Genomic DNA, 68,481 nt, shown 5'->3' with positions numbered 1-68,481 from the left:
GAAAGAGAAATGTGATTTGGTATAATATAAATTGGATATCACGTACACAACAGTTAGAATAAATAGATTATTTTCAGGATCGAGGAATGTAACTAGTGGAGTACTCCAAGCATTAGTTCTTGGCCTCAATTGATCACTATTGATATTAATAACCTGGAGGGGACACATCTTTTCAAGTCACCAATGATACAAAAGTAAGTGGAATGGCATGTTATAACAAGTACATTGTGATTCTGCAACAGAATAAGAATACATTGAATGATTAAGTGAAAACTTTGTAAATGTAGTTTATTGTGGAAAATGTGACATTATGCATATAGTATGAGAAATCAAAAGGCAAATTCAAATGGAGAGAGACTGCAAATGAGTGAAGTTTGGAGGAATTTGGGTGTTTTTGTGCACGAGTCAAAAAAGGTTAGCAGGCACACAAGTAGTTAAGAAGGCAAATGTCATTTTGGCTTTTATTGGACTCAGTTAGATTTCAAGAATAGGGATTTTATTTTGCACAAAAACACCCAATTTTTTTTTTACAATTTACAGGGTGTTAATAGTGAAGAGTGTTTATTTGTCACATTCCCAGGAGTTTAGAAGGATGAGGGGGAAATCTTAAAGAAACATATAAAATTACTAGATTAAGTGGGACCCGTTGGGTCCCAGCATCACACGGGAGGGCTGGTCACCAATGCAATATTCCACCTCTCCACCAATTCCAATATTGCTCGCCAGTGGGGGGGCTGTCCGTTGCACTAGTATGGGTGTTGCGGGCCGAAGGTACTGGTTTCCAGGGGCTAGTATAGACATTGTGGAATGGATTCTTGGGCTGGCATCTAACTGTTGCAACAATTTTAAAAGCCAAGCCAAGGTGAACAATTGGGCTGCAGCCACCTGATAACCTAAATAACCTTGTTTTCAACTTAGCCCATGATCACCTTGGTTTTCGGGTGCACAGACATCCACTCTCTACCATTCTCCCTGAATGTTAACGCTTTTACGCTCTCCTTCCTAGTTCTGACTAGATTTAAGATTCAAGAGAGTTTATTGTCATGTGTCCCAGATAGGACAATGAAATTCTTGCTTTGCTTAGGCACAACAGAATTATGGAAGGCATATATACGGAACAGATCAGTGTGTTCATATACCATTGTATAAATATATACACACATGAATAAATAAAACAAATAAAGTACAAATAAACAGATAATAGGCTATTAATGTTCAGAGTTTTGTTTGAAGGTACACACAAATGCTGGCGAAACTCAGCGGGTGCAGCAGCATCTATGGAGTGAAGGAAATAGGCAACATTTCGGGCCGAAATTCTTAAGGGGTTGGACAGGCTAGATGCAGGAAGATTGCTCCCGATGTTGGGGAAGCCCAGGACAAGGGGTCACAGCTTAAGGATAAGGGGGAAATCCTTTAAAACCGAGATGAGAAGAACGTTTTTTAAACAGAGAGTGGTGAGTCTCTGGAACTCTCTGCCGCAGAGGGTAGTCGAGGCCAGTTCATTGGCTATATTTAAGAGGGAGTTAGATGTGGCCCTTGTGGCTAAGGGGATCAGAGGGTATGGAGAGAAGGCAGGTACAGGATACTGAGTTGGATGATCAGCCATGATCATATTGAATGGCGGTGCAGGCTCGAAGGGCCGAATGGCCTACTCCTGCACCTAATTTCTATGTTTCTATGAAACCTCTCTTCCTTTGTTTTGTTTTGTTTGAGTTGAGTTCAATATCCTGATGGCTGTAGGGAAGAAGCTGTTTCTGAACCTGGACATTGCAGTCTTCAGGCTCCTGTACCTTCTACCTGAAGGTAGCGGGGAGATGAGTGTGTGGCCAGGATGGTGTGGGTCCTTGATGATGCTGCCGGCCTTTGAGGCAGCGACTGAGATAGATCCCCTCGATGGTAGGCAGGTCAGAGCCGATGATGGACTGGGCAGTGTTTACTACTTTTTGTAGTCTTTTCCGCTCCTGGGCGCTCAGGTTGCCGAACCAAGCCAAGATGCAACCGGTCGGCATGCTCTCTATTGTGCACGTGTAGAAGTTAGAGAGAGTCCTCCTTGACATACCGACTCTCCGTAATCTTCTCAGGAAGTAGAGGCATGTTGTGCTTTCTTTATGATTGCATCAGTGTTCTCGGACCAGGAGAGATCTTCAGAGATGTGCACGCCCAGGAATTTGAAGCTTTTGACCCTTTCCACCATCAACCCATTGATATAAACGGGACTGTGGGTCCCCATCCTACCTCTTCCAAAGTCCACAATCAGTTCCTTGGTTTTACTGCAGTTGAGGGCCAGGTTATTGGGCTGGCACCATTTGGTCAGTCGGTCGATCTCTTTTCTATACTGTGACTCGTCCCCATCAGTGATAGGTCCTACAACAGTGGTGTAGTCAGCAAACTTGATGGAGTTCATACTATGACCAGCTATGCAGTCATGAGTATAGAGAGAGTGCAGCAGGGGGCTGAGCACACAGCCTTGAGGTGCTCCCGTGCTGATTGTAATCGAGGCTGACACCTTTCCACCAATTCGAACAGTCTGTGGTCTGTGAATGAGGAAGTCGATTATTTCTCTCACCACAAACATGTTGAGTAGTTCCAGCAGTTGTGGTGAGGGTTTCTGCCTCTGCCACCTTTTAAGAGGTGGAGGCCCATCATCTCGTGGTGTAAACCTTTTTTTTATCTCCCTTCTTTTTCTCCTACCATTACTTTAAATTTGAACCTGTTGTTTTTAACTCCTTTTTCCAAATATGACAGTTCCAACCTGCTCTTTGAGAGAATATAATTACTGTGAAGTTCTTGACCTTTTTCGCAAGTCTGAGACTGATTGACCATCAAGTGGCTTGTCTAGTTCACTTTTTTCCACATATCATTCCTTTTCATTGTCTTGTTGCTTCTTGAACCATTTACCACCACCCTTCTAATATCTTTCTCAATCTTATCTGAAAGCTATGCAAGTAGGAACATCAAGCTGCTGTTTGCCCAGCTCTTTAAGCCAGGTGTTTCTTACGGCTGTAAATTCATACTTTGTGGCGGCTCCCAGGGGTCGTGCCATCATAGCTGTCGAACCCCTCGACTCAGAAGTGGTTCAGTCCAGAGGCGGCCCTTAACCAGAGGGTTTAAAGGCAGGGGTTTGGGTGCAAGGCAGGGGCAGGGGTTTGGGTGAAAAAAGGAAAAAGGAGGAGGTGCCCGAAGGCTGAGGAATGGGAGGAGACAGCCAGAGGGCTGAGGAAGGGGAGGAGACAGCCAGAGCTAACAAAATTGGGAGAATTCAATGTTCATGCCCCCAGGATGGAGACTCCCCAAGCGGAATATGAGGTGCTGTTCCTCCAATTTCCGGTGTTGCTCGCTCTGGCCATGAAGGAGACCCAGGACAGAGGTCGGATACGGAATGGGAGGGGGAGTTGAAGCGCTGAGCCACCGGGGGGTCAGGTTGGTTATTGCGGACCGAGCGGAGGTGTTTGGCAAAATGATCACCAAGCCTCCGTTTGGTCTCACCGATATAGATCAGCTGACATCTAGAGCAGCGGATGCAATAGATGAGGTTGGAGGACATGCAGGTGAACCTCTGTCGCACCTGGAACGACTGCTTGGGTCCTTGAATGGAGTCGAGGGGGGAGGTAAATGGACAAGTGTTGCATCTCTTGCGGTTGCAATGAAAGTGCCCAGGGAGGGGGTGGTACGGGAGGGAAGGGAATAATTGACAAGGGAGTTACAGAGGGAGCGGTCTTTGCGGAAGGCAGACATGGGGGGGAGATGGGAAGATGTGGCGAGTGGTGGGGTCACGTTGGAGGTGGTGAAACTGATGGATGATTACTTGTATGTGATGGCTGGTGGGGTGAAAGGTGAGGACTAGGGGGATTCTGCCCTTGTTACGAGTGGGGGGGGGGGAAGATGGGGAGAGAGAGCAATGTTGCGGGGTATGGAAGAGACCCTGGTGCGAGCTTCATCTATGGTGGAGGAGGAGAACCCCCGTTGCCTGAAGAATTAGGACATTTCATATGCCCTGGTGTGGAACGCCTCATCCTGGGAGCAGACGCGGCGTAGACGGAGGAATTGGGAGTAGGGGATGGAGTCCTTATAGGAAGCAGGGTGGGAAGAAGTGTAGTCCAGATAGCTATGGGAGTCAGTGGGTTTATAGTTCCTACTGAATACCTAAGCAGCCCAACAGAACACATGGCTGCTGACGAGACTTTACAATTGCTGTCCGCAGTCATCCGGAATGGCTGGCCGTATAAACACCGCACCCCGCTCGCAATCCGCTCATACTTCCTGGTTCGCGACGAACTGTTGCTACAGGACGGGATTATAGTCAAGGGCCACAAGGCAATTGGCCCAGCTGTCCTCCAGGAGAAGTACTTCGACGCCGTCCACAGGGGCCACCCCGGCATGGAGGCAACCTTACAATGGGCACAGAGAATGTTTAACTGGACTAGTATGACCAAGTACATCCGTGACAAAACTGAAGTTGCGACAAGTGTGATGCCACACCAGCAGAAGTAGCCCATACTGCCGCACCCGGTTCCTCCTCTACTGTGGTCCACGGTTGCCACCGACTTATTCGAATGGCATGGGAAACACTATCTGGGTCTTGTCGACTCTTATTCGGGATGGTTTGACATCGATCTACTCCAAACCATCACATCTGAAGCAGTTATCCAGAAGTTGCAACACCATTTCTCTGTGCACGGATCCCCTGCACGCCTTCTATCCAACAACGGCAGTCAGTTCACCAGCCAGCTTTTCAAAAACATTGCACAACGATGGGACTTTCAACATATCAGCAGCAGCCCTGAGTTTCCGCAGTCCAATGGACTTGTCGAACGAGCTATCCGAAGTGCAAAACTATTAATGGAGTGTTCTTACCTTGCTAAATCTGACGTCTACCTGGACTTGCTCAATTTAAGAAACATTGCCAGGGATCCCATACTGGGTTCCCCAGCCCAACGACTGATGTCTCGTCTATTTCACCATCTCCACCCGGCGGGTCCCCAGTTACCTCCCGTCACTTCACTGGTGAAAGGAGATGTGGATTTGTACCACATACGTGCCGGACGGGTCAGCAGGCCAGCCATTAGATACGCTGATTTTGTGTAACTATCTATACTTCCCCATATGCGTTATTAACGTTCCGGCTACTATATTGTTTGGCCACCATGTTTCAACGTATCTTTGCTTTATTATGGTTCTACAAGGAAAGATGGAGATTGGTTATTTCCTACTAACCAATTGTAGTGCTTGTTAGTAGTTGCTCCGCCTAACATGTGAATTATATTACCAAGATCTTGCTTACATAATTCAGTCCGAGTAGCCGTTAGGTACTGTAACGTTCTGCAGACCAATGCTGTAAGTGGACTTTAATAAATATGTGTTGTATTTCGATGTGTGTACGACTCCACTCATTACAGGAAAATGGAGTTAATCATGTTACACTATTTTATGACAGTACATAGTGGTTATACGACTTGACAAGTCTCATCTTAATCAAACTTGGTTAACCAGTCTATCCAACTTGGATATACATCATTAACCCTATGTGGCCATGGATCCAAATCCTGGAATGTTTGTTATAATAGATCAAAATCTAAAATACTGTACCTGATTCTTCCAGAGGAGAATAACTCCTGATAGCATCTTGTTCCTCCTAGGTTTCATAGACTGCTGTGAAGCTTTCTTCCTGCTTATGCCACTAGCCTTTATTGGATCAGAACACCATTCTCTTTCCAGTTGTACTTTGATTACGGTCGAATTTGGCATCTTAACATATAAAAGTATTTTTTTCTCAAGCAGATTCTTTTTAGTAGGGTTTTGCCTTCCTGTTTCATGCAACTTCAATTGTTCTTCCCAGCACAATTTAAATGAAGGGTTTCAAAACACTGTTAAACAACTTTACTATTTTGGCTAAACATGTCCTTATTGAACACACATATTTGCATTTTCTCTGGTAAGATGTGCATTAATAATAAAGGCTAATGTATAATTTTGCCAATTACTTGATACATCTGCATGTTGGCCACTTCTGGTTCTCTTTTAACAAATACTTTCCTATTGTGTATTCCAAGATGGATAATTGAACATTTTCCACAGTATGGCCCATCTGTCATTTTCTTGCCTACACACCCTGCTTGTCCGCATATCATTGATGCTCTTTGCATACTCTTGCCTATGAACCGTGCTGTTTAATTTAATGTTGGCTAAAAACTAGGAAATATAGTAAAATTTCAATAATCTGCTATTTGAATAATTGGAAGTACCCAGTTTAGCATCTGGTTCACGAGCTGATGTAGGCCATAATGCCTTTCAATTTACTCATTCCCCTTAAAAGTAACCAATTTACTGTTAAATTGATTACAATACCATGTAACATCTAAAAGAAGTTAATTAAAAATGTGTTGATGCCAGATTAACTAAACTTTACTGTGAGAAAAATGGAGATAGCATATGCAGTAGAGAGCATACAAAGTTAATGTGTGTGGGGGGGGGGGGGGGAGGGGCAGCAGGAAATACAACAAATGTAATTACAATAAAAGTAATGCACGCACCAGGCACTGAGCCAGCAAGGGTACATGCCCTGCAGAATTTATCGGTTAGTACCACCAGAATGAGCATGCAAGGTGGTGTGTGAGCATGGGGTATTCAACTAGATAAAGGGGCCAATTGCGAAAGAGATAATGTATGATGCACTGAAGAGGTGAGAGGGATCACATGCAACGGTGAGTGCATCTGTGAGAGAGCAAAGGAGATGGAGGCACAAGGGAGCTATGTCTGAGGGTAGGCATGCAAGCATGAGGGGACCATCACATCAGAGAAGAGCAAAATAAATAATGCAAGTGCACAAGGGAATGAGCAAACCTGTAGGAGCAGATGCAGGGAGAAGCGAATAAACAAGAGGATAGTCGTGCCTAAAGAGTGAACAACGAGGCAGTGGGATACACAAGACCGATCAATCGACACTGGACAAATGAATGAGGGAGCAAGCAAGCGAAAGGCATGGGAGCAAAAGAGGAACTAGAAACACAGGAGGGCGACTGTCTATGTGGACATGGGGGGCAGGATGTGGTGGAGACGCCCCTCAAAATAAGGGAAGGTATTTAACGGCATTAGGCCACATGATTGGCAAGGAGGTGGAGTAAAATTGCGATTTGGGTAAACAATATTGAATGATTATTTCGCCTCCGAGAATGTCGGATGAAGTTTTTTGCACGGTTCCTGGATTTTTTTTAAAAATGGGACTGAATAACAGGCGGCAGGCGTGGACAATGGTCAGCTAGCGAAAAAGAACGAAGGCTGAACGTGGGCAGGGACAAGGCACACATAGGGGAGCATGAGAGAGGTGGGAAATGGGAGCAAGTGACAGAAGGAACATGTGCATGATACAGCGAGCGAGAGTAGTCTCGAGTGCATGTGAGAGTGGACATGTGCATATGAAAGGAACGTGTAATTGATGGGCAAGCAACAAAATCTTAGCATGAGTGAGAGGGAGCGGCGATGTGAGGGAGTGAGTAGGAAGTGTGTGAGAGAGGGAGCACCCCGTTATTGATTCAATCACATTTTACGGAGTAAACGCAGTTCAAAGGCAAATTTTACATGGTCCTCGTCCACTTCCCAATTGAGTAGAGTCCATGCATGTTATTGCCTTGAAGTAAATGGACCATCGTGAACTGAATCATTATAATTTGCAGGTAGACATTGTGTTCCTGTTTTGCAGTTGAAACAAGCTGCTCCAAAGCAGTTGCAGCTTTGCGAAAACCAATTTTCATAGCATTACCTGGGTGTAAAGACGACAGCACTGTCATGACTCCCCTCAGGGTGTGCATACACATTCTCCGCCATACCAAGCTAACTTTTTAATGCTAGATCTCAAAATAATTGTACATGATTTCACAAAGATAAGATTTGTTGTGAAGAGATTTGCTTGAATATGCACAAATTAGTTCTCGAGTGTTAAGTATAGAATCTTCCCAAAGTTGCTGTGCAACAAATTCTTAATGTTTGCTGCTCCAGGCTTTTGACTGTGTACAAGATTTTTTGCTTGCAAAAAAGAGCTATGTGATCACAATTCCAGTGTTTCAGGAACTTTACTAAATGAGCATCTAGTATCTGTCTATGTACCAGGAAGTTGACCATGTCGTTCAGCCATATTTCTGCCATTAAATAATTGCAATAGCTTCACAGCAAATTAAACAATGCTTTAGTATTAGCACAGACCAACATTTCCAGTTGCTCCAGGAATCACCTAATTTGTCACTACAGCCAATAAGTGCAGGCTTAGCATGCATTGCCTTCTAATCTTCTGAACCAGTCCACACTCAAGTCAGCCTGGAAACAGACTCTTCGGCATAGATAAATTGACCACTACCACCTTCAACCTCCTATCACCAAGCCAAATGTGTATCCAGTCAACCAAAATATCGTGAATCCCATATGCCTAACTTTCTGAAACCGCTTACAAGTTATATCTAAAGATATAAGTATGGTAACTAAAGGTTGTAACCGACAACCTCTCCTTGGACACAGAGATTGATAAGAGGATGGGGAAGGCAGCTACAACTCTCGCTCGCCTAACAACTCGAATGTGGACCAACCCAAAGCTGACAGTGAAGACAGAGATAGCAGTCTACATCAGTGAGACATGACTACATATGCCAGACAGGAGAGAAGACTCAACACCTTCCACCTTAGAAGCATCCACCGTATCCTGGGCATATCCTGGCAAGGCAGAATGTTCAACGCCAAGATCCTGTCTCGCGCTGGCCTTCCCAGTGTGTACACTCTACTCAGGCAGCGCAGACAGCGGTGGCTGGGCCATGTCCACCGCATGGAGGATGTCCATATTACAAAAGACATTCTCTATGGAGAGCTGACATTTGGGAGGAGAACCATCAGCCGCCCCCAGCTACATTACAAGGATGTCTGCAAGAGAGATATGAAGGTGCTCGACATTGATGTGGAGTCATGGGAGAGCCTTGCAGCTGACCGCACGAGGTGGAGAGGTACCCAGATCCAACATCTCAAAACAGGGGAAGAGAAACTGTTGAACGCAGCAGCAGACAGGCGGGCACGCAGAAAGGAGCACAGCAACTTCAACAAACCAGCGACCTCACACAAATGTGACCTTTGCGACAGAGACAGTCACTCCCGCATTGATCTCTTCAGCCACAAGCGACGCTGCTCCAGCCGAGGTTTGGAGCAAGCAGCCAACAACTAGGATGCATCACCCATGGATCAGTCATAACTGAGGGGGGCCTATGACAAACTAAAGAGCAACAGAATCACCCCAAATTCTTCATTAGATAATTATATGCCATTAAAATCCCCCAAATCATTCTAGTTAATCTTTCCTACAACCTCAGTAGCATTTTGTAATGATAGAGGTGAAAACTGAACAATAGTAATGGCCTTTTAGTCACTAAATTTAACTACCTTGCTTTTGTCCTCGTGCCTTTATAAAGACCTTGCTTCATTAACCACTTCCTACTCATCTTTATTCATTCACATATGCACCCATGCCTATTCTTGCACCCTTTTAGATTGCTGAATTTGATCTATTGCATTTCTTGTTTCAGCCCATTTCATCAGCAGTCGTTTTCTTCATTCTTATCACGTTTTTCTGCACTTGCAAGCTTATCTATTAAATTAACATTTTACATACTATTAAAGTAATTCAATAGCAAAAATGGGAAGTTTTAGTTTACCTTAGTTTAGAGATACAATGTCCACCAAGTCCATGCCGACTAGCTCATACACCAATTCTATCCTACACATTCGGGACAATTTACAGAAGCTAATTAACCTACAAACCTGCACATCTTTGGAATGTGGGAGAACATACAAACTGCACACAAATAGCATCCAGATTCAGGATTGAACCCAGGTCTCCGACACGGAGACAGCAACTCTACATGGATACGACCGGTTGAGGGATATGGACCAAACGCAGGCAGGTATAATTAGTGTAGCTGGGACATGCTGGGCCGAGTGTTGCCAGATGTGGGCAAGTTGAACCAAAGGGCCCGTTTCCACACTATAGCTCTTGTAACTCTACTGCCGCGCCACCGTGCCGTCTCAGTACCGAACCCAGGGAACACTTTAATTAAACTTCCTTCTGGAAAATTGCTGTTCTACAAAGTCTTTCTCTGCAAACCAATTTCTTGTATTTATATTTCATAAACTTCTGTTCGCAAGCTTTTGACGGGTGTCGGAGGTTATGGGGAGAAGGCAGGAGAATGGTGTTAGGTGAGAGAATGGGCCTAATGGCCTAATTCTACTCTATCATTTATGATCTTATGATATCTGAAATTCCCTGCTCTATACATCTCACAAGTGACAGCAATTTGAAAGCTTGAAAATTCAAAGCCAACTCAACCAAGTCATTAGCAATTCATCCTCAGTTTCTCTTTTATTGAATATCATGTTGGGGATAAAAATGCAAATGAGTTCCACATGACCATTAGTCCAGATTGGCTTGTTTTCTAATACAGCCACTTAATGCACCAGTAGCAACTTGAACTGCATGTTGTAAATGGGCACAAACTAAATTCCTTTATTAAAAGGTGTAAAATCAGGGGCAGAAATTTGGTTGTTACATTTATCAAAGCCCCAGTTGCATGTCCTGCAAAACTGAAAACATGGCACATTAAGCCACCTTAGATAACTGGTTTAAGGCACAAATCTTGGATTAGTGTCAATAGGAATTAGTTGAAATGGAGAAGGTGGGCCAGAAGGCCTGTTTCTATGTTGTAGTTTTATACAAGCTGAAATTTACATATTTTAGTTTTGATTATTGAAATCAGGAAGCAATACAAGTATACAGGACAGTATGAATTGCTTTTGCACCAATTTATTTTTAACCAGTGTTTAAATCACTCTACATTGTGAAGGCACTTAAAATGACTTGTGCATTTTTTAATTGCATCCAAGTGCTCTTTTTTGACATGGTATAAAGGTGCAGGCTTTTTGGCACATTTAGCCCTTCCTCTCCTCAGTGCATTTCCTGAAGTGCAAGGAAAGAAAGTCAAGATTTAAAATCAGTTTATGGTTCAGCATTTTCACTAAGAGTCAAAATATTAAAGTTCTAATCTAGGAGTGATGGCTGAAATTTGTACAAATAATGCAGATTCTCTTGGCAATTAACCCATCTTATCAGTTCCCAATTACAGTCCCCTTGGATCCTGCTTAACGGATCACCTTGAAATGCATGCAAATCTGATAAATTCCAGAAATCCATTTCATTAAGCTTCTGAGTTGCTCTCTTCCGAGGGATTGATTTGCAACTGGGCTTGATTTGTTCCAGCTTCTCTGTACAAAAACAAACTTAGTTAAACAATGTACAATTTCATCATAAAATATCACCTGTGCATTGCTGCCAATTAAGGTTTTTCACATTCAAGCAATGTGGGCTTTGCAGGCCAAGTCAGCATTAATTGTCCTTGAGTAAATGACAGTGAGCTGCCTTCAAACTGTAGTCCAGGGTGTGGGTATACCCACAATTTGTACTCGGAGTAACCCAGAGTAAATTGGAACCCATAACTTTCCACTCAAGTGTAGCATTCACTGCCCAAAGTCAATTAAGTACAATGCTACAAAAAGTGGAGTTAACCAAAATCTAATTGCATTTTAAACAATTACACTCATATCTCATCTTCCAAAATACAATGTTAATCCATTTTCCATAAGACTAAGGGCAGGAGAATAAATATTAAACCCAAACCAATCAGATCCAATTGAGAACCAGCATTGCAACTAAAGTTGATAAAGATAAAAGGCTGCAGATGTTGGAATCTTGAGCTAAAAATAGCACTGGAGGAATTCAACAGGCCAGCCAGCATTAGTTACATGTTCTTACCAGAATCTGCATTCAGACAACATTTGCCAGGACTTTGAGATTAAAGGATACCAACTTAAAACAGTCTGTTCATTTCCCTCCACACATTCTGTGGAAATCTGCAGAGCTCCTCAACCAGTTAACTTCAGCTGATAGTTTTAAATGCTAAAAGATATTGTCATATTGCAGAAGAAGGGTTTCGGCCCGAAACGTTGCCTATTTCCTTCGCTCCATAGATGCTGCTGCACCCGCTGAGTTTCTCCAGCTTTTCTGTGTAACCTTGTCATATTGCAAACTTGATTTAGCTAAGATACGATCTTGGTAAAGCTTAAGCTAGGAAGGGCATCATCCCAAATGCATGATAATTGCATTTCAGTTAAAAGAATTGTGTAGAATTAACTGAATACTTTGTTCAAATCCATAGTTAGTGTTGAAAGAAAACGTGTTCTTACCAGAGTCTGCATCATCAAATGACTGAGTAGCCGACTTGGGCCTTGCACCAACTTTATTCCAGTATTCATCAACAGAATCTTCACTTGCATTTTGTACTTAGAAGAAATGAATAAAGCAGATTTATTAATTTCTTAAATACATTTATAAAGTAATTTTTAAATAGATCTAATTAGCCCCCCAACAATTTGAATGTCAGGAAGCTAGTTCTACCCAATTTAGCTCATTACTGTTTATGAGGGGAACAAATTACAAAAACGTAGGCAAGAATCACAACATTGTCTTTACATACTGTACATTTGGATTTTGACAAAACTAAACGTGACATTTCTGAATATTGTGATACTTACTGGTATTGTGGGACCTGTAAAGAAAGTGCAAGGATGTTTAAAGTTATTGATGGTCAAGTTCAGATGAACTGCTCAAAATAAGAATTACAGACATCTGTCAGAATGAATGCAAGAGCAAGCCAGCTGAACCCACTCTCATGACTTTCCTTGGCTCTGCAAATTTTTCAGAAACTCATCTCGCTTGCATTTGAATACTACAATTACATTGTTTCAAATGCCACCCTGACTGTATATGCCAGACCAATTGCACAAATTACAGGTTACTTTTGGTAATTATCGGTGTTCCCTAGTCCTTGACCAACTGAGATAGCCTCCATCTACACTGCCCTCCATGATGTTTGGGACAAAGATCCATCATTTATTTATTTCCCTCTGCACTCCACAATTTGAAATGTGTAATAGAAAACAACCACATGTGATTAAAGTGCACATTGTCAGATTTTAACAAAGGCCATTTTTGTACATTGGTTTCACCATGTAGAAATCACAGTAGTGTTTATACATAGTCCCCCACCCCCACCCCCCATTTCAGGGCAACATAATGTTTAGGACACAGTATGTCATGTAAATGAAAGCAGTCATGTTTAGTATTTTGTTGCATATCCTTTGCATGTAATGACTGCTTGAAGTCTGTGATTCATGGACATTACCACTTGCAGAGTGTTTTCTCTGGTTATGCTCTGCAAGGCCTGTTTTGCAGCCATATTTAGCTTATGCTCGTTTTGGGGTCTAGTCCCCTTCAGTTCTCTTTAGCATACAAAAGGCATGCTCAATTGGGTTCAGATCGGGTGATTGACCATTTTTTAAGTTTTGAAAAACTCCTTTGTTGCTTTAGCAGCATGCTTGGGATAATTGTCTTGCTGTAGAATGAACTGCCGGCCAATGAGGCATTTGTTTGAACTTGAGCAGATAGGATGTGTTTATACACTTCAGAATATGCTACTACCATCAGCAGCTATATCAGCAATGACGACAAGTGAGCCAGTACCTTCAGCAGCCATACATGCCCAGCCCCTAAAAAAAACCACCACCATGCTTCACAGACGAGGTTGTATGCTTTTGATCTTGGGCAGTTCCTTCTCTCCTCCATACTTTGCTCTTGCCATTACTCTGATATGTTAATCTTGGTCTCATCTGTCCACAAGACCTTTTTCCAGAACCGTGGTTGCTCTTTTAAGTACTTCTTGGCAGACAATTGACCATCCTATTTTTGCAGCTAACCAGTGGTTTGCACCTTCCAGTGTAGCCTCTGTATTTCTGTTCATGAAGTCTTCTGCGGACCGTGGTCATTGACAAATCCACACCCGACTCCTGAAGAGCGTTTCTGATCTGTCGGACAGGTGTGTTTTTTCTTTATTATAGAGAATTCTTCTGTCATCAGCTGTGGAGGTCTTCCTTGGCCTGCCAATCCCATTGCAATTAGTAAGCTCACCAGTGCTCTCTTTCTTCTTAATGATGTTCCAAACAATTGATTTTGGTAAGCCTAAGGTGTGGCTGATGTCTCCAACATTTTTATTCTTGTTTCTCAGTCTCATAATGGCTTCTTTGACTTTCATTGGCACACCTTTGGTCCTCATGTTGATAAACAACAATAAACTTTTCCAAAGGTGATGGAAGGAAAGACTAGGTGCTGAGAGCTGTCTTGCACCTGCATCCAGGAGGCATTTAAACAAACCCGAGTACTTACAAATACCTGTGAAACCATGTGCCCAAAACATTATGGTGCCCTGAAATGGGGGACTATGTATACACACACCTGTAATTTCTACATGAAACCAAAATGTATAAAAATACCCTTTAATAAAATCTGACAGTGTGCACTTTAACCACAGGTGATTTTTTTCTATTACAAATCTCAAATTTTGGAGTTCAGAGGCAAATAAATAAATGGGTGTTTGTCCCAAACATTATGGAGGGCACTGTGCATCCTTTGAGCACAGGAAAATACAAGGAATTGGCATATAACCACCTCAAGCCCCATCCGCCATTCAATATCCACTGGATTTCTAGAACCACTGCAGTTTTTCTCAACGACCCTCGTTCCTAGAATCATTTTGGTAAATCCCTTGCCTTCTTTAAAGCCTTGCATCTGTATTGAAGTGTGGCATTTCCTTGCTCTTTACTGCCCACCTCCACATACAGAGCTCAGAATTCTAAAAACCTCAACTGCTTTCTTGCCTTCTCTACCACTTACAAGACTTTAATCATGCACTCCCAGATTAATGTTGATGTGTCTCCGAAAATTGTTTCCTCTATTTTATAGGGGATTAGATAACTACCTTTGAATTCACAATAAATTTCTATGTTGCCTCTACAGTGCAGGCACATGATCTGAAAACTAACACTGTATTGTGGGAAAGATCCAGAAGAACTGATTTACACAAAGCCAATGGTGCAATTTGTCTGAGGAAGACGATTCCAATTAGCAGAATGCAAAAGATGAAGAAAGAATGAGGATAAAGAATGAAAGTGATGCATAGACAGTGATTACGAATCTATATTGCATGGTTGGGGAAAACAATGGAGTAAACTTGGGCAAATACTGTATTTGAAAAGGCAAATGTGATTAGCTGGACTACTCAGAATGAATGGTCTCATTTCATGCTGCAACTCATTTGGTTATAAACCCAAATTATAGATTACAGGAAGGTAGATTGGCAACTAAGTAATTGAAATTTCATTACAGGGCAGTTATCAGCATGTCCAATTTCAGGCAATGACGTACAGAGCCAGCAAGTCATGTTGCAGCTTTATAAAACTTTGGTTAGACCACATCTGGAGAATTGTGTGGTGTTCTAGTCATAGGCTTTTGAGGGATGTAGAAGGGATTAATCAGGATACTGCCTGGATTTGAGGATAGTATTGCAAGAAGATGAACATACTTGGATTATTTTCTCTGGAGTACTGGAATTCAAGGTTGGACCTGATAGAAGTATAAAATAATGAGGGATAGGGTAGATGGTCATAATTCTTTTTCCCCTGGGTGGGAGTGTCAAATGACTTAGCTTTAAGGCAAGAGGGGTCAAGTTTAAAGGAGACATGCACGTTACATTTCTTAGAAAACTGAGATGTTCCTGAAAAGAGCAGCCAGGGATGGAGGTGGAAGCAGATACAATAGTGGTGTTTAGAAGGTACACAAATATATAGAAAATGGAAGGATATGGATCACATGCAGGCAGAGATTACTTCAAGTATGCATCTTCAGCTCAGATTGTGCTTTCGGGCCTGTTCTTCTGCTGCACCGTTCTTTCATGGTCTTTGAGGCTTACTTTTAAATAGCTGCAGTCCTTGTGAAGATATTTAGTTCTGTTAAGTATATTGTTACATGACTGTGCCTATTCTGAAGATAGATTTCCAAGTTAACATTGTATGCTTCAGTTAATGGAGACGAGATGTTGGGTGAAACCAAAGCAGAGAACAAGTAGAGGTTTGACAGGTGGTGTCTGTTTGGAGTTTGTATGTTCTCCCTGTGACCATGTGGGTTTTCTCTAGGTTTTCCAGTTTCCTCCCACTCTCCAAAGGCGTCCAGGTTTGTAGGCTAATTGGCTCCTATAAATTGTGAAGTGATCCCAGTGTGTAGGATAGTTAGTATACGGGATGATCGCTGGTCAGCGCAGACTCAGTGGACCGAAGGGCATGTTTCCATGCTGCCTCTCTAAAGTAAAGGTGTTCAAGGATTTTCATTGAGTGAATAAGAATCAGTCCCAGTGGCAAAACATGCAAATAACAAAATTCAAATAGTCAAAAGCATCAATGTCATAAAGGGCGGTGAGAGAAAATTAATTCATAATTATTGAAAGGAACGGGATAAATAGTAGATCAGGATAACTAGCAGGGGGGTGGGACCAAGTTGATGTCAAAGCTGTTTGATCAAGCCTGGTGAGTTTAACAGCCTCTTGAGGAAAGAGTATCAAAACACTCAATTTACTTTTTTGACAAACGGGCTTCATAGTTTAAGTAAAAAGTATATCCTCTATCCAATTCAATAGTACAATACAATGAATCCTTACCGCTCATTGTTTTCCGTGCATATTTGTGCCTTCTCCCCCCTTTCTGTTTCCGTTCCAATTTTGAGATTTGCCCAGATTTCCGACGTTCCTGGTGCTCAGTCCCCAACTTAGTTTGTTCTCGTTGGTTCATAATATACTTGATCATGTCTTGTCTTTTCTTTGCTCTCGCTTTTTCTTGTTGCAACCGATTAGAGAACTGAAGTGGGGAGATTTTAGGTGATCTACGACTTATTTTCGTATTGGAAAATCCACCAACCTTTGCCTTTCCTGGATTTTCTGCCCTGGAATCATAATCTTGCTCCTCTGAAACCTGCTTGGAATTAGAGATCAGAAGTTATGCAATATGCCATGTAGCCCACATTGCCCTTGTTATGCCATGTAGCCCACATTGCCCTTGTCAGCTGAAAGAGCTTCCCAACAATCCAAGATATTGGCAAACTGGATACAAAACAGGCTAGGTGATGGAAGGTAGAGTAGTGGTGGACAGATATTTTTCAGACTGGGAATTTGCAAGTAGTGCATCACATGTAGGAGGTATGATTAACAAATGTGCAGACTATGTAAAAATTGGAGTTTTATATAGCAAAGGTAGTTATTTAAAGATAGCAGGAGATTGATCATCTGGAAAGTTGGGCAAAGCGGGGGGTGGATGCAATTGAATCCAGACAACGAGGCAAAACACTTTGGGAGGACAAATACTGTTATGACAGTAAATAGCAGAGACCTTCAGACCAAAGATGAACAGTGGGACCTTGGTGTGCTAGTCCCTAGCTCCCTAAAAGTGGCATGGAGTAGTACAAATGGCATTTAGTATGCTTGCCTTCCCAATGCCTTGAGGCATAGAGTATTAGAGTCGATACATTGTGTTGTAGCTGTACAAAACATTGGTTTGAATAGACTTGAAGTATTGTGTGTAGTTCCAGTAACCACACAACATGAAGAATGTAATAGCAATAGAGTGCAAAATAAATTTATCAGAATATTACCCAGAACAGTGCATTGTGGTTATAACAAGGGAGAGTAGATAGCCAGTTTATTTTTATTGCAATATAGGAGCCAAGAGGTGACCGAATAGAGGTCTGTAAAATTGAGAGGCATAGGTAGGATAGTCATAATCTTTTTCTCTGGGCAATGGAATCTGAAAAGAGAAATCACAGGTTTAAGGCAAGAGGGGATAATTTAAATGTTCTGAGGAGCAAGTTTATTCCGAGACAGTGCTGAGTATGTGAACAAGCTGCCAAAGGTGATGAATGTCATTACAGCTATAATGTTTGAAAAGTATTCGGATGATTACTTAGTTAGTGGGATACTAATACCAGGAAATGGGTTTAATATTTAGGTGCAGTTGGGCCAAAAAAGCCTATTTCTGTGCTGTACATTATGATTTCATAAAACAATGTAGCTTTTATATGTAATAGCTTTTCAGGTATGTATCCGTACTGCCAGGTATTGATGTAATAAAGCCATCACCCTTTCAGGAGGAATTCCAAACTACCCTTTTAAGTAAAAATCATAGTCATATAATTTTCAATTATACACCTTAAATCTATATTCCTGTGTTTTTTGGCTTCATCCTTACATTCAGAATTATCTAGGCCTCTAAACCTTCACCCACTTCCCATTCCAAAAAGGCACAATTCTCAACTAATTTTCCTCTATTAAACTTTTAGTCCTGACAACATCAAGGCTCTTTAATATCCTCACCAGAATAATTGCAGGACTGTCAATACTCAAGATTCAGTCGAACTAGTAGAGCATCTTATTGTAGCATAACACAAGATACAAAAAGTTGACAATCCTTATCATTTTATTCATCTCCCTGCTATCCAAAGATTGGTGCCCAGTTCTTCTATCCCTCCGTATTTCTACCTTTATACTTGTCCATTTCATTTCTATGCCTTCTCCCGTTTCTCTAGAAAGAATTCCACGTGCTAATTTTCCATTCAACTGATCATATGATCTATGTAGGAAGGAACTGCAGATGCTGATTTAAACCAAAGATACACACAAAAAGCTGGAGTAACTCAGCTAGACAGGCAGCATCTCTGGAGACCCTTCTTCAGACAATGACCTGTTTCCTTTATCATAGTTACTTTTTTGCACATCTTTAATTTGTTGTTCTTTATCTCTATATCAATTATACCTCTCGTTTCCCTTATCCCTAACCAGTCTGAACAAGGTCTCGACGCAAAATGTCACCCATTCCTTCTCTCCAGAGATGATGCCCGTCCCACTCCAGCTTTGATCTATACTATCCTCTAGTCCAAATCCTTCCTTCACCACAGTCATCTTTCTATCCACAAATTTTGATTTCCTCAAAATTTAAATCTCTAATGCAATAATACGTACCAGACCCTATGGATCCCACTCAATACGGCACCCAATACCTTTTGTTTTCAGACACCAAAACAATGTTACTCTCCATTAGACTCCACAAGGTTTTTATTTTGAAAACTAGCCTGTCGTGATTATCAAAAACCTTGCTAAAATCCATGCAGCCGAACACTGTCTGCTTCAACCATCCATTTTGCCATCTCAAAAGAAACAAGTTAATCAGTCCCAGCTTCCCAGGCAGCAATTTCTGATGAATTAGTGCTTTTCTAAATGAAGGTTTATTTTGTCACTCTTGAATCTATTCAAATAATTTGCTCGAGTAACTGGCCTGAAATTACCCATTTCAAGACAGTGGAAGCAATTTCCTGCTCCTCAATGTTTAATTAATAGTTAAAATATCATACCTCAATGGAATCTGAAGAGTATCGGGTTTTTTTATTTCCATTCGATCTGGATGATTCTCTGGAAATTCTACGACATCTTCGCCGTCCACGAGATGCTGACATCTCATGAAATTGGCCTTTTTTCAATTCCTCCATTTCAGAAAGGGCCTTGCTGCTGGTATTCCAAGTGGCAGAGTTATTTCTGCAGACATGTTTTATGCCTTTTCCTTTTACAAGTTCTATTTTACAACAACTACAAAATTGCTCTCTCTCAGAAAGATGTTGATTTCCTACAGTTTTGTTGCCAATTTGATCATTGCAGGTAGAGATTGCAGGGTAGAAAGATGAATGGGCATTACGCATCAGGTGAGAGTATGACAGTTGGTGTCTTCCATGCATGGCATCGGAAAAGGATGATTCCTCATCCTTTGAGGAGATTTCTTCAAAAGATACATCAAGAACTCTTGGATGGTGCTGCAACATTTGAGGACCATCTTTCCAGCAATTACTTTGTGCTTGGTCTTGTAGCCATGCCAGCACACTTGCAGAAGGTATGTATTCTTCAGCTGACTCAAGGGAAGCATCACTTTTCAATACCTCACATATTTTTTCTTCATTTAACGGCTCTGCTGAAATAATCTTTCCATTGTCCTTATTGGTTGCATTCTTCACTTTTCCATCTCGTTTGAAACGGCCACGTGAGTTCCTTTGCAATGGAGCTTTTTCCAACGCCTCATGTACAAATTCATTTGTTGGAAATTTGCAGCTTTTATTGGTTTTGCATTGCAAACTGTCCATTTTATCATGCATGCCTGGGTAGCATGAAACTTCATCTTTTGTGCTAGATTCAAATCCTGCTTCTGGAGATTTGTTTGAATCCAGCAACATTTCCCCCTGTGATAGGGCTGGAAGTGTACACTTTTCTGGAACTTCTATTTTCCGAACTATTTTGTCAGCTTCAAATGAACCATAAATAGGCACTCCACTCTCACAGGCATTTACAGACCAAACTTTACATTGAACACCTTCTTCTACATTTTTATTAGGAGTATTATATATGGGTACAGTGGCTTCAAATGACCTCCATACATTTATAGAAGGTGCTCCTTCATTGCATTCTATTCTTATTTTTTCTTTTTGTAAAGCATAACCACCTGCCTTGGCATTCTTGGTTGCCACAGCAGCACTAGTTTCTTCCGTCTCATTTGACTCGCCCTGTATTCTTTTGTGCACTACTCTTGCCTGGAGGATATCTGCACTGCCAGAAGTTGATTCAGTATCAGGGGTCTTCTGGTGCCTTACTTCAGCCGCCTGTCTGCCACTTGGCATAGTTTCAGTGATCACATCTGCCCTTTTCGGTTGGGCCGGATTGGTTTCGCTCGTATCAGTTTGCACTTCTGAACTAGTCATATTCCTTCTAAAGGGATAATGTCTGAATCGGGTAGAGTGATAAAATGTTGGGCGAGCGACAAATGAATTAAAATAGGGCCTTCTGAAGTTTGTGTGAGGCATTGGTGATTGTGGGCCATAGCTTCTTGGGAATGGCATTTGACACACCGGATAATACAAGCTACCACCAAATTCTAACAGGAAGGAAGGGACAAATTAGTTGAGTAACAAATAATCTTTTATCAAACAAACTAATTAAAAGCCTCTTAAGCCACATGCCACAACATTTGTTTTGGGAACTGTTAAAATAATTGCCAAGTATTTTAGCATTCCTTCACAAAGTTTGCCTCTGTGGCCAACACTTGATTAATTAATTAAAATATTAAAATCAAGCCTGATCAAAGTGGCAACAAAAGGAGAGGTCATGACGCTGAACACAAATCATGCTGATGTTTGTTCTAGAGCTGAAACCAGCATTTCATTTGCTCAGCGGCCAATTAGTCTGCCTTGCACTTTTTAATTCTTCATTTCAGGACACGTTACCAGCAAGACAAAATGTATTGTCCCTCTCTTACTACACTGGAGAAGGTAGAGTCAGTGTCACATAAGCAGAGAAACAAAGCCCATCACATCTATGCTGACCATTAAGTGTACAGTTCTGATCACCCATCTATAGGTAGAACAATTTTAAGCAACACTAATAAAGTGGAAAGGTTGCACCAAAAAAAAAAAATCTGAAGGATGTTACAGGGTCTGGAAGTTAAGTTGCAAGGAGAGGCTAGATAGGCTTGGACCATTATAGGATGAGGGGGTAACCTTAGACTTTTACAAAATCATGACGGGAATAGGCAAGGTGATTTGTCAGTCTTCATCCAAAAGGTAGGAGAGTCTAAAAGTAGGGGACAGGCGAGGAGAGATACTTTAATAAAACTTCATTCACACAGAGATTGGTGTGTATATGGAAGGAGTTGTCAGAGGAAGTTGTATGGGTGAGTTCAATTTATGACATTTAAAGGACACTGGGGGGGGGGGGGGGGGGGGTACATGGATATGAAAGATTTGGAGGGGTGGAGGCCAGGCAAATGGGACGAGCTCAGTTGGGCAAATTCGATGAGTTAGGCTGAAGGGCACATTTCCCTGCTCCATGACTGACCAAGTACCAACATATACCAATTCCATTTACTAATACTTGGCCCACAAGCTTCTCAGCCTTGACGGGATGGTCCAAACAGTATTAAAAAATGTTTGAAGCACCCACCTCCACCACCTTCTCAGGCAGTGAATTCAAGATTTCAAACACCGTCTGGGTAGAAAGTTCTCAAATCCACTGACTCCTTTACTCAAATCCACGTCCTCTGGTTTTAAACGTCTAAATTAAGAGAGAATGCTTCTCCCTATTGACCCTATTAATGTCCCTTCTTGAACGACTTCTCTCCCATTAAAAGCAGTCAGCCACACTAGACTAGTTAGATTACAGAAGACCGCTCCTCAACAGTAACTGCAAAGTGGGCGGGAGAGAGAGGGTGAAATATCAGCCCTTTTCCATGGAAACTAAACAAGGAATCCAGATTAAATTAATCGATCCTCGGCAGGTTTACCGACTCGCCCCTAGCCGGGTTTTCCAACTGTCGTCATTAACTGAACACAGGTCAAAGCGTAACCTGGAACAGCAGGCGAGTCTGAAGACCAAACATTAACTAAATTTATCAATAAAGTCCAACTGAAAGAGGATAATTCTGTTGCGAAACGACAAATTTGAGTCAAACGTATAAATCAGGCCAACACACGGAATGAAATGAACATCAGTTAAAAGATTAAGTCAACTCGCAACTGTAGGATATTGGCAAAGCTGCTTACTTACCCACTGTGGGGTAGAAGTATGGGTGGAAGGCGGGAGGGTGCACGAAAGGAGACATAGGAGGCACAAACATGTGTGGTGAAGGCATTGGTTGAAAGAAGAAGGACCGGTTGTGGTTTGGTGGGTGACCATCTTCCGGTCTTTGGCAGGTCGGTGAAGAATTCATTGCGATTCGCGACACGCAAAGAACCAAAATCAAACCCCAATTGTGCAGGATCGGTGTCAGATTCATCGAAGCTCCAACTGAAAAACAGGCAAAAGCATTAACTAAACTTGTGACATAAATACACTTTCACTCGAAAAGACTGATTCTTTTAAAGTTATAAACACACAAGACCAACGACAACAAATTCAGGTTTTAGCTTTGAAATCGCCCATAACGCACCTACTTCATACACCCCTAAGCGAAAGCGAGAGAGAGAACAGCCATCAGCCTGCTCTTTGCATTTACACAACACAACGCTAATGGAACGAAATACCTTATCTGCCAACATTATTTACCCGTGCATTTATCAATTAGCGGCCAACAACCAGCCAGTCACGCGAATCCATTAATTTCATTTGACAGCACTGATTCTCGAAGCTGTGTGACGAAACAGTTTTAGAACTAGTTTTATGCAGATATTATGGGTCCAGTTAGTTATTCTACAACATTCTGCCGTCCTCTTTTAGATAAAAACTAGTGATGAAAATATTCAACAGGTGGGGAAACTTAATGCCTTCCTCGAACTATAGTGACAATGGAAGTAACACATGTGATTAGAACAAACTGAAGATAATTAGAAACAATTTCAAGTTTTTTATTTAAGATTTTCAGAACCCACATTATGTTTCCTTTTGTAGTTTCAGATTATTCTGACTTTTCCGTTTCGATATTTTCTTCTTTCAATTGCTCCATTGTCATTGGATCTGCCATACTTCCCATTCTTCATTGTTCTTCCCCTTTGTTTTCTCTTCGCAATACCTCCCTTTTCTGTATCTTGAAACGTGTTTATTTCTATTTTACTGATGTGTACAATATAGGAATAGGAATATAGGACAGATGAAAGTGCAACAAAAGAAATAGTTTAGAGCCATAGAATATCATGGTGTCACACAGCATGGAATCAGGCCATTTGGCCCACAGCATTCGTGCTGACCAATGGAAACCTATCTGTATTAATGTCTATATTAATATGTATTAATCATCAGCACTTGGTTCATTGTCATGTTTATAATTTCATGTCATAGGAGCAGAATTAGGTAATTCGGCCCATCGAGTGTCTTCCGCCATTCAATCATGACTGATCTATCTTTTACACTGAGGCAATTCTAGTCCATTCTAGTCACTTAAGTGCTGTCAGTGACCCTGCTATTGTTACTCTTGCAGGCAAGGCAATGTCCAATAATCAACACTCTCTGGATTAAAAAGGTCCCCTTCATATCCATTCTAAATCTCTTAACCCTAACCCTAATTCCATATCCGCTAGTTTTAGCTACCTCTGATATGGGCAGGCCCGTCTTAACGCATGGGCACGCTGGGCAGTTGCCCGGGGCCCCACGAGCATAGGGGCCCCATGCTAATCTATGTATTGTAGAACATGAAAACGGAGAAGAACATCGCAGGTGCATGACGGCATAATTGATTCGGTATAAAGAAACTGGAAGTGTAGGGACCTCAGTGCACTGCTTTGCCCGGGGGCCTATAATGCTGTTAAGATGGCCCTGGATATGGGGAAACGTTTCTTGTTGTCAGGCTTACCAATACATAATTGTACAAACCTCAAGAGTCAAGAGTTCAAGACATTGTCAAATGTCCTGAAATGGAAGAATTCAATTCTTATTCCTCTCCTCCAGAGGCCTAGTCTCTCCTTGTAACTGAAATGTTCCAACATCCTGGTGAATATTCTCTGCATCCTCTCAGCGCCATCAAATCTTTCCGATAGAATGGTGACCATAACTGTACACAGTACTCCAGCTGAGGTCTCACCATTGTTTTATAATCTCCGTGCTTTTGTATTATTGCCCTTACTAATGAAGGCTAGCATCCCATATTACTTCTTAACCATATTATTTACCTTTGCTGGTACTTTCAATGCTCTATGGACTCGTAAACCAAGGACCTTCCGTTACTCTGTATTCCCTAAGATCCTACTATTCATGGGGTATGCCCTAGCTTTATAAGTGCGCCCAACTCACATGTGTCTGGATTGAACTCTTTCTCACATTTCTTAGCTCATTTCATCAACATATCACCATGTAGCCTAAAGAGCCTGTCCCACTTACGCGACTTTTTCAGCAACTACCGGCACCCGTCATAGGTCGCCGAAAATTTTCAACATGTTGAAAATTCAGCGGTGACCAGAAAGACTACGGCTACGACTCTTTGGGTGACTAGGAGACTACTCACGACCATACAGGCGACACCCTGGCGACATGTCACGGGGTGAAGCCTGTATGGTCGTGAATAGTGCCCAAAGAGTCGTACCTTGTTCTGGTCGCCGCTGGATTTTCAACATGTTGAAAATTTTAGACGACCTGTAACGACCTACAAGGGGTGCCGGCAGTCGCTGAAAAAGTCGCGTAAGTGGGACAGACCCTTAAGACTACCTTCACACTATCGACAGCTCCATCAATCTTGTCATCTGCGGACTGACTGATCATAGCTTCTATATCCAAATCGAAATCATTCACATGTATTACCAATATCAAGAATCCCAGCACTGATTCATATGGGACACCACAAGTCACAGGCATCCAATCACAGAAAGAAAATCTATCTTTTATTAAGGCAATTTTTGGATACAATTTATAAACCTGCCTTCCTAACAACCAACCTAATCCTACTTTTCCTATTATGTTTTTGAATTAAAGTCTTGTTTTCTGCTGTGTTTTTAATCTATGTGTTTGTGATGGCATTGTAAGCAAGAATTTCATTCTACATGGACCTCGCCATGCGTGCATATGACAATAAACGTGACTTGATTGGAACCTAGTTTAAACCTTCCCTGACAGTGCTAGTAAACCTCCCTGCTAGGATGCTGGACCAGTTCTGATTTCTGTGTAATCTGTCCCACTTGCACATGCCCCATCTTCCCCAGAAATGATCCCAATGATCCATTTACTAAAAACCAACCTCCTGCACCATCCCTTCAGCCATGTAATCATTTGACCTATCCTATTCACACATTCACTAGTTTGTGGCCACCAGAAGCAATTCAATTATAACCTTTAATGCCCTGTCCTTTAAATGGCTGCCTAGCTCCCTAAACTCATGTTGTAGGACTTCACCGCTTCTCCTACCTATGCCGTTGGCACCACAACTACTGGGTGTTCATCCTTCCCCTTCAGAGTGTCCTGCAGCTGCTCAGGGACATCCTTGAACCAGGGATGCAAAATATATCCTGTGGTCTTATATGCAAACAGAGAAATGCGTATCTGCAGGCCCCTTCTCCCTCATGATATAGTTACAGTATAGTAAGGGATACAGTACAGTTCTGTAGTCTTCTTCCTCTCCTGTGCAGAAATATCTCCTATGATGACATGAATGGGATGTTGCTGCTGTTTCTCTGGTATGCCACTACCCCAATGGGAATGCCTAATAAGGGGAGGGTTCTAGATGTCTGAATCACTGGGAATAATTTTAGGGAAGGAGAAACTAGTACAAATTGGCAAAATTGATTAAGGAATCAATTACTACAGTAATGGGGAATACCCAATAAACCTCCGCAAACTAAGCTATGCGAGTGGAGCTTAGAATCAGCAAAGGAGCATTATCATACAGGGTTCTAACTACGTAGATATATTGGCAAATCATTGAGAGATACCAGAGGAGATTCACAGGGATACAGTCTGGGATATTGAATTACGATTATATAGGCTGGATTTTTTACTTTAGAGCAGTGGAGGCTGATGGAGTTCTGATGAGGAACAGAAAATTATGAGGGACATAAGCTGGGTTAGATAGCAGAAAACCTTTCCTCGCAGCAGGACGAGCATCTGAAATTAGAGGGGTGAGGTTTAAGAGATTTAGAGAGGATAAAAGGAAGAACTTTATCATCCAGAGGCTTATTGTAAAGTGGTGGAAGTGGAGGCAGGTATTCCCACATTTAAATAGAATGTCAGTGAGCAATTCAATCACCAAGTTAGAGACTTATAGACCACGTGCTAATAAATGGGAGTTGCTTAGATGTTTACTTATGACCACATAGACATGGTTGGCAGAAGGGCTATTTCTGTGTCCGATTACTATAATTGTATCAGTAACAGGTTTATAATTTCAATTTCACTTATATTAACTGAATTATTTTATTGAAAAAGTATGGAGTGTGGAATTTTTAAAGACCAATTGGGAGAGGTTTTGGACCCAGTATAATAATAGTACTTTTTGAGAAGGGGCTGAACTGGGCCTAATCTTAGGGAACGTAGTCTGGCAATTGGTTGAAGTGTTAGTGAGAGAATGTTTTGGAGATAGAGACCATAATTTCAAGGTTGTTAAGCAAATAAACATATTCATCTTTTGGATCTGGGCAATGTTGCAACGTTTAGGGTTGTGGATGGGTGCTTTGTCCGAGATGGTGTCAATCTTTTTCTCTATTACTTTAGCTCCATTTATTCAGGCTAGAGGATAATATTTCACAATTCTCCTAATATGTCTTGTGAATGATGAAAAGGTTGAGGTTGCTGGTGTGCCATTCAGCATAGATTACCCAGCCTCTGACCTGCTCTTGTAGCCACAGTATTTATGCAACTGGCCTTGTTGAGTTTCTGGTCAGCGATGATCCCCTTGATGTTAATATGGAATAACTCAGTAATAATAATGCAATTGACCGTCAAGAATAGGTATTAAGATTCTCTCTTGTGGAAATTATAATTTCCCAGGACTTGAGCTGTATGAATGTGTCTTGTTACATAATGTCTAAACTTTATATGGGCCTTGATGTATCTGGGCATGGTCTGATTTGCATTCTGAGAAACTGGGAATTGAATATTCTATAATTTTCTGCAAATATTACTTCTTCTGTGCTTATGATACATGAAAGATGGTCAGGCCTAACACATTGTTTTGAGGAACTCCAGCAGCTGTGTGCTGCAGTGGGATGATCAATATCCAATATTCACAACCGTTGCCTTTGTTCAAGGTGCAACTCCAGCCATTGTAGAATCTTCCTCTTGATGCTTATTCCCACCCAGTACTCTCAGCCTTTTCTCTGTAGCATGTGGAATCAGCCAATCTGACTGAAAACAATCTTTTGTGATATTGGGTGTCTTGGAGGAAGACAAGAACAACCATCCACTCAGAATCTCCAGCTGAATATGAACACAAATGCTTTCGAAATCTTTGGCATCCTCACCCTTACTGAGAATGGAAATATTCATGGATCTGTGCAGTTGTCCACATTTGGACCATGACTGTAAGGACATGTGGAGTGGTCCTGGTAAAACCCAAACTGGGCATGGATTATTAGTCAGTAAATGTCACTTGACAGCTTCCCTCACATTGCTAATGACTGAGTGCAGACTGATTGGCAGTAATTAGCTGGATTGGATTTGTTCTGTTCAGTGAAGAGTAATGAAGAGTATTGATGTAACTTTGCTGCCATCTCCTAATTTGCTTATACTAATTCCCCATCTTTCCTTTCTAAGGGACCCACACCTACACAAATTACTCTCTTCCTTTCTATCTATAAGGCTTCCCGAGTTCTGAATGACCTGCTTTACAGAGATACGACTTCAAGTGAATTTTTCTAATGTGATAATAATAATGAAATGATTCATGGTTATCATTAATGATTGGATGCTGTAGTTATTCCATTAGTTGAATTATGGATGGAGAAATAATTATAGCAGGTATGTAGAGCAATGATTTGCAGAGCTATGGAAAATAGAAGTTTCTGTCATGGATAAATCATCTTACAGACAGTTCAATTAACTTATGTAACCCAGGGGTAGCCTGTATCCATAGAAGACTTTGTTGTTTGTTTTGATATTACTCTCTTAATAAATTCTGTACTTTTTATCCTCTACCACTAGCACTCTCCATAGTGCATGTTCCATGTATGGTTGTATGTTTATGTACATTTTCCTTGAAAGCCAACCAATCAAGACAGCGTGCACTGCTTAGAACCTTTCCTGTTTTTAAGGCCTTCTATGATTGATAGGTCCAGAATCAACTGGAATACAATATTGACTGCCAGGAAGATATTTTAATTAACTTTTTTTTTGTCTCTAAATAAAATTATTTTCGAGACTTCCGGTGGCTCTATGACGGCTTAGGAAGCGCGCCATTTTGCTCCGCAGCGCTAAACGCCGAAAAATTAACCGCAAACTAAACCGGACAGATTTAAAAACACTTACCGTTCAGTGTCGCGTAAGTGACGTCAGCAGAACGCGACTCCATTTTAAATGACCGGTAGACGTTTGCCAAGCCAACCACAGAGGAAACGACAACCAGAAGTCGTGGAAGGCCCCAAAGAAGCCTCGACCTCGAGTAAGGGTGTTCCAAACGTCAGCACCTAAGGATTGTTGGAGTGAAAGAAGGGAAAAAACATGGTAAAAATCTTCGATATTTTGCAGCCCAACTACTGCAAGATGTACTCAATTTGGATGAAAAACCTAGACTTGGCCGGGCTCACAGAGCTCCGAGAGCTCGGCAAGACAGCACAGCTCTACCAAGACAGTTGATTCTGAGGGTACATCACTACCATGTTCTAGAGGACATTCTGTAGAAAGTTGCCAACAACAGAAACCAAACTTTTGAAGGTGAAAATATACGAATCTTCAGAGACTTTCCTGCCGAAGTCGTTAAGAAAAGAGCACTCTTCACTAAGTCAAGAGCTATTTTGAGGGACATACCAGACCTCCGATTTGGCCTACTACATCCATCCAAATTGCGAGGTACTTATGAAGCGACTGAATACTTTTTTACCGATCCGGATAAAGCATTCAAGTTTGCCCAAGATACTGAGGGACCCATCAAGGATAAGTAACTGTGTTACTGAGTTTATGTCGTGATGATAATCAAGAGGGTTATACTGTGTTTATACTGAGCTTACACTGTGTTTATAATGAATATGTTGGTATAAATCTACTGACCCAGAGTTGGTTAATATGTCAAACAGAGAACTTGAAAGATTGAGAAACAGAGAGAGAGAGGGCGAGAGGTAGAGACGGGGAGGGGTAGGGGTAGAGAAGCAGAGAGAGAGAAGGAGAGGGAGGGAGGGAGAGGCAGCGAGAGAGAATGTAAGTGAGAGTAAGTTTGAGGAAGTTGTGGAAAGTTTTGGGAGAGAGGGAATGGAAGAGGGAGAGAGGGAGGGATGGGGAAAAGGGAGGCAATAGACAATAGACAATAGACAATAGGTGCAGGAGTAGGCCATTTGGCCCTTCGAGCCAGCACCGCCATTCAATGTGATCATGGTTGATCATCCACGATCAGTACCCCGTTCCTGCCTTCTCCCCATATCCCCTGACTCCGCTATTTTTAAGAGCCCTATCTAGCTCTCTCCTGAAAGCATCCAGGGAACCTGCCCCCACCACCCTCTGAGGCAGAGAATTCCACAATCTCACCACTCTCTGTGAGAAAAAGTGTTTCCTCGTCTCAGTTCTAAATGGCTTACTCCTTATTCTTAAAGGAGAGGGGGAGAGAGAGGGGGGGAGAGAGAGGGGGGGAGATATAACAAATGTGGGAGATAGGCTGGAAAGTGTTGAGTAAGTTTTTGAAAGTATTGGAAAGTTTAGAGACTTGTTTGGAAAGTTTTGGAGAGGTTGTGAGGGAGAGGGAAGGAGAGAGGGAGAGAGAGAGGGAGTAAATGACTGTGTGAAACGGCATTTGTAATCAATAAGTTGTCATAAATTCACTGACTTTGAGTCGGTTATTACGTCAAAACAGTATTAATAGAAAGTTAAGTAATAAGTGCCACATATTAGTCAAATTACTCAATATTATACTTAGAACACATTAAGATACTTAACTTCTTGGGAATGCTGATTCCCTGACAGATTTAAATACTGTTAAACCTTTTTGGGGTTTGTTCTGTTTAGTTTTTATTAATTCCTTAAGGTGCGGAGTTACTTAATATTATCTATCTTACGGAAGTTTTCACTAACCCAACCACCGTTGGGTGGTATTCACCGGCAGCATTTCTTTTTTTTCAATGTTTTAAATATTTTATTTTATTAGAAGTAAGTACAATCATATGGCACCAAAGTGCCTAATATATATTTTCATAATACATTTTATGTACAGCTTCTTAATTTTTTTGTTATATTAAAGAAAGTTTAGAATAAGAAAAATAAATTCGATAGTAAAGGATAGAAAGGCGTGTGATATATAGTGTGTGAAGAAAAAGAAAAAAGACGAATGAGTGAAGATAGTTGAGAAAAAGAAAATAGAAAAAAGAGAATAAGACATAATTTTTTTTTTTTTAAAAGGTAAGGAGATCATTGTTTATAATCTTGACCAACTCTCGTCCAATCCTGAAAGTTATTTTTTACAATTGTGTTGCACCATATGATTCCAAAAAGACGACAAATGGTGACCAACACGTTATGAATTGGTCTGATTTATCCATTAGGAGGAATCGCATTTCCTCAAGATGTGCAGTGTCCAACATACTTGCAATCCCCATTTTAAGCGTTGGTATTGATGTATTTTTCCAAAATTTAAGTATTCATTTTTTTGCTATTATTAAACCATAGTTAAAAAATAAATTTTGAGATGTGTTCAATTTATTCCCATCTTCCATTACTCCAAATATAATCATTTCAGTATTAGGTTCCATTCTTATCTTGAATAGTTTTGTAAATATTTTGAAAATATCACTCCAAAATCTATAAAGTTTTATGCAGGAAACTAAGGAGTGTGTTATAGTTGCGTTTTGGGATAGACATTTATCACAAATGGGGGATATATTTGGATAAAATTTGTTCAATCTTGTTTTTGAATAATATAATCTATGTAAAATTTTTAATTGAATTAGATTATGTCTTACATTAATCGAACATTTGTGAATATATATCAAGTATTTTTCCCATTTAACCTTCGTAATTTTTTAATTAGTTCCCGTTCCCACTCTTCTCTAAGTACCTCTGTCGATGGTAGATCTATATTTAGAATACTATTATATAAATATGATATTAATTTTTGTGAGTCAGCTTCAATATTCATTGCTTCTGCCAATAATTCAGGAGTTATTTTTTGATATCCTTGTATATGTTTTTTCATGAAATCGCAAATCTGAAGATATTTAAAATATTGGTTGTTTTTCAGTTTAAATTTGAATTGTAATTGTTGGAATGATAGTAGGTTTCCCATTTCGTAAATATCCCCGATCCTTTTAATTCCGAGACTTTCCCATTGGTTATATGTTTTATCAATAAGAGATGGTTTAAAAAAAGGGTTATTCGCAATTGGCATTAACAATGATAAATTTCTTAATTTTAAAGATAATTTTATTTGTTTCCAAATTCTTATTGTACCATATATAATTGGGTTCTTATATATTGTGTTATTCAATTTTTTGCGGGGAGAAGAGGATCGTTCCTATATTACAAGGATGACAATCCTCTTTCTCCATTTTTATCCATTCTGTCTGTTAGGTAGAACTATCCAACCAATAAATCATACATAGAAACATAGAAAGTAGGTGCGAGAGCAGACCACCAGGTCCATCGAGCCCGCACCGCCATTCGCTCATGGCTGAACACTAAACAGACACACTTACCCACAAACAGTAGACACAAGACACAGAACACAAGACACTACCCTCCCCTTTATACCGCTATCACCCCTCTCCACCCCAAGAACCTCGTGATCTCCTGGGGGAGGCAAAAAACCGGATAAAAACCCAGGTCCAATTCGGGAAAAAAATCCGGGAAATTCCTCTCCGACCCCAATCTAGGCGATCGACACTTGTCCAGGAGATCACTCAGGTCTTACTATACTAACCATACCTAGGTCCATATCCCTGCCCTCTCCCCGTAGCCCCTTATCCCCTTGGCAGCTTCTTCCTCTACTTTATGCGAAAAAAAACCATCTATTTTAGTCTTAAATATATTTAAAGTTTCTGCTTCCACTGCTCCCTGGGGCAGTGAATTCCATAAATTAACCACCCTCTGGGTGAAGAAGTTCTTCCTCATCTCAGTTTTAAAAGAGCCCCCCCTTATTCTGCAACTATGTCCCCTAGTTCTAGTTTCCCCGATCATTGGGAACATCCTCGGGGCATCCACCCGATCAAGGCCCCTCACGATCTTATATGTTTCAATGAGATCGCCTCTCATTCTTCTAAACTCCAAAGAGTAGAGTTCCAGCCTACTTAACCTTTCCTCATATGTCAATCCCCTCATTGCAGGAATTAATCTTGTAAACCTTCGCTGCACTGCCTCCAGGGCTAGTACATCCTTTCTTAAGTATGGACCCCAGAACTGTACACAGTATTCCAAATGTGGTCTCACTAATACTGTGTACAGCTGCAGCAAGACCTCCGTGTTTTTATACTCAAATCATATTCTTAATATGCACTGCCCAGTAATAATACATAAAATTTGGAAGTGAAAACCCCCCAACCTCTTTTGGTTTACAAGTGTTTTTTTGTAATTCTATGTGATCTATAGTCCCAACTAAAATTAGTAATATTAGAGTCTGATTTAAAAAATATATATTTTGGTATATATACCAAGACTGAAATAGGTATAGTATAGACTGAAATAGGTATAGTAATTGTGGTAGGGAGATCATTTTTATTGCATTTATTCTACCTAATAATGATAAAGGAAGTGTTTTCCAAAATTTAATCAGCGTATTAAGTTTATTTAATAGCAGGGATGATAACGCACATCCCTGCCTATTACCCCTTGATAGTTGAAATTTTTGAGATAACATGTTGTTAGTTAAAATTCTTGCCATCGGTTTATTATACAATAATTGTAGCCATAGAACCCCTTGCTGAGAGTATTAGGTCACATTTGGGCATTTATGGATATAATACTAAATATACCAACAATAAGATTTTGTTATATGCAGATGATGTACTTCTATACATTACTAATCCCCAATTTAGTATTCCAAATGTGCTAAACATTATAGAACAATTTGGTTATTTCTCACGATATAGAAGAAATTGGAATAAAAGTGAAATTATGCCAATAAAAGCACAAGATCCTTCTCAACTCCAAAAATTTCCTTTCAGAATTGTTACCGAAAAGTTCAAATATCTCGGAATTTACGTGGCTAGAAAATATTCCTCTTTATTTTAAACAAATTTTCCACCATTAATTACTAAACTATATGCCTACATTAAATTTTAGAAAACACTTCCTATCTCCCTTATAGGTAGAGTAAATGCCATAAAGATGATCTTCCTTCCGCAACTCCTATATTTATTTCAATCAATACCGATATATCTCCCAAAAAGTTTAAAAAAATAAAATTGATTCTACTATCACTAATTTTATTTGGGACTACAAAACCCATAGAATACACAAAATACATTTGTGCAAACCCAAAGAAAATGGAGGATTAGCTATTCCTAATTTCCTTGATTACTACTGGGCAGCTAACATTAAGAATATAATCTTCTGGTTGGACGATACATGTCAACAGGTAAATTGGTTAAAAATGGAGAGGGAAGATTGTTTGCCTTTTAATATAGGCTCGATTCTCCTATCTCCAATACATTTGAATAAGTCAATGTATGAGCAAAATCCGATAATACATAGTACTATACGTAGCTGGAAACAGTTGAAATTAAGTCTTAAACTGAGAAACTTGTTTCTCCTTCTGCCAATTGCAAACAATCCCTCGTTTAAACCGTCTACTTTAGATAGGGTGTTTGTCCAATGGAAAAACCTGGGAATTAACACTGTGGGAGACCTCTATAAGGGGGACTCTCTTTTCTTTTCAAGAACTACAGGAGAAATATCACTTGAACGCAAACAATTTTTTTAGATACCTTCAAATCCGAGATTATGTGAAAACATACACACAAGATTGTCCTTTTATGGGTCCAGATATATTAGACGATTGTTTGAATAGACATGCCGATACAAGTAAATTGATATCTTACATTTTTAACAATCTCTTAAATATTGATACCCCACCTTCTGAGATTTATAGGCGAGATTTGGAGGACGAGTTGGGTTTACCTATTTCAAAAGATATATGGGAGGAAAGCCTTCTATACATACATTACTGTGCTTTAAATGTCAGACATTGCCTGATACAATTCAAAATATTGCATAGGTTATACTAGTCAAAGACCAAATTGAATAAGATTTTTCCGTCTCCCCTATCTGTGATAAATGTCACCTCCAAGAAGCTACCTTAACCCATTCTTTTGTATCCTGTATAAAAATACAAAATTTCTGGATGGGAATATTCAATACCATTTCTAAAACACTCAAAATTCAATTGGAGTCAGATGCAAAACTAATAATATTAGGAATGTCAGAGGGCTGCTCTAAGTTAATGACATTCCAAAGACGTTTCCTTGACTACGGCTTAATAATTGCGAAAAAACCTATACTTAAATTCTGGACAAAAATAACAGTTCCCACAGTGAAGATGTGGATCACAGAAATGACCGAGACACTACATTTAGAAAAAATAAGGCTTGTTTTGGCTGATAAATCAGACCAATTTTCCAAAACATGGTCTCCTTTGATTGAATTTCTTCAACAATAGAATGGTTGAACACATATTTAAAACCGATGCTTGGGTTGGGTGAGCAGGGGTAGGGAAGGATAGTGGGACATATCTCCGTTTTTCTTTTCTCTTTTTTCTCCCTCAATTCTTGGCAGTTCAGGGTTTTTTTTCTTCTCTCTTTTTTGTATCTTTCTTCTTTTTCTTCATTCTTTCCTTTTTACTTTTTTTTTCAGATTCATTTATCAGTTTATAAAATGTTAAAAATGGAGCTGTACGAAAATTGTATGATTGTTATGTCGACTGCTTTCTTCTTGAACAATGGCTTCTAATAAAATAACCAAAAAAACCCCCAAAAAAACCCAATATTTTCTTTTAAATAATGGTCTTTGAATAACTTGGGAAAAAACTCAGTTTCTAGAGAAATTCCGTTCCGAGCAAATTGAACTGACAAGTAACAGTTCTATAACAGATTAGAAGGAAGGCCACCAAGACAAGTCAAGTCAAGAGAGTTTATCATCATGTGTTCCAGATAGGACAATGAAATTCTTGCTTGCTGCAATGCAACAGAATATTGTAAGCATAAATTCAGTTCAGTTCATAAATAGGTTCAGTTCAATTCGATATACACATAAATAAACAGATAAAGTGCAATAGGCTGTTACAGTTCAGAGTCTGTTTGTTGGCAAGTTTAATAGCCTGATGGCTATGGGGAGAAAGCTGTTCCTGAACCTGAAAGTACCAGTTTTCAGGCTCCTGTACCTTCTACCCGATGGTAGCGGCGAAACGAGTGTGTGGCCAGGACGGTGTGGGTCTTTGATGATGCTGGTAGCTTTTCTGAGGCAGCGACTGCGATAGATCCCCTCGATGGTGGACTGGGCAGTGGTCACAACTTTCTGCATTCTTTTCCGCTCCTGGACGCTCAAGTTGCTGAACCAAGCCACGATGTAACCAGTCAGCATGCTCTCTACTGTGCACCTGTAGAACTTCGAGAGAGTCCTCTTTGACATTCCGACCCCGTAATCTCAGGAAGTAGAGGCGCTGATGTGCTTTCTTTATAATTGCATCAGTGTGCTGGGACCAGGAAAAATCTTCGGAAATGTGCACGCCCAGGAATTTGAAGTTCTTGACCCTTTCCACCATCATATAAACGGGATTGTGGGTCCCTATCCTACCCCTTCCAAAGTCCACAATCAGTTTCTTGGTTTTGCTGGTGTTGAGAGCCAGGTTATTGTGCTGGCACCATTTGGTCAATCTCACTTCCGTACTCTGACTCGTCCCCGTCAGTGATTCGTCCCACACAGTGGTGTCGTCGGCAAACGTGATGGTGGAGTTCGCACTATGTCCGGCTATGCAGTCATGAGTATATCACCAAGATGGTGAAATAAAGTATCACTAAAAATTACAGTGCTTCAGAAAAAGGCGACACTGCCCATACCTACCACTGTCCATACATTCCCTCTGCCAGTGCCTCATTAGCGCCCTGGCAGACCTGACTGTATTTCAGGTGTCCCTCATTGAGCATGCACTGTTGGTACTCCTCTTACAGGATTTACACTAATCCTCCATTTAACAGTGCCCTAGAGTAATTGCACGGAAAGGGAAAAAGTCAAAGTGTGTGACCCCTGTAGTCACTCAAGCGTACTGGAGGACAAGCAAACCTCCGGTATACACTCTTCACACGCACAACACGTACGTTCTTACCTGGAAAATACCATCAAAATGGTCAGTTTTTGTGCTGAATATTTGTGGGAATAGGGCTAACCATGAGAGCCATTTATCGTACTTCAGAATTCCAAATGTGAGGAGAAATGATGGTAGCGAGAAGCGAGAGTTGAAGGGACAACAACAGATAAAGTGGTTGGTGAACATTGGCCGTGCAGATATCAAGATGGAAAAGATCGAGAATTATCATTTGGTTCACTGCATTTCATCAGCAGTTAGGCATTCTTTGTGTTTTTTCATGATCCTTTGTTTAAAAAGTTTTAGAAGTCACCATGGTTCTCAAGTGGGTGTTTACATGCAAAAAGACAACGCTTCTGAAGTGAGAATTCTCAGGAAAGAAATCGCAAATCTTTTACATAATTGAACTTAGGGCCTACAAAAATTATACGTGGATTTTGAATTACATTTTACTGAGATGCAAGCCAAGGAATGGCAGAATTATTAGCTAGTATTTGAACATAATTCAGCTCAGTATTGACAATATCTTTGAAAGGGAGGGGGTGTTTAAGCTTTCAGGACATATTATTATATTCCAAAATATACATTTCAATTTTACATGTTTAATGCCTATGTACGGTCCCCTCTCCTACTATAGATGAGGCTCTCACCAGGGTCTCTTCACTACCCCGTAACACTGCTCTCTCTCCCCATTCCCCCACTCGTAACAAGGGCAGAGTCCCCCTAGTCCTCACCTTTCACCCCACCAGCCGTCACATACAACAAATAGTCCTCCGTCATTTTCGTCAGACCCAACGTGAGCCCACCACTCGCCACATCTTCCCATCTCCCCCCCTGTCTGCTTTCCGCAAAGACCTCTCCCTCCGTAACTCCCTGGTCAATTCTTCCCTTCCCTTCCGCACCACCCTCTCCCGCACCACCCCCTCCCCGGGCACTTTCCCTTGCAACCGCAAGAGATGCTACACTTGTCGCTTTACCTCCCCCCTCGAATTCATTCAAGGACCCAAGCAGTCGTTCCAGGTGCAACAGAGGTTCACCTGCATCTCCTCCAACCTCATCTATTGCATCCGCTGCTCTAGATATCAGCTGATCTACATCGGTGAGGCCAAGCGTAGGCTTGGCGATCGTTTCGCCGAACAGCTCTGCTTGGTCCGCATTAACCAACTTGATCTCCCTGTGGCTCAGCACTTCAACTCCCCGTCCCTTTCCAAATCCAACCTTTCTGTCCTGGGCCTCCTCCATGGCCTGAGTGAGTACCACCGGAAATTGGAGGAGCAGCACCTCATATTCCACTTGGGCAGTCTGCACCCTAGCGGCATAAACATTGACTTCTCCAATTTCCGGTAGCCCTTGCTGTCTCCTCCTCTTCTCAGCTCTCCCTCAGCCCTCTGGCTCCTCCTTTTCCTTTCTCCTTTCTTCTTCCCCCCCCCACCCTACATCAGTCTGAAGAAGGGTTTTGGCCCAAAACATTGCCCAGTTCCTTCGCTCCATAGATGCTGCTGCATTTGCTGAGTTTCTCCGGCACTTTTGTTTACCTTCGATTTTCCTGCATCTGCAGTTCCTTCTTTAACATAATGCCTATGCACATTCATTTACATTTATTTATTTATTTATTTTCACATTACAGAACAGTCTGCAGCTGGTGTAATAAAAATGGCATAAAACTAAATTATTTGGCACCCTCATATTAACGACTATAATAATAGTCCTGATAAAATGACTGTGTACATATTAAATATTTTCTGAAGACAAACACACCATGCCCAAAGTTTTATTAACATTACACCAATCCAAAGGTGTTTTTTTTTCATTGTTTTTAGTGCTGATAGTTTTTACAGCATTCCCCCTTTTTTTACATTAAATTATTTAGTTATTTTCTCCATGCATGGATTTAAGTTTACTGTTTGGGGACAATTTTTTTTTTCTGTGTGGGTTATTATTTTTAACTCAATATGCAACTACCTGTTGTAGTTTGTATTCACACAAAGTTGAATAAAAAGCACCAGAATATCATGGACTATCAAATTGTTATGATACAACGAATGCAACAGTTATTTCATGCATCAAATATTAGTAATAGCCAGGTGAATGTAGCATCGATTACGTGGAAACTACTGCAAAAATCCCAATGTTTATTTATAGTCAAGTGCACTTTCTATCCATTTAAATTGAATGTCACTAAAAACTTATCGAACAAGTTTATGAACCTGATTAAAAACTTGCGAATGGCATAAACAAATGATAGAAATCTTCTTTTCCACACAGCACACGTAACTGTGGATGCCTCTTCGGATTCTATACCCTTGTGTTGTGCAACCAACCATTTGTAAATTGATTGTAAGCCTCCGATGACTTGTATGCCTGGAAATTATTTGCCGTGTATGGTATCTGGTATGCCATGATGTCCATGAAATTGAGTTCTGGAAGTTGGGAAATATCACACGATTTCTCTGTTTCGGGCACTAAATAAGATATGCCATTTATTGTCACTATACATGTACAGTGAAACTGAAAGCTGCTCGTACTCAGTGCATACATACAATTAGCACAAAAAACAAGAAACAGAAAAACAAAAAACAGAAGGGAGATGGGGGGGGGGGGGAAATAGGTGCACAAATTCTGCGGCGCTATATACATATATACAGATGGAAGTCCGTGTTGGGCGTTGTAGTCAGTGCATGTGTGAATTTGAATTTATAGTAGTTATAATTCTCGGAAAGCAACTATTCCTGAGTCTGTTTGTCCTGGATTTGATGCACCTATAGCGCCTTCCAGAGGGCAGCAGGTCGAACAGTCCAAACGCAGGATGGGAGCTGTCTTTGATTCTTCTTTGCCCTGCTAAGGCAGCGGGAGGTGTAGATGTCCATCAGGGAGGGGAGAGGGCAGCCAATGATCCTCTGCGCTGTCCTGGTTACCCTCTGAAGCCTCTCTCTGTCTGCCATGGTGCAGCTGCCATACCATGCTGTAATGCAGTATGTCAGCAGGCTCTCGATGGACGAGCGGTAGAAGGTCAGCAGCAGGTTAGAGTCCAGGTTGTGCTTCCTGAGGACCCTCAGGAAGTGCAGCCGCTGCTGAGCCTTCTTGATGACCGCTGTCGTGTTGTCCGTCCAGGAGATGTCAGCAGCGATATGGACGCCGAGAAACCAGAAGGTGTTGACCCTCTCCACACACTCGCCGTTGATGTGTAGGGGGGCTAAGTCGGTGCTGTGCCTCCTGAAGTCGACAATGAGCTCTTTTGTTTTCCTGGTGTTCGGAGCCAGATTGTTTTCTGAGCACCAGGTTGTCAACTTCAGGACTTCCTCTCTGTAGGCTGCCTCGTCTCCCTTTGAAATAAGTCCGACCACAGTAGTGTCGTCAGCAAATTTGACGATGCGGTTGTTGTTGTGGGCCGGACTACAGTCGTAGGTGTAGAGACAGTATAAGAGGGGGCTTAGCACACAGCCCTGTGGGGAACCGGTACTCAACCTGCGAGTGGAGTAGAGGTGGGGGCCGAGTCTCACAGCCTGGGGCCGGTTGGTGAGGAAATCCTTTATCCAGGCACATGTGACTGTGGGGAGGCCGAGAGTGACCAGTTTACCAATGAGAATGTCCGGAATGATTGTATTAAAGGCTGAACTAAAATCCACAAAGAGCATCCGGACGTAGCTCTGCCCCTGCTCCAGATGGCTCAGCACAGAGTGGAGAGCTACGGTAATGGCGTCTTCTGTGGATCTGTTTATATAAGGGTTGATACCAATCACAGAAACGTTTTGAACATATCATGTGTACTCGTCACGTTGAAAGATTGGAAGCATATGGACAATTCAACGGCTGCTGGGACCAAAGACGGTCCCGCTGTACTGGTAGCCATTGTAATCAACACACTCGTGTTTGCATCCCGTACACCGCTTGTCCTCCAGAAGATGTTGCATGGCAACATTATGGGGCAAGTGTCAACCATGCAATAGCCTTATAATGTTGAAATATTTCCACATAAATACAGACAACTTTCTTTCTAATTTACAGTCAATACATTTGTACATCTCACGTTAGGTATTTTTATTATGAAACCACAACTTCCTGTCCGCTGACAAGTAGTTTAGTTAATTATTGTCACGTATACCGAGGTAGAGTGAAAAGGTTTTGTTTGCATGCTATCCAGTGAAATAAAAGAATACAATCAAGCTGTCCACAGCACAAAGCTAAAGCATAAAGAGTACAACATTTAGTTAAAATCCAACTAAGTCTGATTAAGGATAGTTCATTTTGGTCTGGTGATTGAATTACACAGATGTTCTTCTCTATTAGCTTCTTGTGTCAATCACATTTTGCTTGAGCAAGTTCCACTGCATGTAATTGTGATGCTGAGCAGCTAAACTTCATCATAGTTTCTTCTGTTGGAAGATTAACATTCCTCAGTTGGATCGCAAAGTCTTCCAGTAATAATTCGTTTCATAAATTCATAGTACAGTAGGGCAAAGAAAAACAAGGCCCTCTCTCTGCCCAATGCATTCTTGCTGCTCTTTTTTTGCCATCTATACTAATCTAATTTGTCCACATTATTGCCATATTCTTCTCTGCCTTGCTTATTTAAGTGCCCGTATAAATGTCTCTTAAACAGTGATTGTATCTGGTTCCATCACTTTCTCTTCCAGATATAGACCACTCTTGTCACCAAAACTTTCCCTTCACTTTCCCTCTGAAACTTATTGCTCTCACCTCAAACCTAGGCCCTCTCGTTTTTGATATCCTACCATGAAAAAATGCTTCAAACCATACCCTATACCTGGCAATTTTATATTTCCATCAGGTCACCTTCGGCTTCCTTCCCACCGAGGAAAACTAGCTTCTCCCCATAACAACCCACATACCCCATCCCATCCCCTCTCCCTTATCCCATCTTACTCCCTGCAGGGAGCAAGCCACCAAGCCGGCCACCGGTCGGAGGAACCGGCCCCTGCTCGTCAACCAAAGACCAGAGACTGGGAGGAAGGAGCCGGCGACGAGGTCAGACGTGACTGGCGAGGAGCAAAGCTGGTTGGAGAGGAGAGGGAACCATGGTCTGGCCTACCGCCCCCTCAAGGTAATCTGTGAGTAGCGCAGAGGAGGCAGTAGGCCAAAAGGTGGACAGGCAAGGACAGGAACGTTGCATTCAAGGAAGGCGATAGCTGGAAGCCCAGAGCAGCCTGGGCCTTGCCCAGATTGCTCATCAGAATGAGAGCATGGACGGCACTTTGAAAATAGTGCCAAAATATGATGTTTGTTTTGTAATGTTGCAACATAATGACCCAACTTTTAGATTGATTGTGTATCTCCGGTGTGTGCCTCTAAGGAAAATCTTTGAGATGTTGGGCTAGGGTCGGATTGATACCAGCTCATTTCTCCCGAAACGTACTATACAATGAAATACTCCAACTGAGGAACTGAGTGGTCCTTGTTGTAGCTTGTGGGCAGCTGGTGGTCGTGCTGAGGCTGTACTCATGCTCTTCATCTTCTTCATCACCATCCAAGTTACATCCTGGTGTCTGTTGGCTAGTTCTGCTTTGAGGCACTTTGCCAAATGGAGTTGACTGTCTAGTCAAGCAAACACCAAATGGGTTCTTCTGTTTTCTCTCCCTCAATGGTAAATACATTCCAAGACACCCATTACCTGACAGCTTTGGTTGAAGACATTTCTACCCAGGTCATTATCCACCTGGAGATGGGCAGCTTGACAGGTTCAGCTCACTAAGATATCCTAGGTCTGCCTTAGCCTTCACGATAGTATCCTAACACTTAGTGTTTGCGTGCAGGCCTACACACACTTACAGCAACAGCCACTTACAAAGATGGCCATCAGGATTAGTGAATAATTGGGTACACCTTTCTCCACCTTGCCCAGGATGGGGGAGGGGCTGGGGTTGTGCATGGGGCCTGTGGAGTTGAACTTCTAGAGCGGAAGGTTGCTCTAGTGATTATGGTAGCAGCGATGTGAATATACGATGTAAAATATGGCAAATCTCTTGCGTCATAGTACCAATTTACTGATGCTAATATCTGGAGAAAAAGCTGAGATAAATGTAGGATCCTGAAGTTTGAAACTGGGAAATGAATAATAGCAGATCATTTAAATTAACACTTTGCATCAAACTTCACAGTGGACTAGATGGCAAATATCCTAGATGAGGTAGTTCATACCGAGTGAAAGAACCTAGAGCAACCCCTTCTACAAGGGATAAGTTATAGAAAAAACTAATGGGACTAAAGATGGGGAAGTTGCTACTACCCAATGGACTGCATCCAAAGGTATTAAGGGAATCAGTTTCAGAGATTGAGGTACTGTTGGTTGAGGTTTTTCAAAATTCACTGAGACATTTATTTGTCACATGTACCAATGGGTACAGTGAAATGTGTGGTCACCATACAGCCATATGAATAAAAAAGAGCACAGAACACGATAGTCTTTAACATAGACATCCCCACACAGCGGAATCAAAGTTTCCCACTGTGAGGGAAGGCACCAAAGTTCAGTCATCCTCCTCTGTTGTCCTCGGTTGTTCACCTGTGGTCGGAGGGATCCCGAACCCCTCACTGTTTTATACAAGGGTATAAAAGCAATATGATTGTAATAGGAGATTTTAACTGTCCCAATAATGAGTGGAAGTACCTCAATTGAGCAGGTTTGAAGGAATTCGTAAAATGCATTCAAGAGGATTGGACCAGCTATGCGTTTATTATATGATAGAGCAATCTTGATGGGTTGAATGGCTTAATGTTGTTTCTATTCTTTAGTATTCATTTTTTCCCTTTATTTCTGAAGGAGAAGGCTCTTCATTAAGTCTGGTTTTCTCCAGCCCTAAACTCTTCCAGCTTTCTCCCCCCCCCAACGATCAGTCTGAAGAAGGGTCCCGACACAAAATTTTGCCGATCCATTTCCCCCAGAGATGCAGCCTGCCCCGATGAGTGAACAGAGGTTCACATGCAACTCCTCTAACCTCATCTACTGCATCCAGTGTTTCCAATGTGGGCTCTTGTATATCAGCGAGACCAAGAGATCTCCCACTGTTAACCATTTTAACTGTCCTTCTTATTCCCATGCTGACCTTTCTGTCCTGAGCCTACTCTATTGCCAGAGAGGCCACACGCAAATTGGAGGAAGTACACCTCATATTTTGCTTGGTTAGTTTACAAACAAGCGGTATGAACATTGAATCTCCAACTTTAGGTAACTTAAACAAACACACCCCTCCGCCACCTCTCCATTGAAAGTCAGTTGACAGTTCCACAATTGCAACAATGAATCCCTCTTGGGATCACACTACCCCTCACCATCGATCCGCCTATCGGAACCATCCTGCCTGATGTCATCTGTTAATGGACACTAAATGCCGGTGTAACTCAGTGGATCAGGCAGCATCTCTGGAGAAAAGGAATAAGCGAGTTCGGTATTTCTACAGCGCATGGCCAGGTCATAGATTAGGTCACTTGAGGTAAACATTCACGGCAACTGTGCTGCTGCATGTATACAGACCTGCATTTCATCCGCAGTCAGAATTGAACCCGGGTCTCCGGCGCTGCAAGCACTGTTGAATTGCTACTGGACCGTCCCCGTCTCCTCCCGAGTGTCCCATCCCTGTCCGGTGGCGGCCGGTGAGGTTCAGGGTGACCGACAGCCCTGTACTGACGGGACACAGGACCAGAGCAGTGGCGGCCCAGGCTTACAGCCAGCGCGGAGAAGAAGCGCTAACTCCACTCCTCCGGGCTGGTGTCCCGTCAGTCCAGGGCTGTCGGTTAATCTGGCGGGACAGGCAGAGTTGAGCTGGAGGTAGCGCTTCTTCTCTGCGCTGGCTGTAAACCTGGGCCACCACTACTCAGGGCTGGTGTCCCATCAGTCCAGGGTCACCCCAGACTCTCGGACTGCCTCCGAACAGGGATGGGACACTCGGGAGGGGACGGGGACAGTCCAGCAGCAATTCAACAGTGCTTGGAGCACCGGAGACCCAGGTTTGATCATGACTACTGATGAAACACAGGTCTGTATACATGCAGCAGCACGGTTGCCGAGAATGTTTATCGCGAGTGACCATTGACAAATCCCATGATTTTTCGGAATACCGAACTTGCTTATAAGTGACGTTTCGAGTCGACACCCTTCTGCAGACTGTGGGTAATTAATGTCATCTGTTGTTGGCCCAGATGTTTAGAAACATAGAAATTAGGTGCAGGAGTAGGCCATTCGGCCCTTCGAGCCTGCACCGCCATTCAATATGATCATGGCTGATCATCCAACTCAGTATCCCGTACCTGCCTTCTCTCCATACCCTCTGATCCCCTTAGCCACAAGTGCCACATCTAACTCCCTCTTAAATATAGCCAATGAATTGGCTTCGACTACCCTCTGTGGCAGAGAGTTCCAGAGATTCACCACTCTCTGTGTGAAAAAAGTTCTTCTCATCTCAGTTTTAAAGGATTTCCCTCTTATCCTTACGCTGTGACCCCTTGTCCTGGACTTCCCCAACATCGGGAGCAATCTTCCTGCATCTAGCCTGTCCAACCCCTTAAGAATTTTGTAAGTTTCTATAAGATCCCCTCTCAGTCTCCTAAATTCTAGAGAGTATAAACCAAGTCTATCCAGTCTTTCTTCATAAGACAGTCCTGACATCCCAGGAATCAGTCTGGTGAACCTTCTCTGCACTCCCTCTATGGCAAGAATGTCCTTCCTGAGATTTGGAGACCAAAACTGTACGCAATACTCCAAGTGTGGTCTCACCAAGACCCTGTACAACTGCAGTAGAACCTCCCTGCTCCTATACTCAAATCCTTTTGCTATGAAAGCTAACATACCATTCGTTTTCTTCACTGCCTGCTGCACCTGCATGCCTACTTTCAATGACTGGTTTTGCCCTGGTCTTTCTCGCTTCCTTCTCCCTAAAATCAGTCTGAAGAAGTGTCTCGACCTGAAACGTCAGCTATCCATTTTTTCCAGGGATGCTGCGTTACTACAGCATTTTGTGTCTATCTTTGGTATAAACATAGAAATTAGGTGCAGGAGTAGGCCATTCGGCCCTTCGAGCCTGCACCACCATTCAATATGATCATGGCTGATCATCCAACTCAGTATCCCGTACCTCCCTTCTCTCCATACCCCCTGATCCCCTAAGCCACAAGGGCCACATCTAACTCCCTCTTAAATATAGCCAATGAACTGGCCTCAACTACCCTCTGTGGCAGAGAGTTCCAGAGATTCACCACTCTGTGTGAAAAAGGTTCTTCTCATCTCGGTTTTAAAGGATTTCCCCCTTATCCTTAAGCTGTGACCCATTGTCCTGGACTTCCCTAACATCGGGAACAATCTTCCTGCATCTAGCCTGTCCAACCCCTTAAGAATTTTGTAAGTTTCTACAAGATCCCCTCTCAATCTCCTAAATTCTAGAGAGTATAAACCAAGTCTATCCAGTCTTTCTTCATAAGACAGTCCTGACATCCCAGGAATCAGTCTGGTGAACCGTCTCTGCACTCCCTCTATGGCAATAATGTCCTTCCTCAGATTTGGAGACCAAAACTGTACGCAATACTCCAGGTGTGGTCTCACCAAGACCCTGTACAACTGCAGTAGAACCTCCCTGCTCCTATACTCAAATCCTTTTGCAATGAAAGCTAACATACCATTCGCTTTCTTTACTGCCTGCTGCACCTGCATGCCTACCTTCAATGACTGGTGTACCATGACACCCAGGTCTTGCTGCATCTCCCCCTTTCCCAATCGGCCACCATTTAGATAATAATTAGATAAACCAGCATCTGCAGTTCATTTTTAATACTGCTGGGTTACTTGGGTACTTGGTGATTTGCTCAAGATCAGCGGGTCGTTGTGCCACTGCGCTTCACTGCCGCTGCATGGGTGTTGGCATTGCCTTGACTGCAGGGGTGGGTGTTGGCATTGCCTTGACTGCAGGGGTGGGTGTTGGCATTGCCTTGACTGCAGGGGTGGGTGTTGGCATTGCCTTGACTGCAGGGGTGGGTGTTGGCATTGCCTTGACTGCAGGCTTGTCCTCAAATGCCTTCACACCAGTTCTTGGCTGCGCCGACTCTGCGCCCCCTGGCGGTGCAATACCCTGCGGCTGGCGGGCGCGAATCGATCGCTTCCTGTCTGAAGAAGGGTCTCGACCCGAAACGTCGCCTATTTCCTTCGCTCCATAGACGCTGCCTCACTCGCTGTTGTACCAATATTATTGTCTAGTTTCGATTCTCCAGCATCTGCAGTTCCTTCTTAATCGACACGCGACTCCCAGTGTGCTGCGGACGTCATCACGCTCCTGCGCTGCGCTGCGCCGTGACGTGTGAAGGAAGGAAGGCAGGGCAGGCAGTTGGGCCAGTGATGGCGGCGAGCCCAGGGGTTCGGGCGCTGCTTGTCTGTCGCAAGGACTGAGCGTCAAGGCTGGGCCCCGCTGGCCGCGCTTCACTGCTAGTGAACTTTCCATGGAGGTCGCGGGGGCGTTGCTGATCCCTGTCCCGCACCAAGGTAGGGCAGGCTCCGGCGTGGCTCCCCGCGCGGCGCCGCGTCAGGTGGGGCGGCTGCGGAGGCCGCGGTGCCCATGTCGGAACCTCTGCGGAGACGGCGCTCGGCTCGGCTTCTACCCGGTCTCCGGGCGGTGGCCGCCGCGGCTGCGAGGGCCGCATCCCGTTATCGCCCCACAGGCCTGCGCTAGGCCGGAACTCGCCGGCGCCGGGCCTGCGAGCGGGACACATCGTGAACCCACTGAGTCAGGGAACACGGGTGGTTGAGGAACATTCAGCTCTGTTCGGATTTAGAGGATGAATAATTCTTTAGAAATGCTAGAAGTTGGCGAATGAGAAATAAACAACGCGGGAAATATTCAGCTTCCTGTATCACTTATCAGAAAAGATCTGGGTTGTGGTTTGTGGTTTAATTGTACATCTCAAAAATCGTACCATCTAACATCGTGTAAATAAAATCGGAGAACTGAATGTATCGCTGATAAATTGGCAAAAGATAATTTGATTTCAATTCGTGGGACACTGACACTAATACTGGGGAAAGACGTTCCGTTGTGGCGGCCTTATTCGTACCATCAAGTGTCCTAGTGAATGGAATGACTTGGGCATATAGTTAGATCTTTAACAGTGGTGTGGGTGATCTGATGAGGGAGAAGTTTAGTAAAGTGGCAAAGGACACCGAATTTACCCGTATACAGAAGAGTATTTCAGCAGTTAAAGTCAGTAAATAAATTTGGTATACAATAAAACAGAAAGTTGTCTATTAGAATAGTCAACATTCAACGGCAATCGGTCTATGAAGATGTGAGTTGGTTGTGGGAGTTTGGGAAAGTACAGTAAACCAGCAATGCGCATCAATGAAAGAATTGATGCACAGCTTGTAAGCAAGTCATAAAAACCGCCAACTTGAAACGTAGTTTAGCTAGAAACTGCAGATGTTGAAACTTTAAGCAAAACACAAGTATTGGAGGAACTTAGTGGGGCAGGCAACATCTGGTGGAATGGGGCAGATTAGGTCAGGACCCTTCTGACTGGAGTAGGGTGAAAAAAGGGGGAAGGGGAAAGGAGTTGAACATTCAGGATAGATGAGGAGACATTTTCTTGCCCAGATTCTTTGGTCTACTATCTGTGCTGACCATCAACTAATCAGTATTGTTCTGTTGCCTTCTACTATTACCTATTTCACAGCACTCAGACTATAGCCTGCCCTGATGTTTCAGTGCTTTAAAATATGAGTGCTTGTCTCTACCACTCCTCAGCAGTGCATTCCAGATTTCAACATCTGAATGAAAAAAATTCTTCCTCAAAACCCCTCTGAATTTTCCATCCTTTCCTAAACATATGTTCTGTTATTATGTACGTTTGTGTTAAATGCAAAGGTTTCTCACTATGTATGACTCGTAGTAAAGTCCCGCATAGCTTTTACTGTTCCATTGAAATCAAAACTCAGGCTATGCAATCTTCCCATAGTGAAATGCTGCATGCTAGGTTACATGGTGATCTCCATTGCACCCTCTTCAGTAAAATCACATCCTTCCAAACATGTAACCAAATTACACACATTGCTCGAACTGTAAAATGAATAACTTTATTATGCATTTGTATCAATACTTCGCTATCCCGGTTAATGAAGGCCAGTTTCACCTATGCTGACTTAATTACCTCAACTAGCTGTACTGCCATTTGCTGTGTTCCCTGGACAGGTACTGCAAGGCCCTTTTTGTAAACTATTTCTTAGGGTCCTTTCACTCTTTTCATAAATCTGTAAATCGTACTGTAAAATTGTGGTAATCCAACCACTTGGAAATTCCAATGCTATGATGTCTGATAATATTTCCTGCAGTCTCTTCTGACTTATGGGAGTCTCCAGTTCCTGTACACCCTTAAACGTACCAGGTTTATTGTGAAATGTATTAGAATTGTATAACGTATACAAATACTGAATTTACTTTTTTATCATCTAGTAGCCTCGCATCACCAAAGTCCCATGTGCGTCATCTTTTACTGCTGCCCTTCAAATGATGGAGTCATACTGCATGGAAACGCCCTTTGGACCAACTTGCCCATGCTGAGCAATATGCCCCATCTACACTAGTTCCACTTGCTTACGCTGGGCCCGTGTCCCTCTAAACCATTCCAATAGGGTGATTTCACCAAAGCACAGCGACCTAAATTTTCAGGCAAAAAAAAGATAGAAAGTAAGGTAATTACACGAGGGAACTGAAGGTAGAAAACAGCAGAAGTGAACAGCGGACATTTGCCGTGGAGATTTAAAGATCCAAAATATCGGGAATTATCGCGTTTGCTCGCTGAATATCATCAAAAGTAAGGCATTATTAACTTACTTTTGATGAAATGCAGCGAGCAAACGCGATAACATTTTTAGTAAGTTTGCAGTGGACACAAAAGTGGGTGGTATTCTAGATAGTAAAGATGATTGTCAAAAATTGGAGCAGGATCTTGATCAGTTGGGCAGGTGGGGTGAGGTGAATGTAATACAGCAAAACGTGAGGTGTTGCATTTTGGTAAGTCCAACAAGGGCAGGACCTACACAGTGAATGGCAGGCCTTTGGGGAGTGTTGCCGTGCAAATGGATCCAGGAGTGCAGGTACATAGTTCCTTGGGAGTGACATCACAGGTAAGGTGGTCATAAATATTTTCGGCATATTGGCCTGCATCAGTCAGATTATTGAGATGGAAGTTTGGAGGTCATGTTGCAGTTATGTCTGATGCTGGTGAGGTCACATTTAGAGTTTTGTGTTCAGTTTTGGTCACCATGTTGTAGGAAAGATGTCAAGCTGGAAAGGGTGCAGAGAAGATTTACAAGGATGTTGCCAGGACTCGAGGGCCTTTATTCCTTGAAGCGCAGGAGGGTGAGGGATGATCTTTTAGAGGTGTACACCATCATGAGGGAAATAGATCAGATAAATGCACAGTCTTTTACTCAGAGTAGGGGTATGAAGAATCAGAGGACACGGGTTTAAGGAGAGCTGGGAAAGATTTAGTAGGAACCTGAGGTGTAACTGTTTTACAGAGTGGTGGGTACATGGAAGGAGCTGAGGAGGAGGTAGTTGAGGCAGGTACTATCATAACTTTTAAGAGACCTTTGGACATGTACATGGATAGGATAGTTTTAGTGGGCTATGTGCCAAGGACGGGCAGGTCGGACTCATGTGTGGCGCATGATTCGGCGTGGGCAAGTTGGGCCAATGGGTTTATTTCCATGCTGCAACTGGACTCTATTCCCCTCATGATCTTAAGCACCTCTAAGATCACCTCGCCCCCCCCACACCCCCTTTCAACCAAAGAATGAAGTCCTAGCCTGTCCAGCCTCTCCCAATACCCCAGGCCCTCATCCTGGAAACATCCTCGTAAATATTCCCTACATTCTTTCCAACTTAACATCTTTCCCAAAGCAGGGTGACCAAAAACTGAACACAATACACCAAATGTGGCCCCACCAATGCCTTGTACAACTGTAACATAATGCTACACTTCTATAATTCTACACTTGGTATCCTGATTGATGAAGGCCAATGTGACTAAAGCCATCTTGACCACCCTATCTGTGACCTGTGACATCAATTTCAAGGAACTATGTTCCTGCGCTTTTGATCCCTCTGCTCTGAAACACTCCCCAGACCCCTGCCATTCACTGTGAAGGCCTTGCCCTGGTTTGACTTCCCAAAATGCAACACCTTGCACTTGTCTGATAAAAGGAAAATACCTGAGTGGAGTATATAGTGTTACAGCGTTAGAGTTGGAGTGCATGAGGGCTGCAGTCAGGTAGGTTGGAAGATTGTGACTAAAGGGCCTATCCCACATGGCCGTCAATTACGCGACAGGCCGGTAGTGACTGACGTGCGACTTCATGCGTCCGCACAGCCGTCTGGAGCACAACGTCATTTGAAGATAGGCACAAAATGCAGGAGTAACTCAGTGGGACCGACAGCATCTCTGGAGAAAAGGAATGGATGATGTTTCGGGTCGAGATTCTTCTTCAGTCTGAGAAGCTGCCGGTCCCGCTGAGTTACTCCTGCATTTTGTGTCTATCTCCAATCGCCTTGACCCCGCTCTGGGAGTATCCGGATCCGCAACCTCTGTGAGCATCCGGATCCGCAATGTGATCGCTTGCCTGCCTCTGCTGCTGTTGGAGGTGAGATGTTGCGCCGGCCAGGGTGTCACACTTGGCCGTCATTTACGCGACAGGTCTGTGGCGTGCAAAGATTTAGTGCAGAACAAAATCCTGGAGCGCTGCGTGATACCGCGCGCCACTCCACACTCCTCCACGTCATTCCATGCGCCCGTCCCGCGCTACCCACATGCTACTAGGTCGTGTAAATGGCGCGCAAATGACGGCCAAGGTGGACAGGCCCTTAAACCTTTAGTTTACGTGTGGACAGTTCAGTAGTTTGGTAATAACGGGGAGGAAGCTGTTCCTGTACTTGATTTGAAGCTTTTGAATCTTATGTCGGCAAAGAGGGAATGACCAGGTTAAAAATGGTGCTTAATTATGCTGGCTGTGTTCTCAGGACAGATTGAAGTGTAGATGCATCCGTTTTGGAAGGGGGGTGTGGGGAGCTGGTTTATATGATGGACTGAGTTAGATCCATGACACTCTAAAATTTATTGTGGTCTTGGCAGAGTTGTTGCCAAATCAAGCTGTGATGCATATCGATAGGATACTTTCTACAGAGCATCTGTAGGAGTTGGTAAGAAACACTGGAGAAATGCTTGACTTCCTTCGTCTTCTGAGGAAGTAGAGGTGTTCTTTCTTGACTGCAGCTTCAACATATTTGGCCCACGACAAATTGTTGGTGATATTTACGCCTCAGAACTTGAAGCTCTCATCCATCTCCATGTTGAGGCCATTGATGCTGACTTTCTGCAGATTCACTTTCAGGAAGGCTGTTCTGACGTCTGTGACAGTGACTAAGTTTAGGTGCAACACGGATGAATGATGTATTTTCTCAATCCTTCTATTCAAAGTGAGCATTGATCTTATTGGGGAGTGACACATTGTTGCCAGTGTTATTGCTGAGCTTCACTTTGTAGACCCTTGCAGCAATATCACTGGCACCATGGTGTCAGTTATACCAATATGCTCAATATGCTTTCTATTTCAATGCATGCCTTGCCACAAATGACAGGTGTCTGTATAGATTGCTTGGAACTCTGGCTTGGTGTGGAATTTTCTCTTGGGGAAGAAGCTGTTTTTGAATCTGGTGTATTAGGCTGTGGGCCGTGCATCAAAAATGTGTCTAGAAATAGGATTTTGTGACCCAAGTCACCAAACTACATTAAATTTTCACATATTGTGTAATTTAAAAAAAATATAAATCACCCTTGAAACTCGATATGAAGAAGACTTGCACATTTTTATTAAATTAGAGAAAAAACGGAAAAATGTCGGGAATTTTTTAGTCCAATCAAAGCACATTTAACATTGAGTTGTCTCATTTGAATGATGAACTGGGCTGCTTTCGCAACTGCAACCTCTTGAGTTTCAAACAGAGCGACTGCAATATAAAAGCTGTGATGCAGTCTATGGGTTAGGAAGTCTAGGATCCAGTTGCAGTAAGAGATTGACGAGTCCAAGTTCAAGGAGTTTTGAGATTATATTGTTTGGAATTATAGTGTTGAAAGCAATGCTATAAGTAAGAGTCTGTCGCAGGTATCCTTGTTACCCAGATATGCCAGGGATAGTGTAGGGCCTGGGAATGGCACCTGCTGTGGACTTGTTCCGGCAGTAGGTAAATTGCAGTGGTCTATGATGCCTGGAAGTCTGGACCGGATATGTGCTATGACCAACATCATGAAGCATTTTATGATGGTGAATACCACTGGGTGGCATGCTAGCTGATTTTGCTTTGGCACCGGGAACATAGTGGTTGTCTTAAATCACGTGGGAATCGCAGATCAGCGTTGGGAGATGTCTGAGAATTTTCCTACTAGCTGGTCTGAGCAGGATCTGAGGACATTGTTGAGAATTTGACCCGGGGTCAGTCACTTTACTCAGGTTTGCACAAGGCTGATCTGATGTCTGCAATGGTGACTGTAGGTACAGGTTCAACCATCGTGGTGAGTGTCATCCTTCCACTATCTGTTCAAAACGAACATAGAATGCATTCAGCTCGTCAGGATGCCAGCAATACAGCCTTACTTCTCTTTTTAACCCGTTACACAGTGCAAGTCGTGTTACAATCGACGAGTATCCGTGTGGTTATTCTGGGATTCTATCTATTCTGGTATCGCAGCATCCTTAATGTCTTTGTAAAGTTTGTACCTTGATTTACGGTTCAGATCTGGGAACAACTGATTTAAATGCCACAAATATGGAATTTGCTAAGGAGTTGACTTCAGTGTCAGTGGCATACTCATTTAGGTTGGCTGTAGTGTCTTTGAATGTGGACCAGTTGACCAACTCAAAGGATCATGTAGGATCTCATCTGTTTTCTTAGACCAGAACTTTATGCCTTTCTGTATCTGATCTTCACGTTTCAGTTTTGGCATCTAAGCAGAGGGTAGGAACATAGACAAGTTAGCTTTTCAAAAATTCAGGTGGGGATGGAGCATTGGGCATATTTAATGGGTGTGCATCTTTGTCAATGGTGTTTGGGCCTCTGACTGCTCAGGAGATACATTGATGGTGTTTTGGTAGCACATTCACCTTGTTGAAGTCCCCGGGTATGATGAACAACACTTTGGGATATTTTGTTTCAAAGCAATTGGTGGCAGTGTATGGTATGTCTAGTACAAGATTCATATCTGCCTCAACTACTTTAACCAGTAACTCATTCATATATCCAATACCCTATGAATATAAAAAAGTCACCCCTCAGATTCCTATTAAATCTTTCCCCTTCTTGAATCACTCTACCCTGGGGGAAACAAAAATTGCAATCATGCTGTCTATTCCCCATATTATTTTGTGAGCCTCTAAGATCACCCCTCAGCCTCCAAGGAATAAATTCGCAGCCTACCCAACCCCTCTATAGCTCAGGCCTTTGAGTCCTGGCAACATCCTCATAAATATGTGTCGGTAAGAACTACAGATGCTGGTTTAAATCAAAGGTAGCTACAAAATGTTGGAGCAATTCAGCGGCAGCATCTCTTGAGAGAAGGAATGGGTGACGTTTCGGGTTGAGATCCTTCTTCAGACATAAATCTTCTCTGCACTCTTTGCAGCTTAATGGTATCTTTCCGAGAGCAGGGTGGCCAAAACTAAACACTGTGTTTAGAGTTAGATAGAGCTCTAGGGGCTAGTGGAGTCAAGGGATATGGGGAGAAGGCAGGCACGGGTTATTGATAGGGGACGACCAGCCATGATCACAATGAATGGCGGTGCTGGCTCAAAGGGCCGAATGGCATCCTCCTGCACCTATTTTCTATGTTTCTATACTCCAAGTGTGGACTCAAAAACCTCTTGTATGACTGTAACATAACGTCCCAAGTTCAAAATTCAATTACCTATCTGATGAAGGCCAGCATGCCAAAGCCCCCTTTACTACCCAATCTACTTGTGATTTCAGGGACATGTACAATCCCAACATCACTCTTTACCATACACTCCAGGGAACTCCTGTTCACTGTCATGGTCATGCCCTTGTTTGACTTTCCATAATGCAACATTTTGCACACATCTGAATGAAACTCCATTCACTCGCCCAGCGGAGCAAAATCCTGCTGTCAAGTGTTTCCCTTGTACACTCTTCAATCCCTTGTACTCTTACAGGGATACACCTCATCCCAGCTGCGAAAACCTAAAAATATCACTTTGTCCTTCACGATCAAGGCCTTAACTTCTCATCATCTGAGGCCACAACTCGACTTAAAACAAGATAGTCATGATTCAGGATAAGTCTGAACCGTGGAAGTACTAAATTGGCCGCCTTGCACATGCGCACTGGCATGGCCAGCACATCATTGGCCGCCCTGCACATGCGCACTGCCACGGCCACTGGTCGGCACCGGGCACTTTCTCACTCCCTTTGCATTGTGGGAGATCTGGCCGCCATTGCTGTCAGATCGCCACCTGTTGCAACCGCTGAAACCCAACGCAGAATCGAGTAACTCTTGCTGTTTTATTCTTCCCATAGTCTTGAACTGAATTAAAACATACAGTAGCTGTACAGGGGGGCATAGAGTGACTTAGAGATTGAAGACTGAAAATGGATAGTTTATTTTTTTTAGTAACCAAAGTTATCAGCGTATAATTTTTTGTGTGTTGGAAACAAAATATAGTGGCACAGCTGGTAGACTTGCTGCCTCACATGCCAGAGATCTGTGTTCGATCCTGCCCTCGGGCAGTGTCTGTGTTGAATTTGCACATTCTCCCTGCAAGTGTGTGGGTTTCCTCCCACATCCCAAAGACGCATTGGCTTTGTAGGTTAACGTGTCTCTGTAAAATTGACCCTAATGTGTAGGGAGTGGGTGAGGAAAGTGGGATAACAAAGCTGGAGAAAATCAGCGGGTGAGGCAGCATCTATGGAGCGAAGGAATAGGCAACATTTTGGTTTGAGACCCTTCTTGAGACTGATGTCGGGGGGGGGGGGGAAGGAAGAGGCGGAGACAGTAGGCTGTGGGAGAGCTGGGAATGGGAGGGAAAGTGAAAGCAAGGACTACTTGAAATTGCAGAAGCCAATGTTCATACCCCTGGGGTGTAAACTACCCAAGCAAAATATGAGGTGCTGTTCCTCCAATTTGCAGTGGGCATCACTCTGGCCATGGAGGAGGCACAGGACAGAAAGGTCGGATTCGGAATGGGAGGGGAAGTTGATGTGCTGAGCCGCCGGGAGATCAGGTTGGTTATTGCGGACTGAGTGGAGGTGTTGTGTGAAGCGATCGCCAAGCCTGCGCTTGGTCTTGCCGAGGTTGATCATACGCTGAATAATCCAACCACATTTTTGTTTGGAAGTGGAATGAAATAATAGAAATTGCATTCATTGCAACGTGTAAAAAAGAGTTGAGATACTGTATTGTAATTTTGCTGTATGTCATTGTGGTATATATCATGTCTTGATTGGTGAATATGTTTAGTTTGACTTTATTTGAAGCAGAAATAATCTGTGAATGCTTCATTGGGCATAATTCCTACTGTAAATACGCACTTCGTCCGAGCACATTATCGCACGCGTCATGCAAGCCATCTTAAATGACCACTTAAACTGTCATTTGGCAACCTAAAACGCTGCCTAGGTTGCCTGACTAGCAACAGATAAAAAGTGAGAGCCCTGGTATAGGTAGAAACAGTATTTAGACTACAGCTGTTTACAAGGTAATTTGTCACCACTTTTTCCAGGCTCCTCATAAATGGCAGCCTTGCTCACAATGGCTGTGTAATTGAAGATTTTTTTACATTCATTTCTATTTATTTTTCCCTCGCCCCAAAACCAAGGATGCATCTAATCTGTTTCAAGTATAACTGTTTATTCCAGATTGTATTTTCAGGTTGGAGCCCAGTACTAAACCAAAAACATGGGTTTTAAGATTTTGGAGAGGTACCATTGTATGCAGGGATTTTATAATAAACTTTTGTATTAAAGACTGGAATTCCATTAGCCTTTTAGTAGCCTTACCGATTTTAAAATATGTAATTAATGTTCTGAGAACTATATGCAGTTTCCTGTTTTTCAGTCAGTTTCTAGTCACAATATTATTTTCAGTGTCATTTTGCTTATTGAGGCATCATTCCATCTATTCTTGCCACATTCTCTTAACTAAGTCTTAACGATACTCTAAAGATTTTTTTATTATGTTGTGCAAATATTGCCACTGCAACTTTGCAGGCAATTATAGTAGCAGCAATGAAAAGTTACTCTACTGCTGTCCGCCATTGTTATCTTGTGAATTTTTCTGGTTTCAATCTGTGATATCATAGTGTGGCACTGTGGTACAGTTGGTAGAAGCATAGAAAATAGGTGCAGAAGTAGGGCATTCGGCCCTTTGAGCTACTACTTCAACACCAGAGACTTGACTTTGATCCTCATCTTGGATGCTGCCTGTGCAGAGTTTGCACATTCTCCCTGTGACCACGTGGGTTTCCTTTGGGTACTCCAGTTTTCCCCCAACATCTCAAAGGCATGTGGGTTTGTAGGTTGATTAGCCTCTAAAATGCCCCTAGTGCATAGGGAGTGGATAAAGTCATACATCAGGGAAATAGACCCTTTGGCCCAATTTGTCCATGCAGATTAAAATGCCCCATCGACGCTAGTCTCACCTGCCCATGTTTGGCCCATATCCCATTAAACCTTCCTATCCATGTGTTTGTCAAATGTATTTGAAATGTTGTTATAGTACCTGCCTCAACTACCTCCTCGGGCAGCTTGTTCCATATACCCACACCCTCCTTGTGGGAAAAAGTAGCTTGCCAGGTTCCTATTAAACCTTTTCCCTCTTACCATAAATGTATGTCCTCTGATTCTTGATTCCCATACCCTAGGTAATATACTCTGTGCCCTCGTCCTATCTATTCTCATGATTTTGTACACCCCTATGAGACCACCCCTCGGTCTCCTGTGCTCCAAGAAATAGGCTCAACATCTCCCTGTAACTCAGGCCCTCATCCTGGCAACATCCTTAAAATCTTCTGTGTACTCTTTCCAGCTTAACATCCTTCCCATAGCAGGTTGACCAAAACTGAATACAATACTCCAAATGCAGCCTCGCCAACATTTTGTACAATTGTACCGTAACGTCCCAAAGTCTATACTCGATACTCTGCCCGATTACACTAATCCCCTAATCCCATTTTTATTCCCTGAACATTTCCAGGTTCTACCACTCACTTATGTAATGGGGACTACCAATGTGTTGTGATGTGGGAGGAATGATGCGCAATCATGGAGAATGTGTAAACTTCAGATGGCACCAGAACGGGATTGAAATCTTGTTGCTGGAGTCATCGAGCAATACAGTGTGGAAACTGGCCCTTCAGCCCAACTAACCCACACAGTCTACAATGTCCCACCTACACTAGTCCCACTTGCCTGCACTTGGTCCATATCCCGCCAAACCTGCCCTATCCATTTACCTGTCTAACTGTTTCTTAAACAATGGTATAGTCCCAACCTCCTCTGGCAGCTTGTTCCATACATCCACCACCCTTTGTGTGAAAACGTTACCCCTCTGATTCCTATTAAATCTTTTCTCCTTCACTTTGACCCATGTCCTCTGGTCCTCGATTCCCCTACTCTGGGCAAAAGACTGTGCATCTACCTGATCGATTCCTCTCATGTTTTTGTATACCTCTACATGATCTCCCCTCTTCCTGCTGCACTCCATGGAATAGAGACCCAGCCTACTCAACCTCTACCTACAGCGCACACCCTCCAGTCCTGGCAACATCCTTGTAAATCTTTTCTGAACCCTTTCAGGCTTGACAATATCTTTCCTATAAAATGGTGCCCAGAACTGAACACAATATTCCTGCAACATTCCTTCCACCATCACCCTCTGCTTCCTTCCATGGAGCCAATTTGCTACCCATTCAGCTATCTCTCCTTCGATCCCATGCGATCTAACCTTCCAGAGCAGTCTACCTTGTTGAACGCCTTACTGAAGTCTGTTACACATCTACAGCTCTGCCCTCATCAATCTTTTTGGTCAAGTCTTCAAAAAATCAATCAGATTTGTGAGACACGACCTCCCACATACAAAACCATGCTGACTATCCCTAATCAGCCCTTGCCCATCCAAATACCTGTATATCCTATCCATCAGAATACTCTCCATTAACCTACCAACTACAGATGTTAAGCTCACCAGCCTATAGTTCCCAGCATTTTCCCGGCAGCCCTTCTTGAAAAGAGGTGCAACATTTGCCACCCTCCAGTCTTCCGGCACCTCTCCTGTATTTAAGAATGACTCGTATATTTCAACCGGGGCTCCCGCATTTTCATCTCTAGTTTCTCACGATTTCCTCGGATATACCAGATCAGGATATATCAGAGTTAAGATAACAGCTGTACTAGCTGCCACTACTACAGTGGTGCTTTGGATTTATAAGTTAGTCAGAGTTCAAGGAGACAAGAATTACTAAGAAATTTTAATTAATTATATTCCAGAGTATTGCTTGGCTCTATTTTAAATCTTCCAATACATAATTTTGACAAATAACTTATTTGTTGTTTGAAAACTGCCTGTAATTATTTCTAATATTTTTTCTTTTTGTCTAGGCACTGATATTGTTTAGCACCTGGATCGCTTGTGTGCTTGATTTATGCTACCTCAGAAATATACATGTGACGCAATTTGCCTCAATGGAAATGCTGCAACTCGCCATAAACATCTGGAGTATAAAATTTGAAGTGACCCAGTGCTGTTTCAACATCTGGAAAATTCTGCTCTCTTATGTCTGTTAGTCATTGTACAACTTCCAAGAGTAATATATTAAATTAGTGCTCATTGGTTGATCTGAAAAATAACTTTTTCAAACTGTTAGAGAGCTTTCATCAAATTATCTGGAGTTTCTCATTAATGAAATGCAATCATGTCCAATAAGGAAGAGAGGCAGATCAATACTGAATATGCTGTATCTTTGCTGGAGCAGCTTAAGTGTTTTTATGATCAGCAGCTATTGACTGACATTGTTCTAATTGCGGAGAGCACTGAATTCCCGTGCCATAAGATGGTTCTTGCTACGTGTAGCGCCTATTTCAGGTAAGTTAGAGATCTTTTATTTTCCCTGTCTTGTATGGCTCAATTGAGCACTTGCTGCACAGAGGAATGATGATGTATATTAGATTTTAAAGCTTCATGTGACCTGGGGTGGCCAAAATGATTGCTTTAATCATTTAATATGCAATTAAAGTCAAATTTAGTTTATTAACATATGCAAAAGTGCAGCGAGATACAGACACAGAAAACTCTTTATTTTGCCACAGCTACAAACACTACAAGAACAAATGCATTCAGGGTGGAAGTGTCCCTTTTGGATCATAAACTTTACCTTGCAGTATACATAGAAAAGAAGGCTTGTGGCACCCCATGTGTGTAATAGGTAAATGTCCTGTGTCCTGCATTAATGCAATCCCATTAACCCAGTATTTACACTGCAATTGGAAACACTTAAGCTCGATAGTCAGTTATTTGACCAAATTTTATCAGACTCTGATGCTGTAGATCAGATTTAATAGTGGAAATTTACGAAATCCATGATCCTTTTGTGTTCTTTTGGTATGGGTGAATCATTTATCAACTTTGTATGAGCTCATTCTTTAGTGCAGAATTTTATTCAGTTTGTTAATTTGGAAAGATTTTTTCACTTTACTTTTAAATATTTGAAAATAGTATTCTGTTTCTCAGCTTCTAAAACTCTGAACGTTATTGAGCACCACTTCTAAAGTTTGGTTACTGGGGGAGGGGGAGAGGGTGAGAGGTGGTGAAAAGGTCATGTTTTTACGTGCAGGTTAGTTGCATTTTGGAAGCAAGAGTGGCGTAAATTTAAATTGAACGAATCACAACATAGATTATTTAAATGTTTTTTGAAAGCAAGAAAGATTAGATTTTCTTTTCTTCAAAGCTCCTGTACCTTTTGTCTAGAATATTAAATCTCTGCACCTTGTTCCTTGAACGGCATGTACTGGGAATTACTTGTTTGTCTTTTCTAAACCAGTCATGAACTTGCACAAATCTAATCAAAACTCTCCTCGACCTCCTTTGCTGCAAGTGAGTTGGATCCTCAAAAAATATTGGTTGTACAAGAAAAGCAATGGGCAGATCAGTAGGTACTGGCAGATGGTCAGACAGCTCCTGCACTATTTCCTCCTCTAATAGATGTACAGTGAATCCAAGTTTGTCCAACCTCTCCTTATAACTAATACCCTATCATCCAGACAGCAACCAAGTAAACCTCTTGTATACCCTCTCCAAAGCCTTCACAACCTTCCTACATAATACTGTATGTGGCAAAACCAACGTTTTTTTGAAACTGCAACATGACTTCCTGATTCTTATATTCCAAGCCCTGATGGATGAAGCAAGAATATGATAAGCCTTCTTTACTACTATCCATGTGTGTTGCTACTTTCAGGTGGCTTTGTACAGAAATCCTTTACATTCAACCTTCTAAAGTCCAACACCTCACACTTGCTTGATTAAACACTGATCAGCCCTTTCTCTGCCATATCTGTAACTGATCTATATCACTATGCATATTTTGACAGTTTTCCTTGCTGTTTGCAACACAGGTCTCAGCACAGATCTTGAGCTAGAATAATACCCTTCCACCATTATGCTCGGTTTTCTATTGGTAAGCCGGTTTTGAATCCAAACTGCCATTATAGATCCCATGCATCTTGATCTTCTGGATCAGCCTACCATGAGGCATCTCATGCCTTACTAAAATCCATGTAGGTGGCATTCACTGCTCTTTCCCAATCAATCTAATTGCAGAACTTGGCATATGATCTTAAACTAATATGTTCAAATGATGAAGGAAAGAACAGTGCAGTGAACACTGAGTTATTGCTAATGTTTGCCAGCAGCAAAATAAAATGGAAAATAAATTAGAAAAAAAAATGTTATATTAACAATTGCCTTTAGTCTTTCAGTGCTTAAAGCAATAAATTATTGTGGATCTTTCTTCAGGGCCATGTTTATGAGTGGACTGAGCGAAAGCAAGCAGACACATGTTCATTTACAGAATGTACATGCACCGACGCTTCAGATAATCATTAGATATGCGTACACGGGTAACCTGGTAATCAATGACAGTACTGTGGAGCAGCTCTATGAGACATCATCTTTTCTGCAGGTAAGAATATTTGGTTGACTGAAGACAATTTTGCACTATTAGCATGTTTTTAAAGCATTTTTTAATTTTGTATTTATTTAATGGGTGATATGGATAATGGGGGGGGGGTTTAAGAGGACATATTGAGGACCAGCATGGGCAGCTGGTCCAGAGGAGTAAGGCTAGAGTTAATGCTAAATTGGGGCAAGGCCAACTTTGAGGGTACGAGGCAGGAACATGATCGAGTTGATTGGAGTAGGTTGATTGATGAAAAAAGAACGTCGGTGAAAATGGGATGTTTTTACAAGTGTGCTGACAAGAGTTCAGGACACGCATGTACGTCCTTGTTACAGTGAAGGGCAAGGCAGGCAACGGTAAGGAAGCCTGGATGATGAGGGAAATTGATGCTTTTGTCAAGAGTAAGGAGGCATGGGATAAGTATAGGCAGCTGGGATCAAGTGTATCCCGAAGGGGGGGGGGGGGGTTTGGGAACTAAGTAAGCTAAAAAACGGAAATCAGAAGGGCAAAAGGGGGGCAAGAAATAGCTCTGGTAGATAGCATGAAAGATAATCCCAATGAATGTTATAAGGACATAAAAGGAAAAAGGGTAACCAGAGAGAGAGAGTGGGACCACTTGGGAATCAATGCGGTCAATTGTGTGTGGAACCACCGGAGATGGACAAAGTCCCCAGCAAGTATTTACCCGTTACCTTTTCTGAATCAGTTCTATATAGTCGGTTACTCTCGAAGGTTAGATTACATGCGATGCAGGGAGAGCGAGCTAATTGGATACATAATAGACCGAATGCTAAAGGTTTTCTTTGGACGAGGCCCTTAACTAGTGGTGTGGATCGGTGCTGGAGCCATTGTTGTTTCTCATCTATATCAAAAAATTGGTGGATGTATAAGGCATCGTTTGTAAGTTTGCACAGGACACTAAAATTTGTGGCATCGTAGGCAGTAAATAAGATTATCAAGAATTAGTGGGATCTTGACCAGCTGGATAAGTGGGCTGAAGAATAGCAAGCAGAGTTTAATTCAGATAAATGAGCGGTGTTGTATTTTGGGAAGTCAAACCAGGGCATTTGCAGTGAATGGTAAAGTCCCGGGAGTGTTGTAGCCCAGAGGGTCCTAGAAGTACAAGTGGCTCTTTAAAGGTGGCATCATAGGTAGACAGGTTTTTTGAAAGGCGAATGGTTGATATTTTTCCTCAGAGTTAAGGAGTCTAAAACTAGAAGGCACAGCTTTTAAAATGAGAGGGCAAAGATTTTAAGGAGGCGTCTATTATCCCACAGACAATGGTGGGTATGCGGAATAAGCTGTCAGAAAATGTAGTAGAGGTGGGTACAATTACGTTTAAAAGATATACAGGAAGAAACTGCGGATGATGGTTTAAACCGAAGACGGGCACAAAACGCTGGAGTATATCAGCGGGTCAGACAGCATCTCTGGAGGAAAGAAATATGTGACGTCTCGGGTCAAGACACAATAGACAATAGGTGCAGGAGTAGGCCATTCGGCTCTTCGAGCCATCACCGCCATTCAATGTGATCATGGCACAATCAGTACCCCGTTCCTGCTTTTTCCCCATATCCCCTGACTCTGCTATCTTTAAGAGCCCTAACCAGCACTCTCTTGAAAGCATCCAGAGAACCTGCCTCCTCTGAAGCAGAGAATTCCACAGACTCACAACTCTCTGTGAGAAAACGTGTTTCCTCGTGTCCGTTCTAAATGGCTTACCCCTTATTCTTAAACTGTGTCCCCTGGATCTGGATCTCAAGGGTCTCAATCGTCACCCTATTCCTTTTCTCCAGAGATGCTGTCTGACTCGCTGAGTTACTCCAGCTTTTTGTGTCTAATTTGCGTTAAAAAGATATTTGGACTCATACATGGAAGAGAATTGTTTAGAGGGATGTGGGTGATATCTGGGCAAATGGGACTAGCCTGGATAAGCATGGATGAGTTGGAGTTGATCCCGTTTAAGATTTGCATATTCAGTTCCAAACTTTTACCACTTTTTGTTGCCTTATTTTTCTATGTATATCAACTAATTGGAAATACTGAGAACATTTGGGTGAAGCAGCATTTGACCTAGTGTCAAAGTTTGTTTCTTAAAAAGCAGACAGCAACAAAATTGTTAAAGGTAAACCATAGCGATCTTTAATCGATTTGTCAGACGAGATTGGCAAGATCTACAATGAGCACAAACGTTGCTCACTGCTTCTCGGGCTCCACTCACAGAACAAGGAAAGTTAGCACATTTATACATTTTTCTTATCAGTAAAACACCTACCAAGTCTGAATATGGCATGACTGAAAGATTCTGTAGCCTTTCACAATATAGGAAAAGCTGGGTCCGAATTAAGCTCATCCAATAACAAGTTATTATTTATCTCTGGAGCGTCCGCTATTTTTCTGCAATCTTGGCTTTTTTATGGCCTTGAAAGAAGCACATGTTATCACTGCAGGATTCCATCTAAATGTCTTTATTAAAACGACAACTTGTCCTCAATATTGTGTTCCATATAATTTGCAAAGTCATTCAGACTTGGCACCGAGCCATTCTTTTGTTCTACTAGACCATGCTTTTGTAGAAGAACGACTCTTCAAATTTTGTAAACCATATTTGATTTGACTATCAGCTCTTTCACTTGGAGGATGTTATAAAGCAAATGGATTTAGGAGTACTAGACAATTCTCTGATGTGTCATTACCTGGAGAGAGAGAGTGATGAACAGGCTTTTGGCATGCTGGTCTTCATGAGTCACGGGAACTTAGTACAGAAATCGGGATGTTATGTTAAAGTTGTGCAAAACATTTGCCGCGCTGCACATGGAATATTGTGTTCAGTTTTGGTCTCCCTGCTTTAGGGAATATGCTAATAAGCTGGAAAGAGTGTAAAGATGATATGTATGGATGTTGCCAGCACTCGTGCTATAAGGAGGTCGGGCAGGCTAGTACTTTATTCCTTGGATACAGGAGGCTGAAGGATAAACTTAAAAATTATATAAAATCATGTGGGGATAGATAGGGCGAACACAGTTGGTTTTTATAGGGACGGGGAAGCAGGAATTAAAGGGCATAGGTTTAAGGCGAGAGGGTAAAGCTTCAATAGGAACAGCAACACAAAGTATGTTGGATTTATGGAATAAGCTTCCAGAGGAAGTAATTGAGGCAATACAATAACATAAAATAAACATTTGGACAAAAACATGGAGAGGAATGACGTAGAGGGGCATGGGACAAGAACAGGCAAATAGGACTAGAGTGGATGGGATATCTTGGTTGACACGGACAAGTTGGGCGAAAGGGCCCATTTTCCATGCTCTGCAATTCCATGATTGTTCTACAACACTCGGGGCTCTGCCATTTACAATGCAAATCTTGCCTTGGTTTGACATACCAACACCTGTCAAGTTAAATTCCTTCTGCACTTCCTTGACACTTTCTCAACTGATCTAGATCCTGTTGTAAACTTAGATATACTTTCCTGACTGTCCATTATATCAGCAGTTTTTGTGTCATCTGCAGCTCTCTACTTATTTAATGATTTTAGACAAACATTAATCTATCTTTACATATAAAATAAGTATACTGAGTCTCAGTAATATTTTACAATTATTATTTCCTAATTGTAAAGCTTTTTTCATCCAAATTCTAAAAAGTTTGTTGAAGCTAAAACGTGTACTAATTTACATTGTGTCTTTCTTTGTGCAGGTAGAAAATGTATCTCAACGTTGTCGGGAATATTTAATAAAGAAAATCAATGCTGAGAACTGTGTTCGATTACTCAGCTTTGCAGACTTGTACAGCTGTGAGGAGCTCAAATTAAGTGCAAAGCGAATGGTAGAGCATAAATTCACTGCTGTTTATCATCAAGATGCATTTTTACAGTTGTCACATGATCTACTGGTTGATATCTTGAGCAGTGACAATTTAAATGTTGAGAAGGAAGAGACCGTGCGTGAAGCTGCTATGGTATGGCTTGAATATGACACCGAACTACGGTCCCAATATTTATCTTCGGTCCTTGGCCAAATAAGAATTGATGCACTTTCTGAGGTAACGCGGAGAGCCTGGTTCCAAGGCTTGCCACCTAATGATAAGTCTGTTGTTGTGCAAGGACTGTATAAATCTATGCCAAAATTTTTTAAGCCGAGACTTGGTATGACTAAAGAAGAGATGCTTATATTCACTGAAGTCACAGGTGAAAGTCCTCGTTCTTCCTTTTGTGCTGTTTGCTATAGCCCTCAGGCTGAGAAGGTGTACAAGCTGTGCAACCCACCTGGAGATTTACAGAGAGTGGGGACCCTTGTCACTCCTGACAATGACATTTACATTGCAGGTGGACAGGTGCCTTTGAAAACGTCTATCACCAATAATAGTAAAGCAAGTAAACTACAGGCTGCATATAGACCGGTGAATTGTTTCTACTTGTTTGATGCTCAGCTGAACATATGGGTTCCTAAGACTCCAATGTTGTGTGCTCGCAATCGACCTTCATTGGTTTGTTGTGAGGGATATATCTATGCAATTGGAGGGGACAATGTTACTGGGGAAATGAACAAACGGACCGTGGAAAGGTATGATTCTGAAGCAGATGAATGGACTTTAGTAAATCCCTTGCCTTGTGCTTGGCAGTGGAATGCAGCAGTGGCTGTGGAGGACTACATTTATGTCATGGCACACAATTTAACATTTTGCTACTGCCCACGTACTGACACCTGGGTTGAAATGGCTGCGCGCCAGACAAGCAGGTGTTTTGCCTCAGCTGCAGCATTTGGAGACAAAATTTTCTACATTGGTGGTTTGCATATTGGAAATAACTCAGGCATCCGAATACCTTCAAGCACTGTTGATGGTTCCTCTGTAACTGTTGAAGTATATGATGTGATCAAAAATGAGTGGAAAATAGCAACTAATATCCCTGCAAAACGTTACTCTGACCCATGTGTAAGGGCAGTCGTGGTCTTGAATCGCTTGTGTGTGTTTATGAGAGACACTCATATGAATGAAAAACCCAAGTATGCAATCTATCAGTACAACATGGAGCTGGACCAATGGATCCTGCGACAGTCCATTTCAGAGCGAGTCCTCTGGGACCTTGGCAAGGATTTTCGGTGCACTATGGGGAAACTTTACCCCTCGTGTCTGGAAGAATCTCTTTGGAAGCCACCGCCATCTTTATTTTCACAGGATGGAGCAGATGAGTTTGAATTGGATGGCGAGATGGTTACTTTGCCCTTAAATAGTTAGCCAGATGTGGGCACAGATGCTATGGATTCCAAGGACATACATAGCACAGCAATGTGCATGTCATCAAACTTCCAGGTCATGACGGGGTTTATTTTAACAGATTAAGCTGTACCTATGTTTAGCACAGCTTGTCACTAAGTTTGCATAGTATTGTATAAATAACTGAGAAATGAGTTGTAGTATCTTCCACTACTAGATACTGTGTTCTGCTAAAGAGATTATCATATTGTTACAGTGTGACTAATTTTCAAAAGAAATTGTTTTACTTACACGTATCTCTGGATTTGACTGAAGACATGAAATATTGTAGATCTTCCCAGTAAAAATAGGCTGAGCAAGGGGGCTGACTGCAGGTTCAGTCGAAACATTGGATTTATTAGATACATGTACACCCGTATCCATACTGTTCCCAAATATTCCAGGTAATAGAACTATCAAACGGCTGGTAATTTACCAGGTGTGTTAGTGGGCAGTGTAATGACTGCCTGTCTCTTGTAGTGCGGGTCTGTGGAGCTTCAATACTTAATGTGTCTCCACATTGCAAGTAACATAGGCTCATCCATATTACAATTTCCTGCTGCTGAATTGTCATTTGTTAAAACAAATTTTAGTGAGTAACAACCAGGTCTTTATTTTGTATTTCATTAATTTAATAAGGCAACTGTTACTGTAGTGTGATTGTGTATAGGTAACCTAGCTGTTGGGTTTTTAATACAGTTGGTTTGAGTGAAATAGTTTCAAGAATGAACTGTATCCTGCGTGCAGGAGAGCAGAACGGACCCAGCACTGCTCTGGCATAACTCCCTGGAACCACTAGCAGTTGCTGGACTCTCCATTCTAACATGAGCACAGGTGCTTCATGAAATCCCTACTCGCATGTTCAGCTACATTGTGTTCCTTTGGCACTGTATTTTGAATTAACTTAATTTATTAAAAACCTTCACAAAGTAAATATTTGTTTTCATTTGTGATGCCTAAAATGAAAATGTTACCACAACAGGTATGATTTCACATCTCGCTATCCTACTCTTCAGTCCTCTATTAAAACAAAGATCTATTTAAGTCAGAAAATGAATAAAGCATTTTACTTGTATATTCAACTCTTTAAAATTAGCTGACAGTTGGTGTGG

General features: G+C 42.1%; 2 protein-coding genes across 2 annotated transcripts; one reads left to right on the top strand and one right to left on the bottom strand.

The window, feature by feature from the left end:
• Positions 1 to 10,709: 10,709 nt before the first annotated feature.
• Positions 10,710 to 23,069, bottom strand: LOC129696591 (uncharacterized). Its single transcript, XM_055634641.1, has 7 exons — positions 22,972 to 23,069; positions 22,590 to 22,829; positions 19,361 to 20,922; positions 16,623 to 16,935; positions 12,265 to 12,360; positions 11,176 to 11,286; positions 10,710 to 10,981 (listed from the first exon to the last, which is right to left on the bottom strand). The coding sequence occupies exons 2-7, from the start codon at positions 22,816 to 22,818 to the stop codon at positions 10,851 to 10,853; spliced, it is 2,442 nt and encodes an 813-aa protein (XP_055490616.1). The 5' UTR covers positions 22,819 to 22,829; positions 22,972 to 23,069; the 3' UTR covers positions 10,710 to 10,850.
• Positions 23,070 to 46,767: 23,698 nt separating this feature from the next.
• LOC129696593 (kelch repeat and BTB domain-containing protein 2-like) lies at positions 46,768 to 68,303 on the top strand. The gene is made up of 4 exons (XM_055634642.1): positions 46,768 to 47,365; positions 59,538 to 60,021; positions 61,951 to 62,116; positions 65,813 to 68,303. Exons 2-4 carry the CDS (start codon positions 59,852 to 59,854, stop codon positions 67,349 to 67,351), a joined length of 1,875 nt encoding a protein of 624 aa, XP_055490617.1. The 5' UTR covers positions 46,768 to 47,365; positions 59,538 to 59,851; the 3' UTR covers positions 67,352 to 68,303.
• Positions 68,304 to 68,481: the final 178 nt, after the last annotated feature.

This window comes from Leucoraja erinacea, chromosome 4, assembly GCF_028641065.1.
Source record: "Leucoraja erinacea ecotype New England chromosome 4, Leri_hhj_1, whole genome shotgun sequence".
Taxonomy (NCBI): domain Eukaryota; kingdom Metazoa; phylum Chordata; class Chondrichthyes; order Rajiformes; family Rajidae; genus Leucoraja; species Leucoraja erinaceus.
The sequence above is the reverse complement of the archived record's forward strand: the minus strand, read 5'-3'. Positions and strand labels throughout refer to the sequence as shown.

Excerpts from the sequence above, each read along its gene's own strand:
- LOC129696591 (XM_055634641.1), bottom strand. The coding sequence starts at position 22,818 with ATGAATCTGACACCGATCCTGCACAATTGGGGTTTGATTTTGGTTCTT. Across the intron at positions 16,936-19,360 it reads ACTCTTCAGATTCCATTGAG|CAGGTTTCAGAGGAGCAAGA; the intron begins GTATGATATTTT and ends TCTAATTCCAAG. Across the intron at positions 11,287-12,264 it reads ATTTGATGATGCAGACTCTG|AGAAGCTGGAACAAATCAAG; the intron begins GTAAGAACACGT and ends GTTTTTGTACAG.
- LOC129696593 (XM_055634642.1), top strand. The coding sequence starts at position 59,852 with ATGTCCAATAAGGAAGAGAGGCAGATCAATACTGAATATGCTGTATCT. Across the intron at positions 60,022-61,950 it reads ACGTGTAGCGCCTATTTCAG|GGCCATGTTTATGAGTGGAC; the intron begins GTAAGTTAGAGA and ends ATCTTTCTTCAG. Across the intron at positions 62,117-65,812 it reads AGACATCATCTTTTCTGCAG|GTAGAAAATGTATCTCAACG; the intron begins GTAAGAATATTT and ends TTCTTTGTGCAG.